The 60,948-nt window shown below is 46.8% G+C and overlaps 6 protein-coding genes across 6 annotated transcripts; 4 read left to right on the forward strand and 2 right to left on the reverse strand.

Annotated features, from left to right (window-relative positions):
• Positions 1 to 2,844: 2,844 nt before the first annotated feature.
• Positions 2,845 to 4,950, forward strand: PtA15_16A142 (uncharacterized protein; the record flags this gene model as incomplete). Its single annotated transcript, XM_053163803.1, has 5 exons — positions 2,845 to 3,180; positions 3,246 to 3,353; positions 3,424 to 3,501; positions 3,587 to 3,679; positions 4,924 to 4,950. The coding sequence occupies 5 exons, from the start codon at positions 2,845 to 2,847 to the stop codon at positions 4,948 to 4,950; spliced, it is 642 nt and encodes a 213-aa protein (XP_053027791.1).
• Positions 4,951 to 5,516: 566 nt separating this feature from the next.
• PtA15_16A143 (uncharacterized protein) lies at positions 5,517 to 7,287 on the reverse strand (the record flags this gene model as incomplete). The annotated part of the gene is made up of 3 exons (XM_053163804.1): positions 5,517 to 6,008; positions 6,128 to 6,304; positions 6,394 to 7,287. 3 exons carry the CDS (start codon positions 7,285 to 7,287, stop codon positions 5,517 to 5,519), a joined length of 1,563 nt encoding a protein of 520 aa, XP_053027792.1.
• An 18,419-nt stretch (positions 7,288 to 25,706) lies between these two features.
• Positions 25,707 to 26,445, forward strand: PtA15_16A144 (uncharacterized protein; the record flags this gene model as incomplete). The annotated part of the gene is made up of 3 exons (XM_053163805.1): positions 25,707 to 25,773; positions 25,839 to 25,919; positions 25,985 to 26,445. The coding sequence occupies 3 exons, from the start codon at positions 25,707 to 25,709 to the stop codon at positions 26,443 to 26,445; spliced, it is 609 nt and encodes a 202-aa protein (XP_053027793.1).
• Positions 26,446 to 36,643: 10,198 nt separating this feature from the next.
• PtA15_16A145 (uncharacterized protein) lies at positions 36,644 to 36,988 on the forward strand (the record flags this gene model as incomplete). The annotated part of the gene is made up of 2 exons (XM_053163806.1): positions 36,644 to 36,744; positions 36,817 to 36,988. 2 exons carry the CDS (start codon positions 36,644 to 36,646, stop codon positions 36,986 to 36,988), a joined length of 273 nt encoding a protein of 90 aa, XP_053027794.1.
• Positions 36,989 to 52,024: 15,036 nt separating this feature from the next.
• Positions 52,025 to 52,467, reverse strand: PtA15_16A146 (uncharacterized protein; the record flags this gene model as incomplete). Its single annotated transcript, XM_053163807.1, has 2 exons — positions 52,025 to 52,158; positions 52,236 to 52,467. 2 exons carry the CDS (start codon positions 52,465 to 52,467, stop codon positions 52,025 to 52,027), a joined length of 366 nt encoding a protein of 121 aa, XP_053027795.1.
• Positions 52,468 to 55,369: 2,902 nt separating this feature from the next.
• PtA15_16A147 (uncharacterized protein) lies at positions 55,370 to 56,464 on the forward strand (the record flags this gene model as incomplete). The annotated part of the gene is made up of 1 exon (XM_053163808.1): positions 55,370 to 56,464. One exon carries the CDS (start codon positions 55,370 to 55,372, stop codon positions 56,462 to 56,464), a length of 1,095 nt encoding a protein of 364 aa, XP_053027796.1.
• Positions 56,465 to 60,948: the final 4,484 nt, after the last annotated feature.

Consider the following 60,948-nt stretch of genomic DNA (forward strand, 5'->3'; position numbering starts at 1 on the left):
CAACTTTACCGTGCAACTCAAAGAGTCATTTGAGATCCTTCCGAATACAAAAAGAGAGGTCCAACTCGATTACTCACTACTGAAGACTGGGTTTTCATCAAAGAGTTGATTCGTTGTGAACCCGGCCTGTTCTTGGACAAGTTGCGACAGCGCCTTTATGATGAAACCGACACCCTTTTGAGTCTTGCAACCCTCCACCGCAACCTCGTCGAGGATATGGAGATCACTTTGAAGAAGGCAAATACCGTGAACATCAAGAAATCCCTTGTTGCGAAGAATGATTTTGTGGAAAGCATGGCGACCGTGCCCGCGGAGTATCTTAAAGGACACCGAGCGGGAAACAACTGATGACAGCAAGGGAGCTGTGTGAGCAAATACAGCGGACGGTCTGACGAGCGTTCAGGTGGAAGCACACCTGATGACAGCAAGGGAGCTGTGTGAGCAAATACAGCGGACGGTCTGACGAGCGTTCCGGTGGAAGCACACCTGCGAGCGTGGAGAAGGTTGGTGAGCGAGTTGAGAGGATGAAACAAGTAGTTGAATGAATTGCAAAACATAGTGATACTAACCTGATGACAGCAAGGGAGCTGTGTGAGCAAATACAGCGGACGGTCTGACAAGCGTTCAGGTGGAAGCACACCTGAGAGATAGATGAGAACACTGGTGAGAAGATATCAGAGATGAAGTTGAGGAAGTGGTGGAACAAGGCATACCTGCGAGCGTGGAGAAGGTTGGTGAGCGAGTTGAGAGGATGAAACAAGTAGTTGAATAGAGAACAACGGAGTGGAAATGATTCTGGACTAAATACAACTACACTAGGTTTCATGACTATCATCAACAAGCTTCTAACCTAATTGAACCGCGTCCGCAGCACGGATCATGAGAGGACCCATGGCCCTGTGCCTCAATATATCTTGTTTTCACTGGTGAGCTCAACGGACTCTGTTTCCACACCACATCCAGCCTCATGGATAGCTAAATAATCCCTTCCTTGTTGTGCAGATGAATCTTCTATCTGCTCAAAGGACTTGCTGCGCAATTTCTCTCGATCCACCAAGGGAGATCAAGCTGATAGGTCAATCATCGACCCCAACGCGACCCGTTTCACTCGTATACCTGCAATTGGGTTCAATGGGCTCCTGGCCTTAACAGTGACCGATCAAAATGTGAAGGGGCGTAATTTTGCTCATTTCTTGAAGTATGCCCTGGTAAGCTCTCTCCCATGCACATGTTGTGATGATGTGAGGTTTTATCTGACCTTCTTTGCCTTGGTCCTAGCTCCCCCGAATGAACCGCTATCCAGATAACAACTCGGTCCTTGTGCTGGATAATGCGCGAATCCACGGTGGGGACTGAATCATTGAGTTTTGTCAGAATGCTGGCGTCAAGTTGCTGTTCCTGCCGACCTACACCCCTGAGCTCAACCCCATTGAGTTGTGTTTCTCTCAGGTCAAGTCTGATCTACGACGCTCTCAAGCCCTGGTTGGATGCGCTGACTCCAAGTGGGAAATCAAACGCACTACCTATCGGGTCGTTTCGGCCAGCCTCTGTCAAAAGCTTTACAAACACGCCGGTTACAAATGTCCTGATATCGACGCCTCACACTCGGACAATGAGGATATTCACCAGTACCATTTTTCTGAATAGTTAATTCCCTCGTATCTTTAGAGTAGTGAATTCCCGTCTTGTGCTTGTTTATCACACCCCGACTGACTGCGTTAGCACAACTTAGCCGATCCCCTGTTACCCTCGATGCCGCATATCTGGCCGTCCGTACCTGTGATAGTTTATTTCCTAGCCTCTGATAAGGCTCTCTTGTTTGGTTGCCAATACCGCATCCATGGTCTCCTGGTTCCCCGCGTCCGTCTGTAGTGTTTCCCCTCAGAACCCCTCAGAACCCCTCAGAACCCCTATGTTTCTCCTTCTCCTCAGAACCGCTGCCTTGTCTGTGCCTGTCACTTAGTAACTGGCCCGCCCAATGATGATCAAGGAAATATAGCTGGTCAACATAACTCGGGCCTGTGTGATGCCCCACATCCGGCCAAGGCCTGCCTGCGATTCAAGCCCCGGCAAGAGTGCCTTGGGTCTGGTTTTCCACCGGTCAGGGCCCAATTGATGAGCTGGTTCGTTCCCAAGATCAGCAATTGTGTGGGTCCATGATGTCGTGGGGCTGGGTAACTGGCGCACTTGAGTGGGGGGGGATCTGGTCTGACTTTCCGATCTGGCCCGCACCTCATGGGGCCCTCAGGCGGTGGTGAGGTGGCCTTGATGCGTGGGTCAGTCACACCATCGGTTGTGGGTCTGATGGCTGCTGTTATAAGAGGCCCAGTCCTAAATTTTCAATACTAGTAGCGCTTGTCCCACCTCATACCTCATTAACAGTATCCCTTCCTCACCTCATGGGGCCCTCAGGCGGTGGTGAGGTGGCCTTGATGCGTGGGTCGGTCACACCATCGGTTGTGGGTCTGATGGCTGCTGTTATAAGAGGCCCAGTCCTAAATTTTCAATACTAGTAGCGCTTGTCCCACCTCATACCTCATTAACAGTATCCCTTCCTTAGTTATAAATCCTCGGTGTGTTCCTTTGACTTCCACCCCTCTGAATTGACCTGTCGCGCTCCTTGTTCTTGCCACACCAACTAACCAACACCCTTCAGATCAGGCTGCCTGTCCATCGTAGCCAAAATTTCTAACCCTCCCAGCCGTGTATTATGCCCGGAAACCCAGGATGAACCTGTGGAATCGCAAGAAGACAGGCCCCCTCGCGAGGGCTCGGTTCATTTGGACTACTTGGTTTTTATGCGGAGTGCTGATAAGTCCAACTTTGCGCACTCCAAATTCTTCCATGCCCCCCCCACCCTGGGCGATTGCCGCTCCTGTCCGACACTTGGGCTGCTTGCGCATCGACATGCTATCCGTGACTTGGAACCGATTCCAAGAGGAGGTCATTCGTTACATCGGCCGTGGGGACGATCAAGCCCTAGTTCGCGTTTTGCGCGGAGCCAACGAGCGGGGGGAACTCCAATGGCAGGCGATGCTATCCGGCGATCCCCATTACACTCCGGGAAACAAGATAACGATTCGAGGCGACTCGGATTTTAAGTGCTTTGGGGTGGCCGCTTACGAACTCTTCCCCAACAAAGTCTTAGTGAAGTTGGTTATGCGTGATCCATCCGACGAGGTGAGCTCACCCCTTCTTCCTGAAGGCTGATACTTTCTCAGTCACTCAACTTCTGTGTTGTTTAGACACCCGCGGGTGTCATAGCCGATCCCGTCAAACGACCTCGCGGAGTTGGGCCCAGTGATGTGGTCCGCCCGCCAAATGGCATTCCTTGCGCACCTCCATCGGAAAAGGTGCGTCGTATTCATTCCTTTGGGTTGCCACTGTCGTGACGATGCTAATTCCCGGTTTCTCTAACGCCAGGAAAATAATTCGGGCAACGGAGGGATGGCCGCTCGTGCCATCACTGATGACGGCTCGAACAGAGCCAAGAAGAAAAATGTGAGCCTCATTCATCCTTCGGCGCACTACCTCATTAACAATTTATTTACATATTTCCTTTCTTTCATGCCCGGCCTTGTTTAAGAAATTAAATGGCCCAGGGGAATTGGGGCCCGTGGCCGCCGCGCATACGGCTAATCTAGCGGGCATCGGGGCCACTGGATCAGCATCCGACAAGGTCAAGGGAAGATCCCGCGCTCAAGCTGTCCCCATTGCTATAAGACGAATAGTCTTTGATGAGGTTGGACGTGCGTTAGACACAAGCCGACGCGGTGAGAGCAGCACGGAGACAAACCTTTGATGAGGTTGGACGTGCGTTAGACACAAGCGGACGCGGTGAGAGCAGCACGGAGACAAACCTAGACGGTGTCGAAGGTGGTCAGCTTTGATGAGTTGAACAAGTGTTGATTGGTTCATTCATTACTAGCACACCTTTGATGAGGTTGGACGTGCGTTAGACACAAGCGGACGCGGTGAGAGCAGCACGGAGACAAACCTAGAGAAGATGAGTAGTACGGATGAGACTAAGAGACATGTGAGATGAAAAAAGGTGGAAACGGAAAACAGACCTAGACGGTGTCGAAGGTGGTCAGCTTTGATGAGTTGAACAAGTGTTGATTGGTTAGAGAACCATACAATGACTAAGGAAGCGGTTTAAGAACTAATCAACTAGGTTACAACTTAGAACGGATGCGGACCAACTATGAGACTATCACTAGATATGCAAGATGGAAAGACAATGTAATATGCATAACGTGTACCGTCTAATAATTGCTACAACAGACGAGATAGAAATCATTGGGCCTCCGGTTGCCAACCGCCGCGTGGTCTCCCTACCCTTGACTCGGGCTGGAGCGTTGCCTGTGGCCCCCGCCAATGATCAACCACCGCTTCCTAGGATTCCCCTTGGCCCGGAACCGGCTCACCTGCAGGCGGTCGATTTGGAATCCTTCCTAGCTGCGGTAGGTATCGAATCTTCTGATACTGGTACGCGCCGCCGATTGAGGTACCACGGGATCATCCATTGGACCTTCTCACAAAAGTCCTCCGAGGCCGAGTTGATTGGCTTGGGATTTCCAATTGGGACCGCACGTATGCTTTGCGACGGGATCGCACTCATGGAAGCACAAATCCAACCCATTAGACAGTAGTTTACGACCCCGAGCTCACCTGTCCTTCTTTATTGCTTAACCTAACTGCTATTATTGAGTTAACATGTGTGTGGGGGTTGTTACGGTAGTAGCTTGTCATTTGAGAGCTTGATATTATACATGTGTGTGTGGTATGTTATGGTAGTCGCTTGTGGTTTTAGATCTTGATTTTATACATGCATGAATCGAGGGATTTGAGAATATATGCCTTGGGAGTGTGTCCTTTGCCTTAGCTGCTCGCAATATGACACCGTAATTTGAGTTTAAATAGTTTAGCAAGGGCAGAGGAAAGGGTTAGCCTGCCTTGCACACGAGTGCACAGCATCCATATTTTTGTTATTATGCTCAGTTGTTTTCTTTTGTTTGTTCTTTTGTTTCTTGGATTTTAAATAGTACAGAGGGCAAGGACAGACAGTAGCATGCCTTGCACACGAGTGGACGGCATCCATATTTTTGTTCTTATGCTCAGTTGTTTTGTTTCTTGGTGCGACCTCTTCCAATTGGAAGTATCATACAAATTCATGTTGTATTTTTATTAACCAAGTGCAACAAATGCAAACGCATCATATGCACCCACACACAGAGGACTATTGTTAGTGAGATATAAACAAAGGATAGGTGTTATCATAAACCAGTTAAATAAGGGTTCGAGAGGCCAAATGCAGCACACATAAGATGACTCAGACAAAGGAGAGAACCAAAAAAATCATGAGAAGGATTCACGCAGACCAATTTACTGAACTCAAGGTAATCTACAAAAGACACAGGCTAATAGTATACTATGGGTGGCCATGGGCAAGGCTGTGATGGTGACCAATTTACTGAACTCAAGGTAATCTACAAAAGACACGGGCTAATAGTATACTATGGGTGGCCATGGGCAAGGCTGCGATGGTATGGATCCACCCCGCGACAGAGCCTTGCGAGGGTGCCCACACTCAAGCCCAATTTTTCCACGTCGGCCTTGCGCAAGTATCCAGGTGCAAACATAGTGTAACTGTTGATATCCTCTCTCATCAAGCGGTCCAGTGTGTCGGCAGGATCTGAAACACCTGCAAAGGTTAAGTAATCCATTAACAAACCCGGATTGTCACCAACAGAGCCGGGACCCAAAACCACGGATGGATTGCCCCAGGGACCGGGATAATCGCCGCCTGTAGTTACCGGAGCTGGTGCAAGAGGGGTTGCCGGAGGTTTGGAGCCAATAGTTGCATGGTAGACTTGCACCATAGTCGCCACCAGATCGGCTGTATTCATATGCGGTTCTGCTTCGGAGGGGCCGGGCAACCCCCCCTTTGCTTTGCGACTGTAGTATTTGATAGAACCCGGCGGCGATAGTAGGCTGACCCCTGGCTCCTGATTATGCTGGGTTTAGGATTATAATAAACACCAATGCATTGGTCAGTAATTATAAACGTACCCAGGCGCATTGTCACCAAAAACAAACGCATGACAATGAATGACCGAAAACTCACGATAGATTTAGCCCATAAAGCTACATTGCCAGGTGTGAGTATGATGTATCGATTGATGTCGGTGGGATCCGGATACACTGGATGTGAGGGGTCGACACCAGTGTTCCTCTTGTATTTATTGAGGACGTCCTCCTTGATAATAGCTCGGGCCTCAAACTCTTCATCACAGGAATCTCCCTAATATATTAATCCAGGGCATAGAGCCGTTGGGTCAGTCAATGGATGTGTCATGAGGTTGAATAATAGTGCTCGAACCAATAACTCACCTCAGAATCAACATCATCAACGGTCCCCAAAGAGCCAGACTGAGTCAAACGTGCACGAGCTCGAGACGCCTGAGTAGCCGCACGAGCCTCGTTGCGCCGGACGGTTTCCGCCAGCAAATCATTACCTTTGGCTATGGCGAGCTTCTGGGCCGGGCTTTCCATACTCATGTGAACCCCCTCTTTGACCGCCTTTTTCCCGATGATGGCATCAATCCAGGCGGTGAAGGCGGTGTGATTGGAGATGGGTTTTGGGGCCGATTTTGGCCAGTCTTTGTGGGAGTTGATATGAGCGGTCCATAAAATTGTAGGCGGGCTAGATTTGGTGCCCTTGTCAAGGACCCTGGCCGCGTTGGAGTGATCCCGGGATGCAACGACACTGATCTGTTCGAGGAAGGAGGCAAAGGTGATTGTACGGCAGTCAAATAAAAAAGCCAGGTTCTTGGCTGATTGGATGGCTTTGTGTACAAGCTTCTTCTGTTTGTTTTGTCTTGAGCCATACAAGACAAAACTGACATGGCAGGTAAAATTGTGGGGAGCAATAGGGAACCTCGGAAGAGGTAGGTGGTGAGGCAGTGATGGTTGGATCGGTGGCGGATGTGGAAGGGGAACTACCTCAGCTGGTAATTCCTCGAAATCTTGAGGTTCGGCTTGTGTGTACGGCGGAGAGAGGTCGTTGACAATAGCCGGAGGGTGAAAGGCGCCTGGCCCAGCTGGTGACGACGGAGTAGGGCGGAGCATGTGCGACACTGGTGGGGTGCTGGAGTAAACGGCTTGAATATCGGTGTTCGGAGGGTGCGGATAGGGATGTGGAGGTATCAAAGCAGGGTGGATCTGGCCCGATAATGCCAATGATGCCTGCAAATTGGCCTGTTTGTAAGAGGTGAATTGAGACATTATCAGTTGGTTTTTGGCGTTAGGGGGAGGGGATGGGAAAGGGAGGGGAAGGAAAGGACGGACCAAAAGAGGTGCATTGACTCTGTCAACTGACCCACGTCTGTTTGAACCTGATCCACCGATGAGATGCCCTCAAAGGTCTTGTGATGCGGTGATCTGATCACTATACTAGATCAAAGTCACGCACCAACTCATGCAACCTTCATAGTTGGTGGATTTTCTGGCAGGTCAACTCAGCGCGCATGGTGATTTGGGGGAGACCCGCCGGGTGATTTGCCCAATTATAATATGGGAAATCTAAGTTTTATGTGATATTCCAGCATGTGCCAAAAAAAAAAAAAAAAAAAAAAGTGTCCAAGATTTTTGGAAAAGACAATACTTCATTTTCTTTTTAAAATCCTATTGATACCAAGATCGGCACCGTGCTAACCTCTTACTCACATGTCTCCTGTATACTGTTGGTGATCAGAGAGGGCTTATACCCCAACATTGCACTCGAATCCGCTTTGGTACATCCGTATTCCACGCGTATGTTCACAACTGGCTCTGCCAGTTAGAGTATCACCCACGCTTCAACAAGGGGTGGGGAATGTCCGATGGCGAGGGCTTGGAGAGAATGTGGTCGTATCTCTCTCCTCTGGTCAGCCCCTTAAGATATGCGACTCGCAACCATTGTCTCTCATCAATCTCACATTGACTGAAGCATTACAACAAGCGGGGCATACAACAATTTGGTAAGTGTATTCTTCAAATTGCTCCGCTAGCCATATCTGATTGGGTTTATTTCAGCCTTTTGGCTGTAAGGGTCCGATGGACCCTCACTGGAAACAACGTGGAAAGCGGGGGCGAGGGGACGAGGCCGGAGCCTGAGGAACTTTCTAGTTCCAAACGGTGGGCTGAATTGCAGATGGGCTAGCCGGGAGAGAACAGATTCTCTCCGTAAGTACAACCAGAGAGAGAAAGAGAAGGGAAATGAGAAGAAGGCTTACCTAGCCGGGAGAGAACAGATTCTCTGCCGGACTAGGGAAGATGGGGTTTGAGCACATGTATCTGTCTGCGCAGGGGTTACATAATCCTCTGGCCCTTTGTGTGAAGCCCCCTAGGATAGGGGACTTTACAGTCTTCCCCCCTATAAAGAAATTTGACGACCTTAGGGAGGGAGAATTTACAGAGAAGGAAAAAAAAGGAACGGAGCCGAGATTTAATTGTAGTATGTGGTGGCGGATCAGGTCTTGGAGAATGACAGTAAGAAGTATTGTCTGCCACAAGTTTTTTTTCTGGACAGTCGGCAGGTGGTCAAAGGGCAGGTTGATAAGGGGGAAGTTGGTACTGAGCAGAAAGTTGATTCGGTCGCTGGGTTAGATGGGGTAGATAGGAGTAAAGACACTGGTAATATGGTGGATGTAGCGGAATGCACAGGGGAGAATGAGGATAAGGAGTAGTGAATGGCTGGAATGTGGATCGGCAAGTCAAGAGAGCAGGTAGATGATGATGATGTCAGGGATGCCGGAGGGCTGGGCTGGGGACTGGAGCAAGAGGTAGAGGATGTGGTGGTCAAGTGCAGCTTCATCTTTGCGTTGGGGACCGCAGAAGCAGTCGGCGAAGGGTGCGAGATGTGTGGGGAGGAGAGAGCTGGCGATGAGGCGGAGGAGAGGCTGTGGTCGGGCAAAAATTCGGTGGTTTGTGTGTAGGGATGGGGATGCTCGGATGGCGGGGTGGGGGTGGAGCTGGCGGGAGAGCGTCCCGCTGTCGGGACGGCTGGTGGCGACAACGGCGAGCTGGGCAACAGGCTGTTGCAGGAAGCGGTAGGTGGCGGACAGGGTAGGCAGGTGGCGGAGGAAGATGAGCAGGAAGGCGTCCGACGAAGGGACGGGACGGGCGGCGGCGGCAACAGCAAAGAAGGTCTGGATGTGGCGGGCAAAGGGCGGGATGAGCTCGCCCGACGGGGTGCTGGTGTTTGGCAGCGGGTGTTTCTGGGTGCAGGCGCGGTAGCGGGCGAGTGTGGTTGTGTCTTTCTCCAACTAGCCGCGAGAGACCTCGCTGTATTCCTGGGTATCAGGGGCTCAAGGCCCCGTTGAAGTGAATATCGGAACGACCCAAAGGGCGGCGATGGCAGCAAGGATGGAAAAGAAGGAGGTGGTGTGGGGGACTTCGAAAGCAAGGACTCGGAGGGGTCGGAGAAAGGTCTTGCATGCTCCGTCTTTGCTACTAGGTCACGCAAGGTTCTTTCCAGTCGGACTATACGATCCTCGTGGTCAGTAACGGTTTGGTTGGAAGGGAAGGAGGTCGAGTTGGGGTCGAGGTCAAGAGTTCTGGCGGATCGAGGCTGAGTGGACTGCTTTGGTTGGGATGTGATGGATTTAGTCCACTTGGATTTATTTCCTAACGCCTCTGGGGCAGTAGGAGGGACCGGTGTTGATGTTGGGAGGTCGCTGGTGGCAGTGCTCTGCCTGGAGAAGGAGGGTGTAAGTTTTCTTCCAAAAGCCGCCTCGAAGGGGCTGAGCCTCGTGGCGGGCTTGGTTGACGAGTTGAAGACGAGTTCCACGGTCGGGAGTAAAGATAGCCATGCACTTTGGCGCCTGGATGCGAAGTTGTACAGGATGCCTGGAACCGTTCTTGATTTAACTTTCATTTGGTTGGCCTTCGGCAAACAGGGGCATGATATCCTACGGATCCGTACGCCGAGCTTCTTCACGAGTGTGTTTGAGAACAGGCAAGTCCAGTGGTCATCGCGGTCAACCTGGATTGTATCTGGGGCTCCAAATAAAGTCAATAAGTTGCCAAAGAGGTGATTTGCCGTTTCCTCGGCCGTGTCAGATTGTCGGACAGGGATGAGGCGGGTGAGCCCCGAAAGCCGGCAGATGCAGGTGAGAATCATGTCAAAAACATTGATTGGCCGAAGTGGACCAACAAATTCAATGGCCAAGTGGGCAAATAATGCCTGGCGCGACCGAGGCAATTGTATTAGAACAGAAGTTTGTTTTGTTGGGGTCGTCATCACCAATGAGAGGATGATATGGGTTGCCTTGAGCGGGAAGCAAGGGTCAAGCAACGTTGGAGGATAGCCTCAATAGGCGAGCGAGAAGGAGGAAGGGGGTGTGATTTATAGTCCGGTTGGGGACTCTGAAGACGATGCAGCAGGGGAGGCGACGATGAGGGTTGTAAGTGGGCCCCACGAAATTGCAACTGACAAAATGGAAGGCCCCGATTGGGCTCCTGAAACAAGGTCCGTACTGAGGGCAAGAGCGAGCTGAACGAGATAAAAAAGGTCCCGACTGGACTTCTGAGAGCGAGATAAGTCCCGACTGGACTTCTGAAGGCGTATGGAGAGTAGAAATCGGGGTCGACGACGATGGTGGTTGTAGTCCTGAGTGGACTCTAAACACGAAATTTTGAGACGAAAGTGAGAGAAATCCCGAGTGGATTCTGAGACCAATATCGATCTTGGCAAAAAAATGGCTTGAAGTGCGTTTGGAACGAGAAAAAAAAAGTGTAAGGGTCCGATGGACCCTCACTGGAAACGACGTGGAAAGCGGGGGTGAGGGGACGAGGCCGGAGCCTGAGGAACTTTCTAGTTCCAAACGGTGGGCTGAATTGCAGATGGGCTAGCCGGGAGAGAACAGATTCTCTCCGTAAGTACAACCAGAGAGAGAAAGAGAAGGGAAATAAGAAGAAGGCTTACCTAGCCGGGAGAGAACAGATTCTCTGCCGGACTAGGGAAGATGGGGTTCAAGCACATGTATCTGTCTGCGCAGGGGTTACATAATCCTCTGGCCCTTTGTGTGAAGCCCCCTAGGATAGGGGACTTTACATTGGCTGCAAAGGAAGTTTGGAGATGCTGTTCGCCGCCGTCAGGAGACTCGAAGCACTCTAAACTCCTTACTATGTAAAAAAAAAAACCCACGAGCAAGGGGGGGGGGGGGGGAACTATACCGTCAGATTCTTCAAGCAGCAGTGGGACTCGCAGCGCACTTTTCAGAGGGATCACACTGAGGAAGAGAGCGCTCGCCGTGCCAAACTTTTATCACTGTACAAGCAAGAAGAGACTTTGGAGCTCATGAGGTAAAGCAAAATTATTGTATATAAATAACAAGTCCAGTACAATTCTGACAAGCTATTCCGTATTCTTGGCAGGATACGTCTTCAAAGCCCGGAGATCTTCCTTGAAAGTCCAGCTTGTAGGAATACAGACCAAGCCCCGCAGCAACCATTCAGGAAGCTCGCGCGGGTAGCTCGAGGCGCAAGCCCAAGCCCAGTTGCAATGAAAGGTAAAACCTTTCGCAGCCCAGCCCCAGACCCCAGCCCTAACCACAGAAGCTGACGTGAAAGTATTGCTTGTCGATTACAGAAGCGATCCAGGCTAGAACCTTATCGGTCAACGCCCAAAGCCAAACCCAGCCCAGACGGAGAACCTTGTACGTCCCAAGACTAAGCGGAAAGTAGACTTAAAACCTTAAGACTTACTTTGCCGTGTTCTCATGCAGAACTCTCGAGGAACGACCCGGACCCAAGAACCAACCAGAACTACTAGGCAGACTATCGGCAGCGACAGCTATCCGTAAGTACAGCACAAACCAGACCAAGCACATAAAGAAAAGAACCCGAATCTAACGCAGACGTTGATTCATCCAAACCCTAGAAAAAGATGCATCGGAAGCGTTTAGACAGGATAAGACAAAGTTATTGCGATAACTCGACTTATACCCGTGAGTAGAAAACCAAGACCTGAAAGAAAGAACAAAAAAGCATAAAAGAGAGACTGAAGCCGGCATCTTGCGTATCTTGCGTTGCGAACTGCTCGGCGTACAGGACCGTTATCTCGCACACATAACCGTCGACGTGATAACATCGCGCTAAGCGCATCTCCCCTTTAAACCTCCTCTCAGACTCAGATCCCAGGCACATTCTGCCCTGCTTTCAGGTGCATACTCGTGCAGACTTTTCTACTCACCTCAGAACTATAAATTTGTACATAGTAATCTAACAAGCAATAAATTCTTTCAGTTGCTTGGATTCTTTTAGATTTACAGTCTTGAGACGCTCGAGCGGACCTCACAACCAAAGCAGCTGAAAGCAGGACAGGATGGCAAACACGCGCAACCAAGGGCCTAGCAGCAGCACTGAATGAACTCCCATGCCAGCCAAAAGCAATGCGTATAGCCCGGATAAGGACCATGTCAACGTTCCTAAATTCGACGGCACCAATTTCCCGCTATGGGAAAGGAAAGTAAAGATGCATCTCAGGCCTCGTAGACTCAAAACCTACCTAGAGGAGCCTTTGCCCAAAGAACCTGACGAAGAGGAACTGGAAGGAGCCTTGAGAACCTGCAGCATCTTAAGCGAGGCGCTCTCAAATGCAATCTTCACAAGTGTTATCAACGACAACAACGAGAAGGACCCTTTTTCCATTTGGTCCGACATCAAAACTATCTATGCCTCCGATTCTTTACTCTTGGTGTTCCAGGTATGGAACAAATGGCTCAATATTCAGCACAAAAAGGACTTAAACTCCTACATTGTCGAAATGGAGGAAAGCCTTGCCGAGTTCAGCTCACTCGGTCTTAAAGTTCCTGACGTACTTGTTGGATGCGGCATAGTGGGCAAAATCACCAAGCGGCAACCAATGCTCATTCAGGCACTCTTCACGGATTTAAAAGCTCTAGCAAAACCCAAGGATATCATAGCCAAATTACAAGACATCAGGCGGCACGAAACGGCAACTAAGAGGAAGTTCGTAGACGATCCAGAGCCTTCCTCAACGGCTTTAGCCACCGGCCCCAGTCATAGACTCAAGAGACAAGGTGGACACAACTCGAGCGCTAGAGGGCCAACCATTCGCTGCAGCAACGGCAAGCATAACCCCAAGGCCACCACTCACGTTGAGGCTGACTGCTGGACAATTCACCCAACTTCTCGTCCTCCAGACCGACCACTTCAGCAACAAGAACGGCCGCCGAAAAAGCAACGCACTTCATATCACGCCACCGCCGGCAATGATGAAGACAATGAAGAGGAAGACGCGCTTCAAGCGTCAATAGTGAAGCCCTCTTTCACGTACAACACCACCACCACCGATTCTGCCTTGTCAACAGTCCTAGACTCGGGAGCCAGCAACCACATGCTGAACTCAATGGATTACTTCTTGACCACGACCCCCGTCCACATCAGTATAGTTACTGGTAGTGGTAAATCAGAATTAGTTGCAGTAGCCAAAGGAACGGCTCACATCCGCCTTCCCTTGGGTCAGAAACTCACCTTACCCGAAGCCCTTTTTGTCCCCAAACTTTCTCGAAACCTGGTGTCCCTGGTCCAGCTCATGGCTCGCCGGGTAGTTATAAGCGAAAATGGCGGCAGCTTTCAAGTCCAGCTAGATGATTCCGATCCCTTCCCGGTGTCCGTCAACAACGACATACTCGAGATAGCAGGCGTACGCCCCAGCCCCAACCACAGCGTCAATCTATCAACCACAATCGCGCCGAAATTATCAGAGTTTCAAAAATGGCACAACAGGCTGGGCCATGCTAGCTCTGGTCGCATCGCGCAAGCCACCCAGGAGAAGTTTGATCTTACCAAGACGCATTCCTGTGCGGCATGCATGCAGGGAAAACTCACCCGAATCCCGTGCAACGGCACATTCAAGGAGGCTGACCCACCTCTCAGCGCAGTGCACGGTGACCTAGTCGGCCCTATATCGCCTCCTACGAACGGAGGAGCCCGTTACTTCCTGACCTTGGTCGATCAGTACACCGGCTTTATCCACACAGTCATTCTGAAGGACAAATCTCAAGCCGTTCAAGCCATCCTGGACTTCAAGGTGTTCTTCGAGAAGCAAACCGGACACAACCTGAAGAAGATTATCACCAACGGAGGGGGCGAATTCGTGAACGGGACCCTAGGCGAGTGCCTCAAAGCCGAAGGCATCCAACACAACGTGGCGCCCGCCTACACCCCGCAGAACAATGGCATGGCAGAACGAGCAAATAGAACAATCATCAACATGACACGATGCTTGCTCATGCAAGCCAATCTGGCCCCGGAATGGTGAGCAGAGCCCGTGCAAGCAGCCACCGCCACGACGAACTGCCTCCCGTCATTATCCAGAAGCAAGGTATCGCCCCTCGAACTCCTTTTCAAAGCGAAGCCAAACATCACGTTTTTCAGGCCCTTTGGGTGTCGGGTTTGGATAGTGAAGCCAAAGCAGAAGCAACAATCGAAATTCGCTTCCATATCTTAGGAAGGAGTTCTCTCTTCATACCGGGTCCTTCGCTTCGAGGACCGGTCCATCATTACAGCTAAGCATGTCCACTTCGATGAGTCCACTTTCCCCGACTGCCCGGCACTCAACAAAAGCCACACAGCCCTCAGGGTAAACAAGCTGCCCAGCTTCAACTCTTCGGATCCCCTTCCGTTCAGCAAGGACGACTTGCCGGGCGATAAGCAACCAAACGCACAGGAAGACGAGGATCTGCAAGAGGAGCAGCTCGACATCTCCCGCATTGTCCAAGATCTGCGCTCCAAAAGCCCGGACACTCAGCTAGCTCAAGATGCTCCTGGCGCTCCGCCCCCGCCCCAGCCGGCGCCTCAACAGGCAGGCAGAAGATACGCGTGGACGCTTGAGCCGCCGCCAAAGGAAATCACCAGCGGAATTGACGCCAGCAACATCATTCAAGGGAAAAGGCTTCGTCAAGCGCTGCTAATTGAAATTGATGTTGACCCGAAGAATCACAGGCAGGCCATGAGCGGCCCCGATCGTGACAATTGGACCCAAGCCGAACAGAAAGAGATCGCCAATATGCTTCGGCACCAAGTATGGATTGTACGGCAACGACTCCAATCTGACGAGCCAATACCGTCCACCTGGGCCTACAGGAAGAAGCTCGGTTCCTCCAACGAGGTCATCGAATTCAAGGCAAGGATATGCGCACAAGGATTCCGCCAAGTACACGGCAGAAACTTCAATGTAATCTACGCGCCGACCGGCAAGGCAGCCTCCCTACGCTTGCTCATCTCATTTGCGGTAAACCATGGAATGAAGATTCACCAGCTCGACGTCCGGAGCGCTTTTCTCACCTGCCCGCTTGAGGAGACTGTCACACTGCTACCGCCCCAGGGATACGACTGTCCCCCCAACTCTGTCTTACATCTGAAGAAAGCCATATACGGCCTGCGTCAAGCACCGCTTGTATGGTACAAGCGACTTACTTGCTACCTCAAGACACTAGGCTTTTGGATTGCAGTATCTGACCCTTGCGTATTCTGGAGACCGGAGGAGGGCGCCAAACCAGCAACCTGGTTGCTTGCGCACGTGGACGACATCGTCATCATAAGCCATCAGCCAGAGATCTTCCGGGCTGAGATGGAAAAGGAATTTGAAATCAAATACCCCGGCGACGCTGAGTTTCTTCTTGGTATGAACATTGAGCGCTTTGATGGCGGACTACAGATCAACCAAACTCAGTACGTCGAGCGGAAGTTAGCCGAATACGGACTTGACAGGGAGCATCCAGCCTCGTGTCCCCTCAACCCAAGAGAACGCCTCTCCAAGGCCCCTCCCCATGAAATTGAAACACTTAAGAAGTTAAACATCAACTACCGCGGCCTAGTGGGATCGCTCAACTACTTAAGTATCCTCACGAGGCCAGACATTTCACTCGCAGTCAGTCAACTATTGCAATATCTGGAGGAGCCAGGGATCAAGCATTATCAGGCGGCTGTGCAAGTTTTCCGCTACTTGTTGGGGACCAGGCAAGTTGGTTTGACTTTCCAGCGCTCAGAATCCGCATGCCTTAAAGCGTACTCAGACGCGGACTGGGGGAACTGCCCCATCACCAGAAGGTCTACTACTGGCTTTGTAGTCACCGCCGGCTCTCATCTCCTCAACTGGAAGTCCAGCAAGCAGCCAACGGTCTCTCTCTCAACGGCAGAGGCCGAGTACAAGGCACTATCAGACCTCGGAAGGGATCTTGCATGGTTTGCGAGTTTAATCAAAGAAATAAACTTCCAGGAATTGGTTCAAAACATTGACGTTGCCGTGGACAACAAAGGCGCTATTGACCTCGCCAACAGCGAGACCTCTCAAAATAGTTTCCGGACAAAGCACATGAACATCCGACTCCATTTCGTCCGGGAACTCATACTCTTCAACATAATCAGGCTCCGATACGTCAAAACAAACGCCAACGCCGCCGACTTTCTCACCAAACCCCTCGGAAGATCAGTAATTTGTTGTTCCCTAGCTCAGATCGGAGTAATCCAAATCTCAGAAGCTACTTCGAATCTTACAACTCAAAGTATGCAAGGCTGTAGGAATACAGACCAAGCCCCACAGCAACCATTCAGGAAGCTCGCGCGGGTAGCTCAAGGCGCAAGTCCAAGCCCAGTTGCAATGAAAGGTAAACCCTTTCGCAGCCCAGCCCCAGACCCCAGCCCTAACCACAGAAGCTGACGTGAAAGTATTGCTTGTCGATTACAGAAGCGATTCAGGCTAGAACCTTATTGGTCAACGCCCAAAGCCAAACCCAGCCCAGACGGAGAACCTTGTACGTCCCAAGACTAAGCGGAAAGTAGACTTAAAACCTTAAGACTTACTTTGCCGTGTTCTCATGCAGAACTCTCGAGGAACGACCCGGACCCAAGAACCAACCAGAACTACTAGGCAGACTATCGGCAGCGACAGCTATCCGTAAGTACAGCACAAACCAGACCAAGCACATAAAGAAAAGAACCCGAATCTAACGCAGACGTTGATTCATCCAAACCCTAGAAAAAGATGCATCGGAAGCGTTTAGACAGGATAAGACAAAGTTATTGCGATAACTCGACTTATACCCGTGAGTAGAAAACCAAGACCTGAAAGAAAGAACAAAAAAGCATAAAAGAGAGACTGAAGCCAGCATCTTGCGTATCTTGCGTTGCGAACTGCTCGGCGTACAGGACCGTTATCTCGCACACATAACCGTCGACGTGATAACATCGCGCTAAGCGCATCTCCCCTTTAAACCTCCTCTCAGACTCAGATCCCAGGCACATTCTGCCCTGCTTTCAGGTGCATACTCGTGCAGACTTTTCTACTCACCTCAGAACTATAAATTTGTACATAGTAATCTAACAAGCAATAAATTCTTTCAGTTGCTTGGATTCTTTTACAGCTCAGGTTCAACAGCTCATGGACTCAATCACCAAACAATCAGAAATATTAAGAAGAGAGACGGCAGAGATTGCTGGGAGCAGCACAATCGAGACTGCCGGTCAGTGATAGAGCTCACTTCAGATTACAATGTATCAATTTTATTAATTTATACCATTTCTTTGGTAGACCCCGAAGAGCAGAAGCTCAGGCTCCTTCTTTGGGATGCCAAAGCAGAATTGTTTGTGCAGGCTGTACAGCTGAATGCCGAGCGACAACCGCTAATCAATTCCATGGGATTTTGAATTGGAACTTGCGGGAAAGAGAAAATTATCAAAGTGATGCAAGCCCGACGGCCGGCAGTGAAGAAACTCATCGATAAATTCAACCAACTCTTTACAAACTTTAAGCACAAATTCCCAATCAGCAGTTATCCGACGCCGACAATCACCCTCTTGTGTACGAGACGTTTTCTAAATGGCCGATGGACCATAGATTCTGGAGCGATGGGTTATACTATCATTCCAGTGCGCCTTGGGCTATAGACCCTGATGTCAGGACGGGAATAAACAGTGTTTTAATCCTTCAGCGAACTCAGGAGGAATTTGAGATGATTGAACAGGAGCTAGCCCGGGCTAAAGGATGGGCTGTTTCGCACCACACGCGGATTAAAAGCACTGTTGAATACATCGGTACTCGTCAGTTTTTCATGTCCTTAGATATTCAATTGTGTGCCATAATTAATCCAAACAAATGATTTTAACAGGCATTGATCAGCTTCAGAACAACCCGACTCTCGAGCTTGATTACATTGACAATGTTGTGTGCGGCAAAATGGCGCGAGAGGAAAAACTAAAGGTGATACGTGATGAGTTGAAACTTCGAATCAAATCACACGAGCAGCTGGTCTCCAATTGGTCGGAGGATATTACTTGGCTATGGTCTTGCTGCCAACCTGCGAGCAATCAACATTCCATTTCCGAATGGCATACTTTGATTCAACATATCGAGAGGAACGAATCTCAGCCTACAATGCCTGATATGGACAAAGATCTGGAAAACGCGGTCCTTGATGTGAATGTAGATGATGGGGAGGATGTTGAACTTTTGGATGATGAAAATGATGAAAATGATGAAAATGACGAAAATGACACAATATAGATTTAATGAATATCTAAAATTCCCGCTATCATTTCAGTCATTCATTTAAATCAAATAGCTATTACATTTCAATTTGAATGCTATTCTATTTAAATTGAACTTTAAATTTCACTCCATTGAAATCTTGGTGTCTTCATTTATTATTGAATATTATTTTATCCAAACAATGAAGTGATGTTAGATAGTGTATCTTAGAGAATGTCAAAGTAGACCCGGGTACCGGTTGGACCGCCGGTACCCGCGCGTTTTTTCCACAAAACTGGCACCCGGCACCGCACCCGGCACCGCCTGGCGGGTACCAGCGGTACATAAGGCGGGTACCGGCGGTACCTGCTTGGTTTTTCTTTAAAACCTAAGGAAATATGTATGGTCTTGCAAGCGCGTCTGGGCGCATGCCCAAGTCCCGCTTGGCCGAGCGCCACCAGGGGTTTAGGGTGTGCCCAGGAGGGTTGATCGGGCAGGTTGCGCGGGGGGAAGAGCTTGGCACACGGCCAAGTCCCGCTTGGCCAAAATCAAGCTCTGGGCCGATAGCCTCGCCAAGCATCACTGTCGACTTCAATCACGCTGTACTTCACTTTGATTCTGGCCTGGTTGGACTAATAATTCACGGTAGGTTTTCTATTTATCTAGTTAACTTATTTTTGCTTGTTGACCATTCTGTACTGTACTGCTTTCTAGATGTCAGGATCGAACATCATGGATTCGACCGAGTTGGAAATTCAAGCCGAGAAAGAGCAGGTCCGCGAACTCGCCAACCAGCTCCAAAAGCTAAACCAACAGACCTTCCGAAAAGAAATGGTCCAGAAAGCAAAAGGAAAAATTAACGAAAAACGTACCTACACAAACGATCGTCTGACGCACAAGGAGCGCAAAGCCAACACCATCATCAAGCCCGAAGTCCGACAGCTTATCCGTGAAAATGTTATTGGAGATGGAATGAAGGTTGTTGATGCCATGAAGACCTTCAAAGTATCCCGACGCCAAATATAGCGCATCATTGCTAGAGAGCTCTAAATCAATCAAAATTGAGTTTCTCCCGGCGTACTCCCCATTCCTCAATCCAATTGAGTACAGTTTCCACTCGATCAAAAACTATGTCCGATCCAAGGAGCCGCCTAATTGAGCGGCATTGGTTTCAGAAATCAAAAAAGGAATTGATGAATCAATCACACCGGAGAAATCACAAAATTTCTTTTCTCGCTGTCAGCGCCTTTACCGCCCCTGTGCAGAATTCCAAGTGATCACTGGGCCAATCTTGAGTGGCCCAGCTGCATAGTTTTTTTTTAAATTCTGCATCTTCATTTTAACTACTTTAAAAAAGCTCCGAAAGTATGAAAACATCTAAAAACCAAAAAAAGAATTGTCTCAACAATGTATGTAGTTTGATAGACAGAAAGCAATAGCCTTATAATTTGAGGAAAAGAAAAAATAAATCAGAGACAAGCACACTACAACCCTGAAGCCATGTGAAGCATTGGCTTTTGGCGTGAGTGGCACGCTTGCTTGAAATTGGCCCAGTGGGGCTTTGTCCTGAACCCCGCTAGCTTTGCGATGTGCCAAGCGGGGGTTGGGAGTGTGCCGGGCGGGCTTGGGGATCGGCCAAGCGGGCTTTGGGATCGGCCAAGCGCGCTTGGCCTTTTTTTGGCCGAGCTTTGGTATCTGCCCAGACGGGCTTGCAAGACCATATTCCCTTTGGTGACCAGTTGACCAGAACTGCAATGGCAATCAAAGGGAATGTGTATTCCCTTTGATGACCGGCAAGGCCATTGAGGGCCTCTGGATGGCCAAATGACCGTCCATTGAGGGCCTCCTGCTGGGCGGATGCCGCCCTTGAGGGCTTCCCCATGGCCAAATGGCTGACCGGCCATCAAAAGCCTCTTCAATGGCCAAATGATTGGCCATTGCGGTCCTCTCACGGTCCCCCATCCCCCAGGGGTCGGGCGGTACTTGGGGGCGGTACCCGGGTACCACACCGCTTTTCGCCAAAAAACGGTGTGATGAACAAAAGCGGTCACTGCGTAGAAATGTCAGGACCCAGCCGCTCCAAGATGATTCCCAGGTAAAGTCGGGTGATCTGGAGAAACTCTGCTCCATAGCTCCGCCGCGTTGTAGGGCTCTGAGTGGGATAAATAAAGTAAAGCACGTAAAATAATCTAGCTCCGCAAAAGTAAACAGTAAAATAAAGCTCCGACGCATAAAGAAGATAACTCCGCCACAAAACTCTGCAAAAACCGCAATAAAACAGCCGTAAAGCAAGCACAAAACTCCGCAAAGCACAACCGTAACACATATAAAGCAATTCCGCAACGTACGCAAAGTAAAAGAAGCACAACAATCCGCAAAGTAAAGTAAAAACCGTAAAAAGAGAGTCTGTGGGGAGTATGATGATGAATCCTTCCTCCCCCACTGTGGTTTTATAGAGAAAAAGGAAGAGAACTAAAAGGTATCCTCCGCACGCCTCCCACGCACGCCATCCGCTAACTCCGTTCACACACGCACACTCGTCATCCGCCAAGCGCACGTCATCCACCAAGCTCCGCTCTCACGCCAACTCCTGTCGCCTCCGCCACTCGCCTTCGACTGCCGTCAAACTCCTCTCTCTAGCTTCCACGCCCCTGTCTAGCCTATGATGTCAGGATCCCACACGCCGCCCTTCTGGCTGCCACGGCTTCCCCCAATCGCCACCTTCGCTATCCAGTCCGCGCTGGCCTGCTTATTCTGAGTCCAGTTCCGCCGTCGAGCTCCGCGCGCCGCCGCCTTCAGTTGTGCGCTCCGCTCCGCTCCGTTCCGCACCGTTTCCGCACCGTTTCCGCACCACCTGTGCGCCGCGCTGGTTGCTCCGTGGACAATTTGACATGAGTTCCAGAATTGATCACCACATCCGCCACCCATTTTGAAGTCCTGTCCCCAGGACTTTCCGCACAAAGAAAGTAAAAGAACCCGCATGTGACAAAACCAATCAAGAAATAAGAAGAAACCGGGCCATCTGCTTGTAAAAAGACCATAAGTGATAAGCCGTAAATGATACGCCTGGTCCGTCACCACCCGAGACCGGCGCCAACGCTCCGCACACATAAGCCAATAGTAAGCTGCCGCCTTCAACGCCGCCGCCATAGCAAAAGATTCCGCCCGATGCCCGATGAAGAGAACACCGCACCACCCAGTGTCCAATGAAGAGAACACTGCGCCGTCTTTCGTTTTAGCTCCAAAACGCCTCCGCCGCCACAAAACCATGATTACGCTCCACTGAAGAAAATAAGAAAACTGCTAGTCTAAACGCCGCCATACCCGATGTGGTGATCAATTCTGGAACTCGTGTCAAATTGTCCACGGAGCAACCAGCGCGGCGCACAGGTGGTGCGGAAACGGTGCGGAAACGGTGCGGAACGGAGCGGAGCGGAGCGCACAACTGAAGGCGGCGGCGCGCGGAGCTCGATGGCGGAACTGGACTCAGACTAAGCAGGCCAGCGCGGACTGGATAGCGAAGGTGGTGATTGGGGGAAGCCGTGGCAGCCAGAAGGGCGGCGTGTGGGATCCTGACATCATAGGCTAGACAGGGGCGTGGAAGCTAGAGAGAGGCGTTTGACGGCAGTCAAAGGCAAGCGGCGGAGGCGACAGGAGTTGGCGTGAGAGCGGAGCTTGGTGGATGACGTGCGCTTGGCAGATGACAAGTGTGCATGTGTGAACGATGGCGGAACTGGACTCAGACTAAGCAGGCCAGCGCGGACTGGATAGCGAAGGTGGTGATTGGGGGAAGCCGTGGCAGCCAGAAGGGCGGCGTGTGGGATCCTGACATCATAGGCTAGACAGGGGCGTGGAAGCTAGAGAGAGGCGTTTGACGGCAGTCAAAGGCAAGCGGCGGAGGCGACAGGAGTTGGCGTGAGAGCGGAGCTTGGTGGATGACGTGCGCTTGGCAGATGACGAGTGTGCATGTGTGAACGGAGTTAGCGGATGGCGTGCGTGGGAGGCGGGCGGAGGATACCTTTTAGTTCTCTTCCTTTTTCTCTATAAAACCACAGTGGGGGAGGAAGGATTCATCATCATACTCCCCACAGACTCTCTTTTTGCGGTTTTTACTTTACTTCGCGGATTGTTGTGCTTCTTTTACTTTGCGTACGTTGCGGAGCGGAGTTTTACGTTGCGGAATTGCTTTATATGTGTTACGGTTGTGCTTTGCGGAGTTTTGTGCTTGCTTTACGGCTGTTTTATTGCGGTTTTTGCAGAGTTTTGTGGCGGAGTTATCTTCTTTATGCGTCAGAGCTTTATTTTACTGTTTAATTTTGCGGAGCTAGATTATTTTACGTGCTTTGCTTTATTTATCCCACTCAGAGCCCTACAACACGGCGGAGCTATGGAGCGGAGTTTCTCCAGATCACCCAACTTTACCTGGGAATCATCTTGGAGCGGCGGGGTCCTGACATTTCTACGCAGTGACCGCTTTTGTTCATCACAACGGGCACCCGGCACCGCACCCGGCACCGCTTGGCGGGTACCACGCACATGCAGGCGGTACCTGCCAAGCGGTGCCGGGTACCGCCAAACGGGTACCACTTGACATTCTCTAGTGTATCTCAAGTCAACCGGTGGTAAAAAAGATCAATAGATCCTGAATGTACCAGAGGGGAGCAATAGATCTGATCCAAATTTCCAAGAGGAATAGATCTGATCCAATTAATAGGAATGATCAGCCACAAGCACAAAATTAAATGAGTTTTGTGATCCAAACTTTGGTTTGAACTCAGATATTTTTCTTAGAAGGAACAAAATTTTTTATTCATTTTATTTATCATGTTTTTTAGTTCCTTTCAAAGTGTGTGTCACTCATCATGACCACCAATTATGTAATGGATGATTGTTCTATGTTCATATAAAAATTCATTGAATTGATAATAGCCGTTACCAACCCAGCCATTTAAAATTACCAACCCAACCATTTGAAAAAAGTCCAATTATTTAAAGATTTTAGGCCCTGTTTGGAGCCGATATAATCCAGGCGATATATGAGTTTTTTTGCATGACATCCTATGTGACATCTGATCAGGTCCGCCAAAACTTGATCAGATGTCACAAGTTTCCAGGTTATATTGCGCAATTATATCGGCTCCAAACGGGGCCTTAATAATATATCTCTATGGGAAAAACCAACAGGTAGTAAATGATGAGTTGTCAGGCTTTGTGAGTGATTAATGTTAACAGATATTATTTGTGGGTACATAAATTTGCTAGTCAACCTAATGTAATTACAAAGTAGTTGGTATGCCCCAATAATTACATTTGTTCAAAAAACTTTATGTCAGTCTGATGCACTGTGAGAATTTCTTTAGGATGACTGACAAATAATTTTTAGTGTCAGCCACAAATTTTATTTGTGAGGCCAACCAAAAAATTACTGCCATGAGGATTTCTAGCAATTTTTTGGACTGCAAATAATCTCTGTCAATGATGCTAAGAACAATGAGTCAGTATGTCCAATGATTTTTTAGAAATAATCAGACTGATCCAATTTTTTTGGTTTTAGTCACAGATGTTATCTGTGTGGCACATACCCAAGGCTTTGGTGCATCACATAAATCCGGCAGTCTTACGCGCAAACCAACATGACAAAGGCAAGTATGAACAAATGACCATTGATACTTGAATTTCACTTTCACTCCATAGTCTCAGCGGTGGGCAGATACGTTCTCCAAATGGATAACTCTGAGGGTAACGTAACCTTTACAGTTACGTTATCTGCTAGTTACAGATATCTAATTTGGAGTTACGATATCTCCTGCAGAAAATGGGCTCCATTTTATCTAGTTACGTTCCCTGGTTATTTTGAACAAAACCAGTTACGTTACATTTTTTCCCATATTTGGGTAACTTTGGTGTAACTTTCTGGTAAAGGCCCTGATTTGTGGTTGTTTTTATCAATATGAGCGAGATGTTTGCTCAAGTTGACACTAAACAACCACATAAACTCAGTATGCTGCCAGGGAGCCAGATTAAAAGTTGTTCAGAGCAAGGGTTGAACCCACAACTTCAAACATTACTAACCTCAGAGAGGCAAGCCTTAATCAATAAGCTAAAGACATGATACCAATTCTCTCTTTGCTTCAATAATCTCAACCCCCTTCACAAAAAGCCCCATATCAAAAAAGTTACGTTACCAAAAACATAAAAAATCAGGTTGAAAAAAAAGTTACTTACTATACTTTACTGCCCAAATTTTGTACGTTACCAAAATGGCCAATTTGGATAACTAAAAAGATGTTACGTTATCCAATTTCACTGCCGTAACGTAAAGTAACGTATCTGCCCACCGCTGATAGTCTTGTCTTCTTGCGCGCAAAGGGACAGGACCTCACACTCCTTTGCCATGTCTGTTTGCACACAAGCGTAAAGTATAACAAAATCCTGCCTTTTCATTTCTGTTTGCACACAAACACAACACACTCATTTGCCGCATATTCTATTTGTGTGCAAATGGACACATCAACACACTCCTTCCCCCGTTTGCGTAACCCACACATATTCCGTCTGTGTGAAAACAGACACCTCAACACAAGAAAAAATTCACTTGTTGCATCTGTTTGTGCGCAAACAGACACAGCAACAATTCTTTTTGCTGGATCCATTGGTTCTGTACTTACTGCAGTAGACCTGTACTTACTGCAGTAGAGGGCAAGCACAGATTGCGGCAAACTAATCACAATCCCCTCTGGGATTATGTAATGTTTCCATGATGTTCGATTGATCCCCTTTTGGGTTAGAAGGTGGCACGAATGTGGGTATCAATGTTCCATGATGTTCGATCCACAGCTCAAGAACATTCCAAACCACATTAACACTAACCCATCCTGGCCGTGATCAGTAATGTCTCTTCCCACAGATTCCGATGTGGTCTACCCCTCCCCCCCCCCCCCCCCCCCCCCCCCCCCCCCCCCCCCCAACCCAAGCAGACGACTCCTCTGCACCCTCCCCTCCCTGAAATAGCGCACAACCCTCCCCCCCAAAAAAAATCAGTGCACGACTGCCCCGAAGTGCACGACTGGCCTCTTTACTACCAAAAATCCCAAATTTCCTGATCTCATCGTTGACCACCAATTTTGGTGTACTTCTGCCTGTCCAAATTTTTTTGACCTTGTGTGCCATGTCTCAACCGTACGGAACTCCGCTAGTTGGCCAAGATCAAGGCTACTCATCACCTGGCAATTTCCGTAAGTTGCTGCCTCAGATCATCTTCCCTTGAACACTCCTGACCGTTTTTTCCCCTCACAAGCAGATGGTCATCCCCAATCCGGCCAGCGTGGCACCGGAACTCCAGTTGGCCAAGCTCAAGAGTACTCACCACCCGCAAATTACCGTAAGTTCCTGCCTCTGTTCTTTTTCCCTTGAATACTCCTGACGGCTGTTTCCCCTCACAAACAGATGGTCAACCCCAATCCGGCCAGCGCAGTACAAATTATTCAACCCCGACTGAGATCTACCCAATGGGAACCTCGCCTGGGGCCTGGATGCATCCTCACTTGTCAGCTGGAGCTGCTGGACGGACCCCGATGGCGCACCCGGTTCATGGGGCCCTCCCTCAAGCCTCCGATTGCTCTCATGGTCACAGTGCCTCACCCCGTGACTTCCAATCCTTGCAATCGGCCGGAAGATTCTCTTCTTCCACCCCTGACTCTCATGCCATCTACTCGGGTCAGATTGGGCCGCGCGGCCCCCACCCTAATCTATTGTTCCTTGAAGCCCCATCCGAGCATCCTGCTTCCCGCATCCAAGAGTCGTCGCAACACCATCATCCACAGAGCTTCCAGTACACCTACACTTCTCCACTCGCTGGGGTTCCTCAACCTTCCAAACCGGCCCCAACAAAAGCGGGCACCCCGTAAAAAAGCTGTGACGCCTTCTCATCCCCATGGGGATGCTCCATCTGATCCAATTCCGCCTACTCCTGCTGTGCCACCCACTCCATAACCACCAGCTCCGTCCGAAGAAACACCACCAAACGCCCAGCGGGCACCAACAACACACTCCAACAGCAACACCGGTTCTCTCCACCTTCCACAATCCGTGCCCCCGCCTGGTGTGGTGCTCCATTCCAAACCATAAGTAGTATTTTATTGCTTTCCTTTACATATAGGGGGTTGAGAAATTGACTCCCAAAAATTAAAAAATCGACTCCCAAATTGAGTTTACGTCGCGCGACGTCTGTCGCGGGTCCCCATGACCCAATTTTGACCCGGAGGCATTTTGGGAGTCGATTTTGTAATTCCGCGATCCCAAACAGGAGTCGGAATTTTAATTTTGCAAAAAATGCTGGAAAATAAAGAAAAATTTATACCTCCGCACTGGGGCACCCAAAGCCCCCCAGAATTTTACAGCACTCTACATACACTCTTTAGAGAATATTTCAAGATTTACGGGTGTATTACACATCAGGGAAATCCTGTGTAGCTGGGGGCGGATTAGGCGGATTTCCTACTAAGGCAATTGTCATAGTTTTCTTCCTCTGCGCCATCCTACGCCGTCAGGAATATTTTTGCGTTCTGTATTGGTAATGGTAGATAAGAGGGCAGCGAATATTTTGAGAGCCCTCTGTTTCTTTGTATCGCTTCTTGATCAGAAGATATAGAGGGTTCAAGTGAGGATAAGTAGTAGGAAATCCGCCAAATCCGCCCCCCGGCTACACAGGGTCTCCCTGAGGTGTGCTAATGCCGTGAAGCTTAAAATATGCTCTAGAGATTGTTTTTATGTGGCAGAAAAATTTTGGGGGCATTTGGATCACCGTATCTCAGGATATGGCGCATTGCGGTAGTAGGAAATCCGCCAAATCCGCCCCCGGCTACACAGGGTCTCCCTGAGGTGTGCTAATGCCGTGAAGCTTAACATATGTTTTAAAGAGCTTATCCTTATAGCATAAAAAATTTGGGGCTGTTTGGAGCACCATAGATAAGGTTTTGGGGGTTTGCCTTAGTGGGAAATCCGCCAAAGCGGCCCCCTGACTACACAGGGTTTCCCTGAGGAGTACTAATGCTGTGAATCTCACAATATTTTCTAAAGAGTGTATCTAGAGTGCTGTAAAATTTTGGGGGGCTTTGGGTGCCCCAGTGCGGAGGTATAAATTTTTCTTTATTTTCCGGCATTTTTTGCAAAATTAAAATTCTGACTCCCGTTTGGGATTGCGGAATTACAAAATCGACTCCCAAAATGCCCCCGGGTCAAAATTGGGTCATGAGGACCCGCGACAGACGTTGCGCGGCGGTCCGCGCGACGTAAACTCAATTTGGGAGTCGATTTGTTAATTTTTGGGAGTCAATTTCTCAACCCCCTACATATATTCATCATTACATTGCTCATTTCCCCATAACCCTTCACAAATACCTCATTATTATTGCATATTCAGATTCTACGTCAAATTTCACCTATAGTCACTCACACATAGTACCCCCTTATCTTCAATGGTTCAATAGTTATAGAGGATATAAGACTTACAGAAACCTTACAGTTTTTATTAGTTACAACACTCATTTCATTAGTAACTTAATTGAATCATTACATTACATTCCTTTTACATATATATTCTCACATACTAAACCCTTTACATACATTACTCATTATATACTATGGCTACTGTACACATTACATCATTGGATCTGTGCTTACCTCTTTCAGTAGTGCTCATCATTACAAGTAGTTACTATGTTCACATCACTTTCCCCATTTGTACAATCTTTTATTCCCATAGCCAGAACCTTTCCCCATTTGTACAACCTTCCTTCCCATAGCCAGAACTCCTCATTGTCTGTGCTCATCCTTCCTTCATATAAGAACTGTCCTTCCCCCCTCACTTGTACCTCATGCAGATTATTAGATACAGAAATTATAGTGCCCAATCTCATCAACCCATTGCCATTGCTCTCCCTCTTCAACCATTGCTCCAACCCTCTCACCCTCAGTAGACAGTAGTCAGCTCATAGTACTAGCTCCTAAGATCAAGTAGACATCAGCCACACCTTTTCTTTCTTTTTCTTAGTGTTACTCTCATCCCCTCAGCATTAGTCAGGAAGGCAGCCTCATCAGCACCCTTGCATAGCTTACATTAGTACTAGTGTTGCTATCCATTTCCCTTCCAAGCTCTATTCTCACCTTTGAGTAGTTCCACACCGGCCCTCGTCGTGTCTCATTCCTCGATGACACCGATCCATCAGATGCAGCCCCTCCAGCGCCCAGGCAACGCGCCCCCCAGAAGTCATGGAAAGAATCTAAAACGACTTGCTAGACGAGCTGCGTGCCCGAGCTGCCAGATATGCCGAGTATCTTTGTTTGACTGCTGATGATAAGCTTGCCCTTGAGGAGGCGTACCGTCAGTATCAGAGGTCTGTACACCTCATCATAATTGAGAGGATGATACATGCGCAACCTGCCTTGAATTATCTTGGCAATGAGGTTCAAATCCGCGGACCTGCCAATTTCAATAATTTTTGTAAATATGACGAGGAAGCAAGCCCCATTTATCACAACAGTAAGCTCTATTACCTGTATTCCTGGCCAACTATTATGTTATAACATTCCATTTTCTCAGAATCAATTCCATTTCAGGATTGAATGGTCTCTTGTGGCGAGCTCTGGCATCTCCTGGATTTTGATACACAGGATCAATGTCGAGATCAAGACTTTCTCAATACTATAACCCCCCCGGACTATGTCGCGCCAGCCTCTGAAGACTCGCCCGATGCCGTTGCCCAATGGAAAAAACAAGAGCGGTTCAAACTCAACATGTGGATCCAAAAGATCAAACGGGATGTGAGTTGCATCCATGTACACTTTCTTCCCATGTCATTTGCTAAAGTTCTGATTTTCTATTGCAGCTCAAAAACTTGAGCACGTCACATCAGGTTGAGGGTGCAAAGGACCTGTGGAAAGCTATCAAAGATCGATTCGCCTCAGACGAGTCTGCCAATCGAGCGAGGGTGTTCAACGAATTCCTATACGTCAAATTCAAAGAAGACGCACTGGAAGCCTTCGTGACAGACATCAAGGTAGCAATTAAGAAACTCGTCGATGTGGGGATCGATCTCCCTCAGGATATATTCGCGTACCTTATCCTTTTCAAGTTACCAGACACCTTGCAACTTCTCAAGCGGCAAATCATGCATTCCGACAAAACTCTAACGGTCCAATTTGTATGCAATCATCTCACCCAGTTCAACAACGAAAACCGAGCCGAAGTCAAAGAATCCTCTGTCTCTACTCAAGCTGCTCTAGTATCCACTAGAAATCAAAAGCCAAATCAAAAAGGAGGACAAGGAAACTCTGGATCAAACGGAGGAAAGCGGTGTACGACGGGATACCATAATCCGAAGCAAGATTCTAATCATTCATCAGACTCTTGTTGGCACCTGCACCCTGGGAAGGCACCCGAATGGTGGCAAGAAGCTCAGGCCAAGTGGCAAGCAAGCAAAAGTAGCAACAACAACGTCAACTACTACTTGTCCTTGGTGACACTGTGGACTGAAATAAGCAATCCTAGATTCAAAATCGTCCTCGATAGTGGCGCATCGGCGCACATCTTCAACGACGCCAAGTTCTTCGACAGGCTCGAACTAGGTGATCGGGACGTGATCGGAACCGGCAAGGAAGGCGCGACCCTAGCGAGATCAAAGGTGTGGGCCGAGTTACTCTACAGTGGGGACGGTCTACTATCTCCATAGATGACTGTCTATATGTTCCCGACATCGTCATTAATCTCATCAGCGCGGGAGCTCTACTGGAAAAAGGGTGGGAATTAACCGCCAAGAAAGACAGTTTCTACGTCTCAAAGGACGGTATCTGCTGATTCGGAGGAAAGGTGGAAAACAACCTCTTCGTAGTGGATAATCCAAGTGCAGTCGGAGGTACAGTCAAATACTCCGTCAATTTTTCTCAGATGGCAACGGACTCACTCCGATCGATCCATGAAAAGTTCGGCCACGCTTCCCTACAACGCTTGGAGCAGTTCATTCCTTCCTCAGTATCCAAGGCCGAAAGAGAAGACTTCGAATGCAAGGCCTGTACTCTCTCGAAAATTACCAAGCAGTCATTCAAAGGAGAATCGGAGCCAGCTTCAAAGGTATTCAAACGAATACACCTTGATATTATCGGTCCTATCACCCCGGAGTAAAGTCAAAATACATTCTCACTCTTGTTGATAATCATTCCGGTTATCTCGCTGGATTCCCTCTCGGAAAGAAGGATGACACAACGGATGTCTTAATCAATCTGCTTGAATTCGAAAACAAGCGCCGAGGATACTTCCCCAGTTCAATCTGCTCCGATGGAGGAGGGGAATTCACGGGGAATAGGTTAGTTAGCTTCCTCGAAAAGAACCACATTCAGAGGCTAATTTCCGAACCGTATCATCCCGAACACAACGGTAGAGCGGAGCGTGCTAATCGAACCATTGTCGAATCGATGCGAGCTACTTTTCGCTCCTCTGGTATCTCAAAAAATTTCTGGCATGAAGTCGTCAAGTCGTGCTGCCTCATGCTGAATCAAATCCCTCGGAACGGAAAAGCTCAGTCTCCCTGGGAAATCGTTCACGGAAAATCCCTACCTCCCAACTTCATCAAGCCCCTCGGAACCTCGACAGTGGTCTTGAACACAAACAGAGTGAAGGGGAGGAAATTTGAAGTCAAAGGGCAAGAGGGAGTACTCGTAGGTTTCAATGTCCTGCTCCACTCCTATAGAATAATCACGCAAAGCGGAGGAATCGTTGATTCCAAACATGTTCGCTTTCTCAAAATGCCTCAGATCAATCAATCTGCGCCCTCCAAATGGGAAGAATTCTATCCCAATCAACTAACTGAGTTACCAGATGCGGATCAGTTGCGACAAACATCAAATCAGGAAAGTCCTGTCGAGAACTCAGAGTCGATGAGTCAGGAAGAGATTGAACCTCGTCAAGACAATGACAACAATGACTCATCAGACTCAGAATCTGACGACGATGTCACTCAAATGCTGAAACCAAAAAATCTCGAGCAACCAATTGAACCATCAACCAGAACACTTCGAGACAGGTCAACTATCAAACCTCCAGAGCGATTTGGTTTTCATCCCTATTACGAACCGAACTCGTTTGAATCTGCTATCCAATGCTCAGACGAAAAATTCTGGAGAAATGCCATTGAAAAAGAAGTCTCATCAATTGAAAATCACAACGTTTGGGACAATCACTACGACGAACCTCCAAATCCACTAGACACCACATGGGTCTTTAAGATCAAGGATAATTGCCACGGCGACCCCCTGAAACACAAAGCGCGATTGTGTGTGCAAGGGTTTGATCAGATCAATGGCGTCGACCATGGCGAGACCTTCGCCCCAACCGGAAAAGTCTCAACTCTCAGAATGATTCTTCTGTACGCATTACATCAAAATCTACCAATAACTCAATTCGACGTTCAGGGAGCTTTCTTGCATGCTCCACTCACCGAAGACGTCTACATCAAAACGCCAAAAGGAGTTAGTCGAGAAGCTCCTTACCTCAAGCTCAAGAAGGCACTGTACGGCCTGAAACAAGCACCCAAGAATTGGTACGAAACACTCGTGGCATGGCTAGAATCCGTTGGCTTTCAAGAGTCCAACTGCGATCCCTGCCTCTATCTGTGCGATGATGGAATTTCACGCTTGTTCTTTCATGTGGACGACCTAGTTCTAGTCGGATCAGGGAATAATTTCAAGGAGAAGTTTGAAAACCGATTCTCTAATTCTTCGTGTCACAAACCTAATACCATTCTAGGTATGAAGTTCAAGAGAATAGGGAACAAGATCCTTCTCTCTCAACCCAAGCACATCACCCATGGCTTAGAGGAACTTGGACTATTGAACTCAAAGCCATCCAGCACACCGCTCACTCCCAACCTCAAGTTGAAAGAAGCAACCGATGAGGATCATGCTCTGTTCAAAAAAGAGAACATCAATTATCGGTCTGCGATTGGTCTGATGAACTACATTGCTGGCTACACCCGACCCGACATCAGTTTTGCCGTCTCTAGTGTTGCTTGTTTTTTGATCAAACCCGGTATGACACACTGGCATGAGGTTAAGAAAGTGTGGCAGTACATAAAACACACCAAAGAATTGAAACTCACACTTGAAATTTGGAAACCAGATCAACTGCTCGAAATCTACAGTGACGCCTCATGGGGAGACGACCCCATCTTCAGAACCTCACAATCCGGATACCTATGCTACTTGTTCGGAGCTCTAGTCTCATGGAATAGCTCAAGACAACACAATGTAACCTACTCATCCACTGAAGCAGAACTCAACCCTCTTGTTGACTCCTTTCACGAAGGTACTTGGCTGAAGGCTCTGTTGTCCGATATCTGGAATCTCCAAATTGAGGCAGCTACTCACTACATCGACAACGGCGAACTCAATGAATGCCTCATGATGGACGAACTTGAATTCAAGGAAAAATTTGCCAACTCCCATTACATCAATAACAAGGGCCTTGATGACAAACTGAAGAAATTTGGTTCTAACCCTAAAACTCCACATATTGATCTCAAGACCAAGGGCATTCGTCAAGAACTCAAAAATAAAAACATCAAAATAATCCTCATCCGAACCTTTGACATGATTGCCAATGCCTTAACCAAGGCAGCTCCTAAATCCTCCGTCACTAACCTCACGAAGACTGTTGACCCTACCTTCTCCGCTCCTCTAGTAAAATCTCTCCAGCCACGGGGAGTGTAAAAATCACAGACATATCACTTGTGTGACATTCACCTTTCTGGGTTGTGTCCGTTCATTTGTGTCCGCTCATAGTTCAATCTTGATTCTCAGCTCTCTCCTTATTCCTTCTCGACTTCCTCTCGACTCCAACCCTCTATCAACCCTATCAACCTCAACAACCTTAACTCACAACACTCTCAACCTTCAATCACACCCTTGATCTCATTCTTTCTTCTTCTTTCTTTCTCCTCTTTACTCAAACTCCTTCCACTCTTGTCTGGTGAGATTTCACTTCAACACTATACTCGACTCTCGGTTCTTCACTGATGTTATCCTCTTTCAGTTCTGTCCCTATCTTGTTCTTTCCATTCACCCTATTCTATCCATCCTCAACAACTGCCTTTCATATGTCTCTGTTGATCACAATGTTGGTTCCTCTCTTATTTCCTCATTATTGTTTATTCTTCTAACTTGTCTCTCTTCCAAGTGTGTCGGCTTCAATTAGGTAATAAATCTGAAATCAAAATTCTTTTAGTCTGATGCTGGTTAGATACTGGTTCGAAGTTGGTTTGATGTTGGTCTGATCTTGGTTCAAAGAATGGTTAATGCCAGGTGCAATCTAACCGGATGCTAACTGGAATTATATGAGATGTATTGTGGAAGGTACATGTAGAACATACACCATTCCTATACTGAAACTAAGCCCAACCATGATCAGGTGGACTCAATCCACGATGTTGACCAAATATATGAATGTTTTGACCTGATTTTTTACCTCTGTGTATACCCATACCCTGTAGATTGCTCTGATGCATGTTTTTATTTTTTTTTTGGTCAGCCTAAATGCACTCCAAAAAAATCCCAAAAGCATTTCAAAAATGAGTGTATGGAGTGTGCACTTCAACAATTGTTGGAGTACAGAGTGGAATACTCCAAGTCGGCTAGAGTGCAGAACCGGGGACTCAGTCTTTCGAGTGCACCATGAAGAACTCCAGTGGCCCGCAAATGTAATGAGTGCCCGTGAGTCTCACTCCATAAGATTGGAGTGCATATCCTCATTCCATTCATGATATTTCTCCTCCCCAAAAGGGGAGTGCAGAGCTGGGAAATCCAGGCAGAGCTGGAGTACATATACTTGAACCCCAGTCAAGCAGGTTATACATACTACACACCCTGTCTGGCCATCCTGTGGGCTATGTACACACCCCACTGGATGCCAGCTGACACCTCTTGATCACCGGTACACCACGGGTGCAAAAAAGCATCTCAATTTGAGTGGATCCACATAATCCACATCTCCTCTTGATGACTGGTCCGTGCCAGTCATCGGGGGAAATACTCCTCTCAATGACCTTACACACCGGTCATTGAGAGGTGTGATTCCCCCAAATGACCGGTACAGACCGCTCATTGATGGGACTCACCACCTCTCGATGATCGGTCTGTATTGGTCATCGAGGGGACTCACACCTCTCGATGACCGGTCTGTACCGGTCATCAAGAGGTGGAAGTCCCCTTGATGACCAGTCAGTGCCGGTCATTGAGGGGAGGTGTTACTCCTCTCAATGACCGGTCTGTACCGGTCATCAAGAGGTGAAAGTCCCCTCGATGACCCGTCTGTTCCGGTCATCGAGAGGTGGAAGTCCCCTTGATGACCAGTCTGTACCGTTCATCGAGAGGAGTAATTCCCCCCAATGACCAGTCTGTACGGGTCATCGAGTGGAGTACATCTCCCCTCAATGACCGGTCTGTACCGGTCATCAAGAGGAATAACACCTCCCCTGATCGGTACAGACCGGTCATCAGGAGGAGGTGTTACTCCTCTCTCCCCTTGATGACCAATCTTTCCAGGTCATTGAGAGGAGTAAAACCTCCCCTCAATGACCAGTCTGTGCCGGTCATCGAGGGGACTTCCACCTCTCGATGACCGGTACAGACCGGTCATCAAGAGGAGTAACACCTCCCCTCGATGACCGGCACTGACTGGTCATCAAGGGGACTTCCACCTCTTGATGACCGGTACAGACCGGTCATCGAGGGGAGGTGTGACTCCTGTGTGTCACACCAACGTACGCCCGTACGTTTGTGTGACAACGGGGATCACCGGGGGGGCACTACGGCGCATCATGCCCCCTCACAATCAATGGCCAACCACTGGGTGGAGTACAAACTCTGCTCGATGAATGGCAATCAAGCGGAGTATGTATCCCACCCAATGCCAGGCCATCAACTGGGGTGTGTACTCCACAAATGATGACCAGCCATTGAGTCCTGCGCAGGCCACTCAATGACCAGCCATCAAGCGGCATACTGGGATTTAATGCCACTCATGAATGGCTATCAAGTGGAGTACATGTGTACCCCACTCAATGACCAAGTGCTCCCCCCTCAATGACCGGTACAGACTGGTCATTGAGACCAATTCAAATCAGAAGATTCAAAACCAAAAGAAGCCAAAAATTTAATTCAAAAATGAATTCAATCACTCTACTTTTAAAATAGAAAGAAGGATGAAGAGGAAAAAAATCCAAGTTTATTAAAGACACAGATTTTCCAGAATGTCAAAAAAAAAAAATCATGAGTTCCCCCTAGAATTTACAAATCTCAGAAAAAAAAAACATGGGTTCCCCCTACAAGATTAAAACAGTGAAGAAAAAAAACATGAGTCCCCCCAAAGTATAAAATACACAATCATTCAACAACTCCAATAGCCTTCCAACATCAGTAGAAGTGCTGTGCCACAGGCTCAGCCCCCAGCCTGCGTCAAGCGCACGGGTCAAAAGGACTGGACGTGAAGGCCCCCGGCCCGCAGCAAAGACTGGTGACCAGTGGGGGGGCCACTCTTTGCCCTTCAAACTGCGCACGTGCTGCAGCGGAAGGGTTGAGGGAGACGGATAGCTGGAATTTCAGCATCTCCAATCCCTCTGGGGGACTACGACCATCAACCCGCGCCTTTTAACCAAGACCAACCACACCACCCCCATGTGAAGCCCCCCTCGACATCGGGGCTCCACACGAAGAGTCATGGGATAACGTAACCCCCCGCGCATCGTATACTTAGCCTGAGCTGCTGCTTCCCTAGTCCGGCAGAGAGTCTCTCCTCTCTCCCGGCTAGGTAAGCATTGTTTTCATTCTTCTCTTCTCTTTTCCTTCTCGTCGCCTGTTGGTGTATTTAGACTAATAGAGAGAGTCTCTCCTCTCTCCCGGCTAGCCTCTGCAATCAATCCCCCGACAGTTTGGACCTAGACATCCTTAGACGGCCTACCAGCCGATCTCTGTGCCTTTTCATCCATCTCATCAGTGAGGGTCCATTGGACCCTTACACCCCAGTCAAAAGTAACGCCACCCCTCTCATTTCCCATCGCCATGGCCGCCACACCCGCCCCAGACCCAGTCGTTATGGCTCCAACCTCCATGGAGATGGTCTCCACCACCACACCAAAACACATTGATTTGGTTTACCCCTGGTAAGCCCCATCATTTCCCCCCGTCGCGACCACCCCTTATGCAAATCAAACTCGGTCGCTCTTCATCTACAGCGTCCCTTTTGACCAATGTACCGCCGGGCCTTCGAAGCCAGTAACCCTCGGCGGCCACCCAAGCAATTCTCAAGACTCATGGGGTGACAGAAATGGACCACACCGTGGCCAGGATTCATCTTCTTCACCCGTCTACTGTCGGAGCTCGCCTGGATGTCGCTGCGACTCGTGATCAACTATCAGATGCCGCTACTGTTAATCACCTGGTAAACGCGGGGCCTCCAGATTTACTGCTGTCTGGCGCCACACACGATCCAAAACCTGATTCTCTCGACGCCACGCCACGAGGTCACGCCGGAAACTGAGCTGTTACAACCGTGGAACCGCATCAACGAGCTTGAAGGAGAATCTGCAAAGGTTGAGTGTCAGCAGCGTGACCGTCTCTTCTCGGCGTCGGACGTCCTTACAGCCGGCGTCAATGACTCCAATCCACTCCTATGCAAGCTTGCGGGTGTCGCCCGGCGCCTCCTCCGAGTAGAGACACAGCGCCCATCAAGCCGGCACCCGCCCTCCCGCCAATAGACCGACAGTCTCCAACGTTGCTCTGTTCAGCCCCATGGTCCGGGCTCATAGTCATGGCGGACCGGCGACTGTAAACGCGGCCCTCCAGGCAATCTCCCATAACCTCATCACCACCCCATCCAAGCTCAACACCCTGGTCTACAACCCAAGCAGCAACAATTGAGAGGACCAAGAGACCTACTTCCAACCCTTCAACCCACTCCAAAACCATCTTCACCCTGATCAGCAGAAGCAGCATGTACGCTCTGCTAGCCCCCCTGATTCACTCATGATTATCCCCTGGAGTCCTGAGTGCGCGGCAAGGGAAATGTGAATATGTAGATGGATGATTGATTCAGCTTGCTTGATCCCTTCTGCTTGCGGACAATTGATATTGAAAATTAACCAAGCCCCCCCCCCCCCCCCCCCCCCCCCTTGCCTGAGGCTTTTCTAGAGGCACTTTTGTCTCATCAGGGTTCTTTGTTCCAAAAAGAGAAGTCTCACTTGATTAGCAAAAGGCAGGGATGAGAGCTGTGGGTTCCTTCAGTTCTGATTGATTTCAATAAGCATATGTTGCATATCCCAAAGAGTTATACACTGGCAAAAACATCCATCATGTCTCTCCCGATTCAGGGTTGATTGACAAGCAACTTTTATCTAACTTAATTAAGGCCCTCTGTAATTGGAAGGGTGAGACTGTCCAGTAGAGACCCTCGTCTGGTCAGCAAAACACTACCAGTGTTTTACCAACATGCAGTAAGGAAGTCTCTTCAGGTCAAAAAATATACCTCTTTCTTTGTGCCATGCAGTGGTGGCTTCTGCTGCACTGAACCCCTGAACGCAGATTATTTAGGAACTGTGAAACTGCAAGAAAAACACACCCAGCTGATCCCAATTGAAGTTGAGAGCTTGGAATAAGCTTGTGGTTCTAATCAGGTACAAAACAGGTATCAGTCAATACAGTGTATTGTATATTTAATTTTTTGATACAAAAGAATTTTATGGCATGAATTTTTCTTGAAAAAAAAGATATGATACAGTTGGTATTGTATTTTGAAAAAAACACCTCTTTTCTGGGTAATTGGGGCCTAATACAAATATCCCATCCCAGCAATCCACAATGTATAGAATCAGATTGGATCATATTGGCAACCAGATCCACATGTATTGGATTGTATTGGTGACCCAATCCAATACAGATACAATGTATTGGAGCCCAAACTAATGTGATACCAATACCTGTATTGTATTGGTTTCACCGTTGCCCATAGTGTATGTGATCAAACATGGGGAACTACTAGAGTTTTTCTTGACCTTCCCAGTTGGACTATTTTCTATTTTAACTTTGTTTCCACCTTCCTCCTCTCACTATGGAATCTGCACTCCAATATTGGAATCTCACCCTTGTTTGAAAATGCTTCCTCATTTTGGTGCTGGCTTTGAACCTCCGGAATGAGCTCTGTTAGATTTTAACTTTGTTCCCAACTTCCTCCTCTCACTATGGAATCTGCACTCCAATATTGGAATCTCACCCTTGTTTGAAAATGTTTCCTCATTTTGGTGCTGGGTTTGAACCTCTGGAATGAGCTCTGTTTGCCTTCCTTTTTGAAGAAAGGCAGCTCTTTGCATGTCATATTTATTACTTCTTGGGGTAGCCTCAGGAGGTCCATTCTGCTGTTTGATGGAATGAATAGCTAATCTTTCTGACTGATTAGCAGCCACGTAATGTATTTATCAAAAGATGAATATCTTGCACTAGCTGAGGAAGAGTGGGGAGGGGGGGTGGGAGGCCTGAACCTTGGGTTTGCAGCGGCGAAGCCGCCTTGGCCTCTAGTAGTAACACAACTTGGGAAGACAGAAATTGCCAAATTCCAGACCAATCAACAGTAGTTTAGAATCAAATATTTGGATCAATGTTGATTGTAAATCAGAATGTTACTTTTTTATTTATTTAAAAATCCTTCTTGAACCAGGGAGACAAAAATGGTGCAGTAAACCAGAAAAAATGTGAACAAAATGTGATCCTTCCAGAAAGACAGTTCTTTTATAAACTTGGCATCTAATTCACTACACAACAACTTAAGGATTCCAAATGTATGCCTTCAGTATCTTGAAAATCATGAATTCTCATTCTGAATTGAATTGATCCACATTCTCCTTCAGAAAGCTCCATGTGCAGTGGAAGTTGGAATTCAGGGTGATTCAACATGCCCCAATTCACTCGTGCATGGCTTGCCCTTAAATCCCTACCAAAAAAAAGAAAATTTGGAAAATTTACTTCAGGGAGCCAGTTACAGAGCACAAATACAATTCACCACTATATTCCAAGGTGGCTACGCCACCAGTTTCCAAGGGTGTAATTTTACACATTTTCATTTCAACGATCAGCCAGCCAATGGGACAGCCACTCCACCTCATATCCAAGGCTGATTTCTGCCAATAAATTAGAAGAGGAATCTCACATCCCAGATAATTTCAAATGGGTTGAATTGGGGATTGGAAATACACAAATTCACAACTTCTACATCATTCTCAAATAACTACTCTTTGGAACTTAACTATTGAAATTTTCAAATGGTCTGCTTCAATTTGAACATGGGCTCAGCCACTACCAGCCAGATAATAAAAGATACTATCTTGAAACATCATCACCATTCAACAACCCCATTCCGCCAGACACAATCAAAGGAAAAATTGGAATTTGAAATCAACTTGCACGTAAACTCCCTCTTCTACCTAACATATAAATCAATCACAACCAGATTTTTGAGTCTTAGATAAATTATTTCCTCAAATCCAAGTGAACATCATGACTTATACGGTTCTTCTTCTTGTAGGTTTGCAGAGACAAGTCATGCCCTATGTTGATTCAAACCTTGAAAATCTCACAAATGCTGAACTAGATCACTTCTGGCAGGTTGCTTTTTGAAAATGAATCACAGCTTGTTTCCTTGCATGGATTTTGGTGCCAAGTTTTCAGTCGCCTTATTATCATCCTTGAAACATTTTGCCCAATTAGATCTAAGCCTTGTGATATTTTTGCTATGATCTGTTAACGTAACAGCTGACCTTGAAGAATCAGGCATTCACCTTGCAAGCAAAAAATATCATGAGGATACCTTGTTAACCAAGGTGATCTTTTGTTCTTCTTGAATTCCCTTGAGTACTAAAGCATGCTGAATGTTTGCAACCTGATGGTAATCTTTTTGCTTGCACCTCTTTCATTTGTTCTTTTTACCAAGCTCCTGAAAAACCGTGCAATCTTTGGTGTTGTTTTGGAAAGGCTCCTTCACATGTTCAATTTCTCAAGGTTTGGATTTTGGCCAAAAAAAACTACAGTTGAGGCTCTTGAAATTCTTGGAGAGCTGATTGCTTGCAGGCCATTGACTCAATATTTCAAGCAGACCCAATATAGCATCTGCCGGTGGGAAAACTGGCATGGAAAATCATGCGCATCCAATTGATAGCAAATATTTCAAAAAACTACTCCGCACATCATTTGTGAAACAATCAAAGATATGATGATTCAATATAAAATCAGCCCAGAGAGAAACAGAAGTTTGAGCAAGAATAACATGATAAGATTGAAATTGATAGCCAAGATTATCCACTTAACATGTCAAGCAGAACCAACCTGGGGAATGCATACTGGAAAACTGAAATGGAGAGTAATGAAGATTTAATCCAAAAGAACTGTTAGAGAGGAATTTAATTTTAGATAAGACACACCAAGAATTCCCTGTTAAATATTTACACTTCAAGGATAATTAAATTCCCCCAAAAAATTACTTAAAGTTTGAAGTTGGGAAAATCATTGAAAAAAATCACTTCCTACTGCAAAAAAATGCTAACTGAGCGTGCTCAGCCAAAAAAATAAAGATGTGTCAGAATGAGTAAAAAACAATGGGGCACATTTCTGGGGTGATTTGTTAGACGGGCCTGCATCAGGCCCGCATGGGCCCATACCAGGCCCGTTGGGCCCATTGAAAAAGCAGCATTTGTTTGGAATTCCCATGCTCTGCTAAAATATGAAATGGATCAAACCAAATAAATAATGAGGGGGCACATTTTTTGGGAGATTTTTTCACGGGCCTGAATGAGGCCCACATGGCCCCCACAAAGCCCACTGGGCCCATTGAAAGAGTAGCCTTGGTTGAGAAAGCATATGCTCAGCTAAGAAAAAAAAAAGTGTCAGACTGAGTAAAAAACGGGGGGGGGAAATTTTTGGGGAGGCTTTTTGGACGGGCCTGTATCAGGCACGTACGGGCCAACAGGTTTCCTAGGGGAAGGGATGGGCCTGGACCTACATTCTGTGAGTGCACAAATGTCATACAGATGTCAAAAGCCCTTTAATATCTTCTGTTGATCAGTGGCCAATTGGTGCTGTTCTGAAACATCATATGGGCATTCTTAACCAAGAATACTTTTGGGTTGGCCCAACAAGCTTTGGGTGGGCCCGTATGGGCCTGATGCAGGTCTGTCAATAAGCGCTCCCCAAAAGTGTGATCCCATATTTTTTACTCAGGTTGACACATTTTTGTTTCTTAGCTGAGCATATAAGGCATTCTTGACTAAGGCTACTCTTTCAATGGGCCCAGTGGCAACGCTGAAACAAATACAATACATGGAGTGTATCTGGCAAACGTTTTTCATTGAAGATGCAGACCTACATGTCCTATTTTTTGTTTTTAGCCATTATTATGTATATGATGGCTGAAAACAAAAAATAGGACAAGTAGGTCACCATCTTCAATGAAAAACGTTTACCAGATACACTCCATGTATTGTATTTGTTTCAGCGTTGCCAGTGGGCTTTGTGGGGGCCGGGTGGGCCTCATTCAGGCCCGTGAAAAAATCTCCCAAAAAATGTGCCCCCTCATTATTTATTTGGTTTGACCCATTTCATATTTTAGCAGAGCATGGGAATTCCAAACAAATACTGCTTTTTCAATGGGCCCAACGGGCCTGGTATGGGCCCATGCAGGCCTGATGCAGGCCCGTCTAACAAATCACCCCAGAAATGTGCCCCATTGTTTTTTACTCATTCTGACACATTTTTATTTTTTTGGCTGAGCACGCTCAGTTAGCATTTTTTTTCTGTAGGAAGTGATTTTTTTTCAATGATTTTCCCAACTTCAAACTTTAAGTAATTTTTTTGGGGAATTTAATTATCCTTGAAGTGTTAATACATCCAAATGTTTCAAATTTACTACCAAATCTTTGTGTTCAGACTTGAATTTATTTTAGAAAACAGATCCATCAGGAATTTTGCTGAAGAGTTTTTTATCAGAATGCTCTTTTCCAAGATCATATATCAAGTTGATCTACATGCTTGATGTATCTCTTATGGAATTGGGGAACACACCGCTGTGCTGTGCTCCCAATCAGGAAATGATCACCGGCACCCCATACACCACCTTTACCAGGCTCAGCACCATCAGCGGGTAGATATCCAAACACCAGGTCTGTATCACCGGCGACCAACACCCTCAAATGAACCAACACAACACAACTTTGTTTTAATTGCAAACCAAGTGCCACACAACAAACACAATGGAACCACATAAACAATTAACCAAAATCTATGCTCCACCGCATCAAGCAAGCCTTGAAATGCCATCCTTGATAATGTCCAAATTCACAACATTCACTGTCTCCTTAGTAGGGTTCCGCCAGTAAATTTAAAAGGTAAAAGAAATCATTGAATAATTAAAATTGCATGCAAGTGCTGAGAAAGCTCCCCTAGAGGTGATTTGGAGAAGCTGAGAAGAAAGGATTCAAGATTAGTTGAGGAGGGAAGAAAAGAAGTATTGAGATAGGGAAACAAACCGTGAGAAGAAGGACAATACAACTCTAGTGAAAAAGAAGTAAACAGTCAAAGATCTTGAAGCACAACTAATGAAAGGATAAAAGATGTCAGCGGGTATCGGAAGATAGGAGAAGGGAATTGCAAAGAATGGAAATGCCGGTCGCATTTCTCACCAAGTTGTGTTGATCGATGGAACTTGAAGCCGTGAGCGATTTGAAGCTGTGAGCAGTGGAACACTGGGTGAGCGGTGAGTGATTGAGCCGGATTGATTAAGATGGATTGCCGATGATCTCGAAGCTGTTAAACAGAGTCAAGGAGCGAATGCACAGGAACAGTCATGGAACAAGAGCGCACAAGCGCACAAGTTTCATAGCGTGTGATCGCGCTCGAATTTCAACACTCTACGCAAAATTCTTTTTGATTCAATATAATATACAGCAAAATTTCCATTTCAATTTTTATATATTGATCCACACAGTATTGTTGAAAAAGATGGCCGGACCAATCTAATACAGAGTAGTTTTCATGATGAAAAGCCAAACAATATGCATAATAATTCATGGCGGTGGCAAGTGTCCTTGAGTGCAGGTCTTGTTGAGTTTTTTTGCCGTGACAGTCTTATGAAACTTCACTCGCCTGCGCTCCCTTGCTTCAAGCCTTCTCTCCGGTCTCAGGATTCTCTGTTGATTCCCTTCCTTTGACCGCTCTCGTCTCGACTTCGATCAGACTCTCAACCCTCAAGCTCCGTCTCGACATCGCTCAAGATCAAGCTTTGTCTCGACATCGTTCAAGACTCAAACTTCCTTCTGTTCTCGACATTGCTCGAGTTTCTCATCAAACTCTTGATCGGCTCTTCTCTCCAATTTGGTGAGAAAAGAACAGCGATAAACCTCGGTCCACCTCTCCCTCGGCTAATCTCTATTTCTTTTCTTATCTCTTTATCATCACTAGTGTCCTTGTTCTCAGTATTCCTTCTCCTGTCATTGGTTGTCTCAGAATCTCTATTCTCTTGTGGTGGTAATTCTCTTTCTTATTTTCTTCTAATGTTTTTCTCTCCTTCTTTCTTGAATATTCTAATGTGTTTCTTCAGTCTGGTTCTTATTTCACAGCAATACAGTTAAAATCTTCACAGGTCTCTCTCCAAGTTCCCATTTGGATGTAACATTACATAATGGAGAGGGTCATATTTTTGATCCAATTCAGGAATCCTTGATAGATTTGCATCACGGTATTTGATGATGACATCCCTTGTCTTTGTTGTTGAAGGACCATTGCCTTGAAATTAATTGAATTAAAAATGTCAAAGAAGAATGAGTAATCACTGTAAAGTTTAATAAAATGATGATAAACTTACCTTCTACCCATGTTGCAACAATTTTTTCACCTGTTGGGAGGTTGTAAACCCTTTGATCCACATTTGTAGCATTATCAGTGAGCCTTATTTATCTATTTGGAGTTATTTCAGATGCAAGGAGTAGTTGTCTGTGAGATCATCTTCAGCCAAATTTCCAGCAGGAGGATCAACCATTAATCCAGGTTGAGATAATCTTTCTTCAATTTGTTCTTGAAGAAGCCCCAAATCAACTTCAGGTGGGTCATCCCAGGTTGTGAGGACTGCCACAGGTGATAGATTTGGAGAATTATCAGAAGATCCAAATTGATTCTGTAAACTTCCTGGTGAAGCAATTTTTGGAGTTGAGCAAGTTTGCAATGGAAGCCCTGGATCTGTGGTTTCCATGATTGTTATTTTCATGATTTTGAAAATAATGAGGCTGAGAAAGAGAAGATTGGTGCTCGCAGTCCCTGCGCAGAGGAAAGGATTACTGGGAATGATGAGATGATTGATGGTGTGGACTTGATTGTTGGTAATGATGGGAGGGTGGATGGTGTGGAGTTTGTGACTGTTGGTATTGATCGGAGAGTGGGTGGTGTGGACTTTGTGAATCTTGATAATAATTGGATGGTGGGCAGTGTGGACTTTGTGAATCTTGGTAATGATGGGAGGGTGGGTGATGTGGAATTTTTGAATTTTGGTAATATTAATGGGAGGGTGGATGGTGTGGAGTTTGTGAATCTTGGTAATGATGGGAGGGTGGGTGGTGTGGAGTTTGTGAATCTTGGTAATAATGGGTGGGTCTGGTGATGACAAAAATTGTTGTCCACAATTGATGCTGTCCTGAAGGTATTGTGTACATGAAGATTTTCTATGTCATTGTATAGATGCAAAATAATAGGTGTAAAATGATAATGAGCCTGAGTACAAACCCTTGATATGGCAGCCTCAGTTTGTGTGTTGTGAAAAGCCAATGAAGGGGAAGGAAATGCTGCCACAGATCATTTCCTTTCTCTGAATCTAGCTTGCTGTTCTGTGGCAGAAGCTCTCCTCCATTGTTCATTGGATTGTTGCATTTTTGCAATTAAAAAAGGAAAGACTTGGTAATCAGAATGGGGAAGCTAAAAATATTTGGTAATCAGAATGGGGAAGTTAATTGAGGTGTGATGAGGGGGACAGAATACTCATCAAAGCAGATGGGTGGTGTCTGATGAGAGTCAAATTGGTTGGGGGAACTAACAGCACATTGTGTGGTTATAAAGTGGTCTGTTGAAGGTGAAGACAGGTAAAATCAGGAAATCTCAAGGTCATAGATGTGTAGGCAAGTCCGATGAAGGAGATTGCTTCAACAGACTTGGTTGTTGGTGTGTAGGTTGCGGTGAGCGGACATTCTATGCCACTTGCCTATATAAAACACTGCGGCCGGTGGTCTTGTGAGTTGGGGACTGGCCTATTTCACCAGAGAGGCCACACGTTCCGAAAAACTGTGCATAGCAATCTATCAGTACTTGGACGGTTTAGCATGGAAGGCTCAAGTGCTCTCACCAGTGCTGATGACCAGAAATCTCATCATCAGGCCAAGCGGACCTCTGTTTGCCAGCAAGCCCCCAGTCCCCAAGGACAACCTGTGATGAAATGAATCATCCTCTGAACAGCAGAACACAGATGCGGTGAGTTCGTGGAAGGATGAGTCATTTCAGAAACAAAACAGAAAAGAGAGAAGAACAGAGAAAGAAGAACAAAGAGAGAGAAGAGAAAAAGCTCACCTGAACAGCAGAACACAGATGCGGTGAGTTTGTGGAAGGATGAGGAAGAGAGCCTTCCACAAGTCTGCTGTTCAGGTGACTACACTACATAAATGTCACAGAATGTGAAAGAGAGATGACAGGTTGGAAGCAGAAAGAGAGAAAAAGAAAGACACACAATAAACCTACACCTCAACAACCTGGTACCTCATGTCAGAGAACAAGTCAGTGGTTGTGTGTTAGTCCTTGAGCGGGAAGCCCTTCTTGGTGCCGTCCGGGTTGCCTGTTGCCATTTTTCTGTGTGAGATCAAGGGGGTGTGAGAAAAGTTGAGATTTTGTGTGTTGAGGGAGAGTTGGATGGGGAGTGGATGGGGCTGGAGAGGGACTTGCAAAGATCCCAAGTCAAGACACCTCTCACGGCTGATTTGGAACCCACGAACCACAAAGTCTTATTCCCATTGGCTCCACAGTTAATCCAGCAAGGGCCATGAATTCCTTGTGTGCGGGAGCCACAAGAACTTCTTGCTCATTGCATTTATCGGCTCCACCGTGAGTTTATCACAAAGAGACTGGAGCCAACTGGCCATCCCGTTGTCTCCACCCATTTTTGACGGGGTGGTCATACCAACAGGGGGCACAGTGTGTTCCATGCGTTTTTCACGGAGCAGATGTCACCTGTTGTATCCACAATCCGAGGTAGAGATTGCCAAGTGGACCCGCGGGCGGGTACCCGCGCGCGGGTGCCGTGTACGGGTCCGGGTGCGGGATTTTGGGAAAAAAAGCACCAGGTACCCGGATACCCGCCAAAAATACCCGCGGCAGGCGGGTCTTCCAGGTACCCGGGTACCCACTGTTACGGCCACCGAGGGGGTTGATTCCTCGAGATGACCGGGGCAGATCCTGGTCACCAAGGGGAATCAGCCCTCTCGATGACCGGGACAGACCCCGGTCATCGAGAGCAATTCAGCCCTCTCGATGACCGGGATCTGCCCTGGTCATCGGGAGGAATCAACCCTCTCGATGACCGGAACAGATCCTGGTCATCGGGAGGAATCAACCCTCTTGATGACCAGGACAAACCCCGGTCATTGAGAGGAATTGAACCATCTAGGTGACCGGGACAGATCCCGGTCATCAAGGGGAATCAGCCCTCTCGATGACCGGGACAGAGCCCGGTCATCAAGAGAAGACAACACTCTTGATGACCGGGACAGGACCCGGTCATCGAGAGGAAACAACCCTCTCGATGACCGGGACAGAACCCGGTCATGGAGAGGAAACAACCCTCTCGATGACCGGGCTCTATCCCGATCATCGAGAGGACCCGGTCATCGAGAGGACCCGGTCATCGAGAGGACCGGGTCATCGAGAGGGTTGTTTCCTCTCAATGACTGGGACAGACCCCGGTCATCAAGAGGAAACAAGCCTCTCGATGAGCAGGGTCTATCCCGGTAATCAAGAGGGTTGTTTCCTCCCGATGACCAGGATCTGTCCCGGTCATCGAGAGGAAACAACCCTCTCGATGACTGGGATAGACCCCGGTCATCGAGTGAGGGTGAAAAGAGAGCACAAGTACCCGTGGTACCCGCAAAAAGTACCGCTGGTACCCGCCCGCGGGTGCCGTGTACGGGCACGGGTGTCTGAAAATCACGAAAAACACTGCGGGTACCCGGACACGCGGCGGGTACCCGGGTCCACTTGGCGATCTCTAATCCGAGGCAGTAAGAGCATCTCCACCGCGGGCCCTAAGTCAGGGGACTATACCAAATTTAGTCCCCCAAACCCAGTTTAGTCCCTCCACCGGAGGCCCTAAAGGAGGTCCTAAACTAGGAAAAACCCATCGGGGCCCTACACCACGGGTGCACCAAAAGTTTTTGGCATGGTTATCAAAACCAAATTGATTGGATAGTGGTTTTCAGAACCAAATTGGTCTGAATCTGGTTTGTGGACAAATTCCGTTGCCAAAAAGGTCCCAAAAACCGTACCGTGAGAGAAGGAGCATCCAAATGGTTTCCAAAACCATTTCAAATGGTTCTGGAAATATTTTTCAAACCAAATTGGTTTCCAAAATATTTTTAAAACCACCTCAGGTGGTTCCAGAAATATTTTAAAAATATCTGAAAATGGTTAGTCCGACTCGTTCTTCAGGACGTCCGGACTCAATTAAAAAAAATATTCTGAAAACCAATTAAACTGGTTTTCCAAATATTTTGTTGCACCCGTGGTGTATACCAGTCCCAAATCTAGGACAGCATAGCTCCCCACATAGTCCCTCTGGCTCACATATCACACAGCCATAGGCTTGTGATACTCCGCTCATCACCGCACACAAACCCCGATATCCCCAACCTCAACATGCACGTACAGTACTATTCTCGGCCGTTACCGGCCGAGCTACAGTATCTACATAACACTCCAGTCAACGGAGGTTGAACTCAACTCTCGATGGCTTCCACTGCCATCGAGAGGCCGGTACCGGCCATTGATATGTACCTCTCAATGGCCGGTACCGGTCATCAATACATACCTCTTGATGGCCGGTACCGGACATCAAAATCCCCCAAGGAATCCCCTTCTTCCTCTCCGACCGATACAACTAGATCGGTCCGAGTAGAAGACAGAGGAATCCGAGTTTTTCTCCTTTGTCGGGCACTTCTACTGACGGACATCGATATCGGCCATTGAGAGGACCGATCAATGGCTGCAATATCGGCCATCGAGAGGACCAATTGATGGCCGGTGAGGTGCATGACGATGTCCAGTCAGGACTCAGCACCGGCTATCGATAGGTCTCCTTTCGAGGACCGGTCATGGAGCAGGGGGGAATCGGGGGAGCTCCTTTCACAACCTGGAGGTGCTATTTTGGGGACTCCGCGGTGTGAAAAAGTCTTTGGGCGGAGGACTAAAACTGCGCCGCAGTCGTGCGAGTTGGGGATTTAGTCCCTCAGATAGTCCCGCGCGGTGGAGATGCTCTAAGAAGTGCCCCCGGCTTGTAGCCTAGAACTTGGGCAAGTGCCCAGACAGATTTGATCTACCATGTATTAAGGTTCATGTAAAATGGTTGACATGTATTTTGATGTGATGGATTACTTTCTTATACTGTCAAGAGAAAAAACTTCTGGAGAACATTGTCGCACATGGAATTCGGACTTTTCGGAGGATTTCTTGTCAATTATTAGAACCGGTGGATGAGACCCCAAGAATTCTTCCAACGCATCAGTAAGATTTTGAGTAAGAAACGGAAAAGCCTTTAAACCATAGAAAATCAAAGATGCCCGGTGTCGTGTCTCTTCTTTTGAAAGATTCTCGTCAGGTAAGGTGGTAATTTTGGGTGGAGGTTTGTTGGGCTTGTGTTTCCTCACATCATTCAGACAGAAATATAAGACAAGATACGGATTTCGTTTTTGAAGCTTGATTCCTGCGCCCATTGGTGTCATCTTTTCGCAATCGTCTTTTAAAGAAGGGTTGCCAGTCCGATGATTCTTGACTTGTACACCGCAAAATGTGATGTTTTGCTCATCTAGAGCTGCCGTCGGAGTGGATTGAAGGTAAATTGTGAAGATTTCATCAAAACCAGGCTGGTTAGGTTTGCACTTGATTGCTAATCCCCGATATAATTTCCGTAACAGATCCGCTGATGTCGGTGAGTGATCGATGGATATAAAGTGATTCCAAAAAATCCAACCTTCACTCAAGAGCTTCTTTTTGTCTTTTGTGCCGATCGAACGGAGTTCGGATTTCAATTGTTTTTCGCCCCAACCAGTTAAGGTCTGCAGGAAATCTGCCAATCGAACTGAATGCCCAAATGGCATCGCGAGTTCCGCCGAATCGGTATCTGCGTCTGCGGCTAGTTGTGTCCTTCTCATCGTTTCTTGCATGGCTCGCAGTAGAATTATGCGACCAACTAGTTCACCGGCATCGCCCTTGTCAATCATACCTTTGCGCATGAGAGAGGTAAGCGCTTGAACGCATCGGATTAATCTGGCTTCATCAGATGCCAAGTACTGATTGGCTGCCGAAGAAAGGGTGAATTGGGAGGGATATTCACTTCTGAGTACGAGTTTGGAGTCGATGGAGATGCATTGCGCGGCATGGCTTGCAACGAGGTCGGCAGATACATCTGAAGCTCCATTCAGTCGCGGTTGTATGGTTGTCCCAAGCAATGCAAAGGCTTGTAGATCGGTCAGGGAGGCGGCGGGAACTGACTTGCCATTCACGCATAGAAGCTTTTCGAGAGCATGCTGGGTCAAGCCTTGGACAATGTCGTTGTCCGAAAGTCCCCTTTTCTTTGCCACATCGGCATACGTACGCCAAAGAGGAGCGCCATAAGATAAGAGTCGAAATGGGGATTGCAATTCATGCCAATCTGCGGGCGGATCCCTAACGTTTACGTCAAAGGTGGAAATCTGGTATATGGGTTTGAAAAGACGAAGATCTTTCGGCATTTCCTCGCCATTCTCTTGAATAGGATCATGGAGTGGATGGTGGTGGAAATTTGAAACGCGAGAGTTGGTATCTGCGAGGACTGCAAAGAATTTGCTTGATTGGGATGGTATCATCCTAAGAGCACTACGAAAAATGCTAAAAAACGATGAATACGAGGAAGAGCCTGCACTCTGGAGTAATCCGCTGGCTTCGTCGATCCCCAATAGCAATCTGAGGTTGCTTTGCTCTATGAAGTTGGTGCTGTCGTGCATCCTCGTTAATGCCTCCGGAAGTTGGGCAGCTTTCTCGGTGGCAGTCAGAGGAGCCGATTTTGATATCTTGTTCATCTTAGTCCGGACGTCGGCCCAAAAGGGTGGGTCGCCAGTTTGATTGGCCTTTGGGAAGCTATAGTCAATCCATTGGTCCAATCTTTCTTCTCTAGTACCCGATTCTTGAGCAGAGAAGTAATCAGCCACAGTGTGTAAGATTGCAAGAAGCAGATGTTCGTATTGAGTCTTTAGCGTTGCACAATTGGAATCAAGAAGAACGCTAGCTGCATATTGAGATTGCGGCGGATATTCAGGTGAATTTTCCGGGCGGATACAGATGTACACAACACAAATGTGCCTCGACAACTCCTTGAGTAGTCGTGATTTTCCCGTCATTGATGGTCCAATGAATGAAGAATAGGGAGCCAAGTAGGTTTTGGATGTCCACTTGGAGGCAAATTTGTCGAGGGTCTCGAGAGTTGGATACACTATACGTTCAGCCTTTAAATAACGATGATCGAATCCTTCGACAACAATTTTTTCCTGCAGAGAGTGAGGTATTGGAGCAAAAAGCGCCTCGGCTTCATGAGTTGAGGGGGCTTCAAGTGCGGCGACTCGTCTGTCATGATTGATTCTGGAACGCAGCGAAAGCGCAGGATGCTGCACCAAGAATGCAAGTCGGGAAAGTTCTTCTTGAAGCTTTGGGTGTTCGAGGATATCATAAGTAGCAACAATCATCTCGAATTTCATTGATCCCTTGAGAAGTTGGGCCCAGCGTTTGTTGAATAATGGGCCTGTTGTTCCGAGCCTTCCATCGGTGGCTGTTGACAAAGTGCGTTTGAATTTCTCCAGATCTTCAACATACGTTTCGATAACTTGACCTTTGATATGATAATTGGGGTGGGGCGACGACTAACCAACAATCAGGATCAACATTGGATCAATGCAATAGCTACAAATACATACGTGCAGCGTTTTGGCGGGACTCTTCATAATTTTCACCTTTTTTGTTGGAGGGCTCCTGGGACCTATTGTCTGGACTTTTTGCGGACATTTGGACTATTCCGCCTTTGATATTTCAATTGGGAGGGGGGGGGTATTGATTAGCTATTCATCGGGAGCACCGTCAGACTGAATCCGATGGCTGCAAATACGCACGTTCAACCTTTTGGAGGAATTCTTCATACTTTATAGCGACGTCTGCGTGGAGCTCTTGAAACCGATGGCGCAGATCTTCAGCATATGTTTTGACAACTTCACCTTTGATGTTACAAATGTATAGCATGCATGATCAGCCAATAGTCAGGAGTCTCATCGGATGAGCTAGAAACACTTACAATTGACTTCATGATGTGACAGTTTCTCGTGGAGCTCTCCGGTTATATTTTGTGGATCCTGCTCAACTTGATCTTCAGGCCGCTTCTGTTCCTTTTTGAAGGCATTGGAGGTGGAGATTAGCCGGTGCGCAGAAAGGTGCGAGTTTCTGTTGGGCGGTGGTGCTGTTCTCGGGTATCTCCAAGACGATTTCAAGTTGAGGGTATGGCGAAACAGACCCTGAAAAGCCTTCATCTTGTCGAGCTTAACTAAGCCTCTCCGAGGAGGCGCGAAGCGTCTCTGAAGGAGAGGCTTAGGACTAATGTCCCATATTTGGCCTGAGGCTGACGGGTTTTTTCAATGAAAATGTGTGATTTTGTGTTTACAACTCTCCTACAACTTGGTATCACCTCATAATCCAAATCCCAGGTGGCCATGTCTAGCCCTTGATCTCAGCTGTCTTGTACATGTTTTTTCAAGTAAATTCATCAAGAACTGGCCACTCAGCAGCCATTCTTGTAAGGGCATTTTCTGAGCAATGTGACAGACCCGCCGGGCCATTTGCAGGTCAAGTACAGACACTTTCTCACGGTTTCAGCCTTGCAAGGCCTCGCAAGCCATGCTTTTACAGCAATTTTTTTTTCAAGGGATGGGGGTAGGTGTTGTGTTAAACACACCAGAATATGTAGAAAGAAAGCCTGATTCTAATGATGCCAGAGGCTGTGAAGAAATCCGATGGGTATACGGTGATATGGGGGATATAAGGAATTTTTAGATGTTTGGCTGGGCAGCCTCAGGCCAACACTGGGTCGCTACGCTAAACTACGCTATTTGCCCACTATTATTGAGCGTAGCGATCAGATTTTACACCAAGATCTTCATAGTGTTAGTTGAAGTTGATTCTAGTTAAACTAACAGCAGCGTAGCAGAAATATTTTTTTCAGAATTATTTTCTTGCGCTAGCTTGAGCTAATCAAAGCTAAGCTAACAATAAGCGTAGCTTCTTCCTTGCTAACAATTTTCTGACCAACAGGCAGCATAGTTTGATTTGCGCTAACAGTTAGTGTAGCGTAGTTTGATTTGCGCTAATAAATAGTGTAGCGTAGTTTTCCCTCAGCTAACTGACAGCGTAACGTAGTTAGATTTGCCCTGGCAGTTAGCGTAACTCAAATGAAGTTAGCGGCGACTTAATAATGGTACCTGCTGCGGCGGTCACTGGTCAGATATTGGTGGACTGACCTTGCACTGCCCATGACGCAAAAGATTGGGAAACCCGCACAGCGATGGGTATCGGAATTGAACAAGGGGGCACAGCCGAGGTGACACTTGCTGCAGTGCGCTGCAGCTTGACCGTTGCGCCAGATCCACATTGGCAACCGTTGTTGAAACAGTGTCTAGATACCACCGTCCCTGGGCAGTTTCAGGTTCGCTGTGTGTATGCATGTACGTCGCCCCTAGGCTGGCACTAACGTGGCTTGTTTCAAATTCTATGTACATACCTTGGATGAATCTTGAAACGCCTCGGCAGACCTGAAACAGTTCAGATTTTGCTGCAAAACACCGGGCCACTTTCTGAAAATTTTCCTGCTCATCTGCTCTCACCCGAACGTACTCGAACCTTCTCTCTGCCTCTCTGCCCCCAAATCCTTTGCAAGCGACCGCTCACAGGTCAAAAATTCATTGAAACAACACTCTGACCCCTACTTCTTTTCAAATTGACTGAACATTCCATAGGCGAGATTGCTGGGGTGCTGCCGTTCCTTGTTTGCATCTTCTCAGCAGCTGGATTGATTTCCGCTTCAGTAAGCATATATATGTGTCTAAATCTTTCATCACTTCTCCTCGCTCAAACAATCACAAGTCATAACTCAAGAACCGTCCATTCTTTTTCATTTGGACCAGAAACCCAAGCATAGCGCCAACACTGGGTCGCTACGCTACGCTACGCTATTTCAGCGCTACGCGTTAGCGTAGCGGCAAAAAGCGCCCGGCTATTTTGCATAGCGTTAGCGCGCTGTTAGCGCCGCTATGCTACGCTAATTTTCAGCGGCGCTAACAGCGCGCCAATTCTTTGTTAGCGTTAGCGCGCCGCTACAGTCGCTACGCTACGCTGCGCTGCGCTACAGCGCTTTTAGCGGAAAAAAAGCCCTTTTTTCCCGCTAAAGGCGCTGTAGCGCAGCGTAGCGCGCGCTCTTTTGCGCCCTGCATGTTTAGCGTTAGCGCAATTGCGCGCATCTGCGCTAACGCTACGCTATCAGCTAAAATAGCTGCGCACCGCGTGCGCGTAGCGTTAGCGCATATGCGTGCAATTGCGCTAACACTACGCTAAAAAATAGCGCATTTGCGCTGCGCTACGCTACGCTAACCGCTATGGTTAGCGTAGCGACCCAGTGTTGATAGCGCTTCCATAAACCAACATAACACTCTTGCCGCTATCGTTTTGTTCAACTCCACTTCAGTAAGCATTTCTCCATAAATAATTGCTTCCATCGCGCAATCAATTGCAAATCATAGCTGACGAAAAACCTTTTGTATTTGAAATAGAAACTCAAGCATAACACTTCCATCGACCAAAGTAAAACGTTTACTGCTATTGTTTTTTCACCTCAGGCTCTGCTTCAGTAAGAGTCTCCCCATCAATAACTGCTTCCATCACATAGCTCACGGACATTATGTTTCATTTGATCCAGAAAAAAAAGCATAGCGCTTGGCTCCTGTTACAATCTTGTGATTTCCTAACAGCTGGATAAGTTTCTTCTTTTGTAAGCATCTCTCCTTCTCATCATAGCTGCTCATTGTTCAAACATCGACACCCATTCACTTTAAGTTGACCATGCCAACATGCTTATATCTTATTCATCACAGGGAGTGTGCATCCCACATCAAGTCCGCCATGGGTAAAAACCAAAGGTATGGACACTCATCTATTCAATGGAATATCAATACTGATTGATAATTCTCTTGTCACTTCTGCTTTTTTTCTTTGATGGTTGCTTCTATTACAACTTATTACAATGACTATTTTGATTAAATGATGGATCTCGGGTTGAAATCTGCCTGGGGACTTGAAATTATGTCTCATAGTCATAAAAATAAGAGTAGTAAAGCATCTCATCAAAGAAATAAGGCGAAGCGATTGAGGGAGAAATCAGCTTTGATGCAGGAAACTCTTGGTTTGAAGGAAGGGACGGTGATTTGTCATAGGATAAAATACGCCCCTCACAATCTCTATCCGAACATCCCTTGGGTCAACGGCAAACCGATCCGTGCTCCAACTGCCTCCGAAATTGCATCAGCATTTGAACAAGTCAAATCATACCAAATGCTCACTTCTGGACTCAACATGATTCCAGATCCTCTCGACAAAACTTCAGTGATAGCTATTGTAGAATTTACTCCCTATGAAGAACTAACTGATTCTCAAAAGGAGGATCTCAACTATGTCTCTAATTTTCTTCACAAGTCTAAACAATTCATCAATGGTGTTAAATCTTGTTCCAGAGTTTGGGGTGGCCTAATGTGGGCCATTGGCTGGAGGAAGTCGTATGACGAGGACCAGATTGTGGGCCGGTACATCAAGGCGTTTGATGAAACCAAAATGCGGGCCTTTGATGAGCATTACGTCAAGTCTTCAAGAGTTGGTCAGATACTTGGAAATCTATTCAAGGATCTTGCTCGTACTCCTTTCCAAGACAACCAAGATCTCATGAAGAAGTATAACATCCCCTTATTTCCAGACCTTGCTTATGGCGAACTTCCCGAGGATTCGACATGCACTCCTCACATCACATTTACTACCAATGGCTTTTATAATCCCCCACACAAAGACGACGAAGATATATCCCAATGGGCCTTTGTCTTGTTTCTTCCAACTCGCACTTCCGATTACACTATAGTAGACTCTTCTGAATACGACATTACATCTGGACCTTTTATTTTTCCTGATCATTGTATTGGTATTAATTTTGACCATCATCATGGGATTGTCAAGATGATTTGGCAGGCAAATAGGTATACCCACTGTACTATGCCTCACTCTAAGAGCTCTCGATTTACTCGTCTTGGAATGTCTATTCAAATCAACTCCACTCTAGCTCTTACTTGTGAAAAATATATGAAGGGATTCTACCAAAATATTGCCCACTATTTTGGTGATCACTTCTATTACATGTTTCGTAGTATGGGTAGAAGTACTTTAATAGCGACTTCAGTCACAATTTTGTTTTACTTTACTCTTTTCTCTTCTTTCTGAGATCTTTATGCTTGTAATCCCCAAGAATATTCTGATTCTAACTCCAGTATCCTATTTCAATTCAATTTGAGCCTTCATAACATATATATGTATTAAGAATTCATCAAAAGGGTGAGTTATGAGAAAGCAACTTGATTTTAGAGGTTTTCTGAGTTGGAATGAAATAGTATAAAAATGAGAATGTGCGGGAAAGCAGCCATGAACTCTATTAGCATAAAAATTGCCATCTAAGTAATAAAATTTTAAACCCCATGATTACCAAAGATATACAATCAGACAAACGGGATGAGTGACTTCAATTGATCTGAATTGACTGAATACAGCATAGTGAAACTCAGAAATATTAAAATGAATGTTAATACATTGTAGTTTCTATTCATATAAATAAGAACATGAATTCAGAAGACCATTTTAAGTCAATCAATAGTAACATATGCATGAGCTAAGAAATTAATTATTAACTCCCAGAAGTTTTATTTCTCAAATGAATGTGCATGGAATCTTAAAATTGAAAAAGTTTCAAAAGAAAATTTACTTTCAAAATATCCTTAACATAGAATCATGATAGACTAAAATAAGCTAGGAAAGCCAACATTAGCATCATGATACTTGAAAGAATCAGGAATTTTATCTCTTGATTTGAATCAATATGGTTCAAGAGTGAACCCAGGTTTTTCAATCCAACTTACAACTGATCAACTCCTGAGTCCTAGAGTATGCCATTTTTTTTGGCAAATATCCCATGGAATGGAATGATTTTAATGGAAGTGATTTTCATAGCATAGTTTAATATGATGGTTCATACTGTTCATTGACTCATTGAAAATTATTCCAATCACCACATAATTTTTACAATAATTCTAAACAAGATTCAATATTAATGGGCTAGAAATAGACTAATGAAAGGGGTTCCCATGTGGAATTGAATAAATTATAAGTAAGAAGTTGTTTTCAGCAAAATATACATTTCTGTGAGGTGAATTTGAGCCTTCATATCAGACTATATTTTCTGGTGTGGGTCACAGATATTAATTTTATTTCCCGCAAAAACTATGGGTAATTCATAGCTGTGCAGATTCCTCTGGCATTTTGTTTTCCCAAACTCGCGAGTTGCTTTCTGTCCGTTACATACCATTCTACACAACAAACAAAGTCAACTCCTGCTACTTTTTCCTCTTCCAGACTTTCCTTCCGACAAAGCAAAACAATCAATCAGTTCAATAAATTCATGTCAAGTCAATCTACCCAACAAGCTGGGTACACAAGCGATGCGTCTGAGGGCCGATTTCGTTGATCCTCAAGAGTCACCACCCCTATCAAAAGACCTGGAATGATTAACCCTTCACCAGATTCGCGTCGTTCAATTACCCAGCCCCTTTTGTCGGATAGAACTTCAAGTACAACTCAACCCAGAAAACGAAAGGCACCCTCAGAGTTGGATTCAGAATCAATATCCCAAGACACACCCATTGCCACAAAACAAAAAGGGAAGAAACCAACCGCCTCAAGTCGCTCTCAAAGAACTCCCAGAAACTCCGAAGCACAATCTTCCCAGGCTACTGACTATATCCAAGACTCTGATGAAGAAAATTTGAAGGCACAACCAAAACGGAAAAGACGCAACCCCGAGTTTGACGATGCCAGAGATTTTTTTTCTGAGCCATTTCGTCGCAAGGATGATGTAAGTCTTAAGAAAAAAAATATTATTATTAATAACACAATAACTCATCATCTGGGTTTTTCTTTGAAGCCTTCTGATAAACCACCACAGACATACAGCTGTAGGTGGTGTAGCAAAGAAGTACGAGTCTCTCAAAGCAGTTTTTCAAATCTTCGTGCGCATCGTGATGGGTCTCGTCAGGGTGGAAGAGTTTCAGAAGGATGCCCAAAACGTCGTGATGCTATTGCTGCTGGTGCCAAGCTCCCTCCGACCACTCTTGAAGAAGACAGACTGAAAAAGGCTGGTGGAAAACCTGGAACGATCACTCACCATTTTGCCCCAGTTGAAAAATTCAACAACGTTGTACTCAACCAGATCTTAACTCTGTGGTTGTTACGTCAAGCAATCCCTTGGACTCGAGTTGAGGACGCTTATCTGCGAGCGGCGTTTCACTACTGTCAAGCTGGTGCCAACCTGTTTAAGCGAAGATGGGCAGCTGATTCGGCTAGAACGGTGTACTTGGACTTACAAGCTGCAATGATCAAACGCGTAAAAGTGTGTACTCTAATTTGATTGTTTTTGAGAAAATTACTGACTAATTTGGTTGAAATGATCAATCATCAGGATACCGACAGCAAGTTCAATCTTATACACGATGTGTGGACAACCAAAGGGAACCGTTTTGGATTCATTGGCGCTTTGGTTTCTTTTATTGATAACGATTGGAACTACAATGTCCTCCATCTGAGTCTCAAACTTGTTGCTTGTCACCACCGAGGGAGCTTGTTGGCCGAGCCAGTTATCAATGTTTTGAAGAAGCATCAACTTCAGGGAAAGATAAGTTTTTTTTTTTGCTCTTGATAATATTTATACAATAAAAGATCCAAAATCTAATTGGGTTTCTTGTAAATACATGTTATGCCAGACTACAGATTCAGGCTCAAACAACGGTACAATGGCTTCAACAATGCACTCCCAATTGTGTCTCCTTGAAGGAACCGACGAAATCGAATGGGACTACAATACGATGCACATCAAGTGCTTTTGTCACAAGATAGCTTTGGTTGTTAATGCTGGTTTGAACGAATTAGGTCTTGAAGCCCCATCACCACCAAAGATCAAGAAATCTTTTCTTGGCGCTTTCCCCTACTTGGACAAGCTGGAAAGAATCTTGGAAGAGGAGGATGAAGATGCTGCAGATGGATTGGTAGAGGAAAGCGATGCTGGTGACGATACCAATAGCAATATTTATAACAAGGATGAGGATGATGTGGTAGAAGACGATGATGTGGTAGAGGACGATGAGTATTCTGAACCGGTTGAGAGAGAAGATAACAATAGAAGAAATAGGAAGGCTGGAAATAAGAGTAAATCTGCTACAAACAGGAACGAGTCTAATGAGTTGCATGATTTGACTAAAGCAGTAGGTTTACAGTCTTCTCTCTTCTATTTTTCTTCAATTTTTGTGTGCTGACTGAACTATAAAAACAGTTGGACTTTGTAGTAAAAAAGATAACTGGATCGTTGAGAGACTCCTGTCCGTACAAGCGGAGGCAGTCGTGTGAGGGGATGGGTGCTGTTTAGGCTGCCCTCGTGGCTGGGTGGTCCGTGGTGATGAGCGCTGAAAATGGGGGGGATCAGGGATAGCTATTGGGTTTTGGGTGGTTTTGAGAAGTTCGCCGGGGGTTTGGATCCTTGGCGGCGGTTGTTTTGTTTGAGGGGAAGGGAGATGTGATCTTAAGGAAGAGGAAGGAAAAAGATCCGGAAAACTCTGATGAAGGATGATTGGCGGGCGGAGCCCGTAAGTTGAAACTCTGAAGATAGGATCTATAAGCTCAGTGATGGTCCGTATTCCGGGGATCAGAATGCCATGGCCACCCATCATCCAAGTTTGAGCTGAACTTGGACTCCGGGCGACATGTCACATACATTTCATCACATCCTCCGCGCGCTACACGCGCACACACTCACAACAAACAAGATAAAAAAGAAGAAAGGAAACAACACAAGGGAAAATTAAGGAAAACACAGTGTGATGAGTCAGGAAGAAAAGAACCAGAGGGAGGAAAATAAAAAGAGGAAAGAGAAAACAGAAAACACTCAAGACAGGCAGAACAAACAGAAGAGAAAGAAATCAGAAACAAACAAGGAAATAAACCCACATCAGGCGCTGTGTTAGGACCAAGAAAGCTGAAGAGGCATGGGGAACTGAGAAGGAAGGGAGATGGGAAAATGGACAGAAGGAAAAGGAGAGATAGGGGAGCCAGTTGAAGGTGGAAATGTGATGAGAAGAGATCTTGAGGCCTGGGGAGTCGGGACTGCACCATAACTTTCATTGAGTCGCAAGACCCAATGTTGGATTACCTAATCAACTTTCATTGAGTCGCGGGACCCAATGACGGATTACCTAATCAACTTTCATTGAGTCGCGGGACCCAATGACGGATTTCTGTCCACCCCAGCGTGGAAATTGAGTCTTGGGAAGTGAAAATAAACTTGAGTCTTGATGATCCTGCTGGCGGCGGTGATGCTCCTGAATAGCTGGCCACGAGAGGGGCCACCACATCGTGTGTATGGAGACAGGAATTTGACCGTCGTGCAGCAGGGAAAAACTTGAAGGGTCTGATTGCAGGCTACGGAATCCGCTGGAACATAAAATATCAAAGCCGACAGCGTGCCTATGACGCAAGAGAAGTAAGTATTTGCGCTTCAATTAGCATTAAAATTAAAATTTATCACTGATAGACTTGACTGTAGGTTATCAATGCAATGCTCCATGATGAGTATGTTAAATATCAAGATCAAATTTCCAAATCAAGTCGTA

The sequence above is a fragment of the Puccinia triticina genome, chromosome 16A (assembly GCF_026914185.1).
Source record: "Puccinia triticina chromosome 16A, complete sequence".
In the NCBI taxonomy this organism is placed as follows: Eukaryota; Fungi; Basidiomycota; class Pucciniomycetes; order Pucciniales; family Pucciniaceae; genus Puccinia; species Puccinia triticina.